We start from the raw sequence: 60,492 nt of genomic DNA on the forward strand, positions 1-60,492 counted from the left end.
CGACTAAACTACGGACCTTATAATATGGGGGATGGCGCCATACCATGCTATTTTCTAAAACGTGCTGTTCGAGAAAACAGAGGATAACTATCGCATTTCCATGTCAATCCTTCATTTTCTTCTCATGATTCAGGACGAATGCTTATGCTATCGAAAATTGGATACCTGCTGGTATGCATCAATATGAATCAAGCTCGTCACCTTTCGCGTAGCTCAATTTGCACTTTTTTACAATCCATGTGAACGCTTTAGGATCGTTTTCACAACTACTTGCTTACTTTTAAAATCAGTTAATTCTACTTCTAGTAGTTTTAGGTTGCTTATGGAAGAAGTACTTATACTCGTACTTGAGTAGATTTTTTCGTCGCTACTTCTACTTGAGTAGCTTTCTTGACTAGTTTGACCACCTCTGCTCTTCTCACACTCCCAAAATATGGTAACCCTATTTATTGGCCTTTATCACCACCCTTGGCCTCAAACTTACATCTTGCAACTTTCGGTCGATTGAGAACAAAAGCGTGACCCCCCGACTTCTGCAAACCCCTTACTACTGTAGTGAACTTTTCACGCTCATCGATTCGACCAGCCACTCTAAGTAGTTATGACATGTCTACCATCTCATATTTTACCACTGGTCAACATGCAAAGGCGTAAAAGCCAGGTGCTGCCCGTGTCAGTCTTCCATGACGGGAAACTATGATACGCTCTGTGAAACGTCAATTTCAAGACGAGATTTAATATAACAAACATTATCTCTTCTTCATTCAATATTTAAATACGGTAGGCAAATTATCACTCAAATTCAATCAGCCCTGTCCTGCAATGAGAGGCCGACATCGTCACAGTGGTATCAAAGTAGCTGATGTCCAGTTTTCAAATTTTGACGGAGCATTTTTAAAACTTGAAAAAAGTCGATTTTTCGTAATTTTCTGCATATTTTTCATATCTTGGCCATTGTTATGTCTGTATCAGTGTTTCGAAGTTAATCGGGGCCAATATATGGCTGAAAGAAGACTAAAACTTCCTGTAAAGTTAATTTTCTCAAAAATGTGTAAAATGGACTCAAGTTACTTTGATACCACAGCGACGACATTGGCGCGAGGATGCTAAGGTACAGGTTACCTACACAAAATCAAATTGAAAACATAGGATTTGGATTGTCTGATCAAAAGTGCATTCTACCATATTTGCGATTCCTTCAACAAAAACGGACATACAGTCACGACAGAAAATCTACTCTGTCTGCCTCTTGAGGCAGAAGCTTTCCCCAGGCCCCACTCCACAACTGTTCATGACTATCCAGCTTCTCCGCAGCATTGATAGGACTGAGACCGCAACGAGGCTGGCAAGGCCTTATCTGTAGTCCACAGTCATTTCTTGGCTTCTTGATAGATTCTGCGAATCCGTACTCCGGTTCTGCCTTGTACAAATCGTCGGGGTTGTAGAAATTCCAAATGTCCGGCTCCGAAAAAGATGATTCCTGCGGAAGCCGTCAGTGTATCATAGCTCCAAAATCGGTAGAAAAAATACCATCTATTCACCTTCGCTTTGTGCGGTTTATGGTTCAACCGTTTCCATTTGGCGGAGTTGGACAATAACTGTCCGTCGGGCACAGCAACGCTCACTAAATTTTGGTAGACAGTTTGTTCCGGATCAATGTTCGTGGCCTCTGCAGTCTTCTCCGCAACGTACATCTGAAACACATTTACGGAATGGTAGCAATTAGAACCCGATTGATATTGGATTCCAAGCCCTATACCTATAACATAGCCAGAACCTTCACCGATAACTAGGGCTGGGCACAATGATTCGAGTACTCGAATCTGAATCGAGTAACGATTTTACCGAGTCGAGTAGTAAAACACGATTTTTTTTTAGTACTGAAATGATACGCTCCTCGCAACTGAAATTTAATTTACTTATGAGAATTATAGTTTTGATACTATTTACCACTGAGGAAGGCTTGAAACCCTGATTGGTCGTGTTGCAGCATACGAAACATAGTGCAAAGCTACGACCGTTACTGGAAATAACGTTTCCGAAGTCATGATCATCCCACAACATTGTCAAGAAGTGCAATGAAATCGGTACGTCGGTAATATGTTCTGCGTGGTGGCATAAAAGGTACATATTTGAACTTTGACATGGTAGTCTGCTATGCCATCATAATGAGTGATACTCGAATACTCAACTGGAAATACATGATTCTGAATCGAATCACTCAGTTGCTCAATTTTGCCCATCCCTACCGATGACCCCGATATTCAAAATATACGGCTTCTAGCTCAAGGCATATTCTTCTGAATACTCAAGTAGTGTTTACCTACTTGCACTGAGTACTCAGGTGTTTTTGGCTTTAAAATACTTTTACTTGTGCTTAACAGTTTTCAATATTTATACAAAATTTTATACATACTTTTTACTTGCTTGGATATCGCTACTACCACTTGTACTTGTGTATAAATGTACGATACTACTTCCACTCAAGTAGCTACACACACTAATTACTCTAGTGGATGTGATTTTAGACTATAGTCCTACTAGAGTACCGTGGATGACTAGGTTGACCATTTCAGTCTGTAAACTGGTATATATGCCCAGTGTAATAGTCGCAGATTATAGTTCCCTCAATCCCCACTACCGTGTTGTGACGTCACGTAAATTGCCGATATCTATTTACCTCAAATGGCCGATACCGAATACCGATATTCCTCAACAAGTTTGATATCCACTCGACATGATCGGCGAACCGATAATTGGCCAAGCCCTTGTAACAATAGTTTGAGAAAATCTTGTAAGTAAGGTAGTATACGGTTCTATATTTGTGCGTTAACTATATTATAATGTGCTTCTGGAAAACATGAATACCCGAAATCTTTCGCTCTCTTCCATCTTCTTCCTGACAGCACCTTTCGCATCAAACTCATCCGTTCTAAGTTCCTGTTAAGAAAATGAAAGATATCACAGGCAACAATGAACGTTTCCGACACTAGAGTCTACAGAAGGGGCGTCACACTTAATTTGCGTCGCCGGCCGGATTCAGAACTTCACATCGTTCACAGAACGGACCAGTCGCATAATTCCAAAATGTTAGCTCAAAATCCACACCCGTGCTTTTTACCTGTCACATTATTATCAAGCCTATATACACAATAGTATATTACGGATCATAGCGGTTCTATTCTAGCAACACATTTATTCGCAAACCACGGAATTCGAAAAAGACGATGATTGACCGGTTGAATACAGTCAGGCGCGTAGACAGGGGGGGGGGGGCTTCGGGGGTCGAAATCACCTCCTTTTGAAACGCGAAACCCCGTCATTTGAAGTGACCATTCTTACGCCAATATTCAATGGCAATTCAGTATGTCGTATTATGTTGAGCACGGCCAATTAGCGAGATTCGTCTGTGCACTATGTAAAACGAGATGATCGCGAAATTAGGTCATTGATTGCCACGCGCTCGGCAATCGTCGCTGGCCTGATGTATCGTGTGTCCAACAAGCCTAGTTACGCTGGCGAGAAGAATTGCATCTGCTCTGCAATAGGCCCGGTTCGAACTACTATATCATAGCTGGCCTACACAATTGCATCTGCAATAGGCCTGGTTCGAAAAATACCATAGCTCGCCTAACTATCGTGTCTCGGGCCTAGCATGCTTTGGCGCCTGTCTCTCAAGTCTCGATGGCTTGGAGACAATGCCGTTAAGTGTATGCTCATTAGCGATTGTGATTAAAGAGTGACATCGCGAAACTGAAGGACATCGAATGTACGCAAACAGCACGTGCGTACCAGAGTTGAGCGGATTTTAAATTTCTATGTCCTAATCCAATCCATATCCGAAGCTTCAAATCCTAATCCCAATCCATAAGTTTTGTATCTTTAAATCCCATCCGATTCAAACTTGGAATTCCACTAAAAAATCTTATGCCTATTATTCTGTAAAAAGACGTAAAACGCTAAATGAGTGCCAAAGATACATGAAGTATCCGTGATAGGGCGTAGAATTTTGTCGCGGTTCGCCACAGGTCATCAATCTCCCCAAAAATCGGCAAATCCAATCCTAATCCATTGAAAAAAGAACTCAAATCCTAATCCAATCCTAATCCGTCAAAATTTCCCGAATCCGGTTTTCCCAAATCCTAATCATAATCCATTCTCATCTCCGGTGCGTACGCACATTACATGCATCGATGATTTTCGCCTAATACTTAAACATAACCATCAGAAGATGTGTGTCAAGGCTTGAGTTATAAAAGATAAGAAAGGTTTGAACAACCTGAAATCGGTGCCATAAGAGAACAGATTATACAACAACTCGGAGACTTTGACTTGCGCAAATCGTTTTCGAGGCTACACAGTACTGGGGTTACCATACGTCCTCTTAAGAGGATTTGTCCTCTTTTTTGACTTTTTTGAAAGTGTCCTCGGAGGACGCCCTTTTGTCCTCTTTTTTGAAAATTTAGGTCAGATTTAGAGCAACTTGCGAGTGATATCCCGTAAATTAGCACAGAAGTGACGCTCCGACGGGTATTTCGGAGTGAAAAACAGTTATTTTATGTGTGAGCGAAAAGTTGACCTTTTTTTTTAGTCAACCGATCACAAAGTGGGAAAAATTCACCGGTTTTTGAGAATTCTTCTCTGGTTTTGCAAGTCTCAAATTTCTGAAAAAGTGTCCTCTTTTTAGATTTCCAAAATATGGTAAGCCTACACAGTACGCGTTGATAAGCGGGCGCGTGTTTAATTGTTCAGGAGAGATCAGGGACTGGCTAATTGACAGTACTTCCGGTCTCGTTGGCAAGTTTATCATACGTGTAAGTTCGTCAACACGAGGTGATTGTATAATGGCTATTTAAGCATATACTTAACTCTAATGAAATGATGCTATATTAGTAAATTCGAAAAATATCGAACCGCCCCCTTATTTTTCGGCTGGCTACGTGCCTGAATACAGTTACAAACATCTGAAACAGTGGCTCGAACGCCGATCTGAAGTTGATATATTTCTATGATTCCAATTTTCAGTCGTAATCTGATCACAGACATTGGAATTAGTTTAATAATTATTAAATCGCGATCGGATTTAACTGGAGGCCGGGAACCTTTTTAGAGAGAAGTGATACAGCAGTGCGAAGTGCGGCCACATATATTTGAATTATATTTTTGTGTAACCATTATATTTTTCATGTAACCTGTATATAAGAGTTTTGCAATGGGAATAATTACTTTTTGGTCCATTTTTTTCAGAAAACTGAACTTAGTGTGAGCTTTTCTGCCTTCTCGGAATCGGGTGTCAATGCCACCGACTTCTTCCTATTGGTGATTAGAGCGAAAATACAACACCACTGTCGGATAGTAATCATGTTACCCATGAAAATACTCGACATTTGCTACATTGAGGGATTATTATTTAATGATTGAAGAGCTTCTTGGAGGTACAGAACTTCAATATACAATTAAACAGTATATTCATATTGAAATGAACCCGAATATTTTCGGCTGACACTCGTCAGGGGTAATCGTCAGCAACTAGTAGAGAATTGGAAAGAACATTGTATATCAACAATCGTATCACAAAATATGACGTCACCAGCATGAAAGAGAGAGCGTTCAATGTACTATTTTGAGGTGGTACACGAACTCCTTTTGTTGACAGAGTTTTGGTTGGTGTATTTTGATAAAATTCAACGAAGTAATGTAGTGTACGAATATAGGTGCCACTGTGATTGTGGCTACGTGGGAAGAACGTCAAGACGTCTGCAGGACCGCAGAAACCAACATGTCCCCAGATTTATCAGAACACGCTCAGTGAAAAGCTCACCCTTAACTCATCCACTTAAGATTGATGCTGATCGATCAAAGGCCATTAATTCTGCCATCGGCAAACATCTGTTGGATAATCCGATTTGTGCGAATAATTATCGAGACGACCGATTTCGAATCGTAGGGCGAGGTCGCTCACAATTCCATTTGTGTGCCTTGGAATCAACTTTTATCAAAATACACCAACCAAAACTCTGTCAACAAAAGGAGTTCGTGTACCACCTAAAAATAGTACATTGAACGCTCTCTCTTTCATGCTGGTGACGTCATATTTTGTAATACGATTGTTGATATACAATGTTCTTTCCAATTCTCTACTAGTTGCTGACGATTACCCCTGACGAGTGTCAGCCGAAAATATTCGGGTTCATTTCAATATGAATATACTGTTTAATTATTTAATGATTGCGTGCTAAAAATCTCAACATTAGTTAGAAATGTGCTGGTTAAAATACAAGCATTTTTCCATCTACTCGTAATTGCTTCGAGGGCCGGATGAAATTGTCTGGAAGGCTGTATGTTCGACACCGCTGAATCGCTGATGTACAGTGTAGTCCAGGTTTATCGTGACTCAAAGCTATGAGAGGTCGACTATTCCCACTCTATAGCACACATATGTGTCGTCCCATTCTGTCCCTACATCGGTAAACAATCAAGAAAACCAAAGTCCACTCATTACCCAGATGAAATTGGACTGGAATTTCTATATACCGGCAATGAAAATTTTCAGTATCGATCTATTTTACCCTTGGACACAACATAGAGTCTTAGTGACTCGCCTATCAAAGACATTATGACATCGGTAGTAGAGTCTTTCAACAAGCATTATATTTTACTCACAGAACATCAGGTTCCTGCACCATAAGGATTTCACTGTATTTTTACATGCAACAATCGAACAATAGCTACATTTGATTACTGATTTTCTGGCTGCTCTTACATAACCAAAGGACATAGTACAAGTACCTGTAGTTTCTGCCCCAACGATAGCGTGGAATTATATGTCGCTTCCGATAGTGAATTCTCAGCTACGCAGTCGACAGCATATCTCACAGTGTGTTCGTGTTTCTGAGCCGAAGAGTTCTTTTTTAAAAATGGTTGCTTGGATTTGTCACCCTTCTCGGAGGACACGGATTGCTTTGGGCGGGTAGCCTGGTCTATAACCTTTGACTGTTTTTCATCTGGTGTTATAATGACGATCCTATCATTCCCCCCTTTGGACTTTTTCGTGTATTTTGATGGTTTGACTTTTTGCTTTTGTATTGTCTTCAACTTCACATGAGGTAGTGGTGCTGGGTGTATGCTGTGCGAAGATTTTTCACTATTCTCAGCGTGACTCGACTTACACTGAAAGAAGGAGCTGTCTTGACTAGTTGACATGCTGCTTTCACCAGCAGTTGTAACTTGTTCTGATGACTCGAGAGATGACGAATCTGTTGTGATATCCGCTAGGGGGTTGCGCTTGGTGTACAAAGCAGCCCGTTTCACAAATGATTCACTCTCATGTTTACAGTGATCTTTGCTGTCAGCAATGTCTGCATGTCTTGCCTCCAAAGTTTCGGACTGATTTGCATCTTCATTTTCTGTCTCGTTCACAGGAACATTGAAGCGAACTCGAGATGTTTTAGCCTTGCTTTGATATTCACCAGTTGTTTTTGATACTTGGCTCTTCAGAACTGCTTTGAGCTTCTCAGGAGTGACATCTAATGTCGGATCAGTTGCTAATGCACTCAATTTGGTTGGGACAAGACCAGAACTAGCTGGTTTCAATCCACTATCGTGCGCAGTGCCATATTCAGGTTCCGCGGTCAATACACCACTAGGCAGCATGGGTGCCTTTTCATTTTGGAAGTCTTTCGTGGATTTCAATTTCTTCAAGTTTGATTTTTCAGGGGTTATTATTAACCTAGTATCTTCGCCAATGAGATGGGGACGATTGAAAGCCGCATTAGTGCCAAGCGGTTTAGGTAATACACGAGGCAATTCTTCTGTCATCTTACGAACACATTCACGCGCTCTTTATAAAACAAAGCTACTAGAGAATATCAGGAACTGTAAAATACCTAATGCAGGGTATTGATACAGAGTTAGACATGTAAAGAGTCGATTTCAGTTTGAAGATGTTAAACTAGAACACAAACAAAACTATTTGCGTAAGTTTGTTAGCCATGATTTTCTTTACGGTCGATATATATGTATACAATTGTATACATGTTGTAAATAGATTATTGATGATAATACTCCGACGTGTTAGAAGCACAATGAAAAAAAAACTACAGATTACCAACTGTCGGTTAGTAGTTCAAGTTTATTCATAAAATTTCATCATTTCAAAAATCACAAGATAGCGATGCAATAAAAGATAGGAAGGTGCCGAAACGACTTGGAGTAGTCTTCGAGATCAGACACCCACCAGGGCCTAGGCGATGTAAATAGTAGGCATGCACACTGAATGAAAGTAAAAGAAGATAATAAAAAATGATTAGCAACAAAATCAGGTGGCATGTGACGGGGAATCTACAACTAAGCTTGAGCTAAATGAATACGACGGTAATACGTCCTCAAGATAGCCGGACCACGTCCTGACCGATCTTGCCTTCCGTGACATGCCACCTCATTCTTTTGTCGCTTGCTTTTTATATATTGTCATCTTTTACTTTTCTTTCAGACTGAATGATTCGGTGTACATGCCTTTTCTTTACATCGCCTAGGCCAGGGTGGGTGCGTGATTTCAAAGACTACCGGTACTCCAAGTCGTTTCGAAACCTTCCTATATTTTCATTGTATCGCAACTTTGTATTGAACTGATAAAAATTGCTAACAAGCCGAGCGTGGCACGGTTAGTACTTAGTAGGCTAATCTTTAAGCAAAAAGCAATAAGCATCAAACTAACAACAAACCGAATAAACCGCCACCTCGCTTGATTGCTCAGCATAACTGTAGCGATACACAAAGCAACAATCGATGTTATCAGCTGTTTCGGGATTGTGCTTATCAGCAAAACGAGAGAGAGAGAGTTCTTTTATTCGTCAACCATGAAATAAGTAAAGGCAATGTCCACAAACATTCACGTCCAATAGTATACATTTTTCAAATTTTCCTAACTATAATTTACACGGTATTCGTTTGGTGATATACTTTGGGTTTTAGTATGTAAAACTACGTAATAACTGCGTAGTTTTTTTTTATAGTTTTATAACCCGACCGGTGTCCAAAAAGCTACAGTCTACACATGCACACGGCACAGAAAATTAGGCTTACATTTTTTTGTAAATCTAAAAAGAGGACACTCTTTCAGAAATTTGAGACTTGCAAAACCGGAGAAGAATTCTCAAAAATCGGTGAATTTTTCCGACTTTGTCATCGGTTGACTGAAAAAAAAAGTCAACTTTTCGCTCGGAGCGAAAATCTCCGTTTTTCACTCCGAAATGCTCGCCGGAGCGTCACTTCTGTGCTGATTTTAGGCATATCACTCGCATTTTGCTCTAAATGTGACCTAAATTTTCAAAAAAGAGGACAAAATCTCAAAAAAGAGGACAATAGGGCGTCCTCCGAGGACACTTTCAAAAAATAGGACAAATCCTCTTAAAAGAGGACGTATGGTAACCCTAAGTAAATGCTTTCTCAACGTGAGATATGTTGATCTTTCATGAGAGGATTGAGGGCCTTACCCGATTATCTTTTTATAAATAATCGTCGGATTATATATGCATTCAATCAAGACACACACAATGTAAATACAATGCGATGTAATGAATAGATATAGGATGCCGCAACGACCAGTTGCGGTCTCTTAATCTGACATCCACCATCTTGTTCTTTGGATTCCTCATTATTGAATTATAGATAACTAACCTACGTAGGTTAGTTATCTATAATTGAATGCCAGAAAGACTGAATTTTCCATAATTAATCCAAAACTTGCGTGTTGATGTTTTGCTCCATATATGTTACCTATGACGTCATATAAAATATCATATAGAAATTAGAATGAGGCTATATCTCTCTCTACAGTCTCTAATTCCACACACAGGGTGTTGGATTCCTTAATTTTCCTATACGCCGACTTGTTTGCCGCACTTTCTCGCGGTACCCATGAGCAGTCCCATCGGCACAGTATAGTGTGTCGCGGCAAGCCGGTTGAGATCCGCTGAGATAGTGGGAATGTTATCGCAGCTTCCATCCAACGTCAGGTATAATGCATAGAGGTGAGGCACGACCCGCCCGTGCCTCAAACGTCCTTTTCGCGCTCTATTTTTGAACAATAAATATAAAAGATTGGTGATGTTGGATGAGAATATGTTCAAATTTAGTTATTCGTGAACATCGACAGTAAATATCAATAATTGTTGAAGGTTTTCACAATTTTCCATTACTCATCCTGGCGACTGGTGAGGCGCGCTGGCTCACTTGCCTCCTTTGACCGCATGTCACTAAGATCGTTTTCAAATATGCAGTTCGCGAGGCCTTCCGTCGAAGCCAGTGATGTGGCCTACCTCTTTCGTGCAAATGCTTACATGAAGGATTCAAATTTCTTGTTGGCATAGCTGGGAAATCCGCAATCGTCGGCCATAGTTCAAGTTTCGGCATTATATCATTTGTCGAAGGTACGGGCTCGGATCTCGCCTACGCCGCTGTTAGTTACGTTATCTTCACAAAGTACAAGGTTCCCGATGAAGGTTGAGAAGACAGACGAAAAGTTCAAAATAGAACACTATTACATCGGGCGAGGCTGCAATATTAGATCGCTTTTTCATTCAGTGTGCTGCATCTTATTCACTTCGCCTAGGCTAAGGTGGGTGTCTGACCCTAAAGGCTACCCAAGTTATTACGACACCTTCTTATCTTTTCATGTATCGCTGTCTTGTGATGTTTTGAAACGATGAAAATGAATCTGATTGGTTGATGCGAGAGACATCCTTCTTTTGGCCCATTACATCGCAATATAAAGCATTGTATACGATTCTAAATTCGTATTTCTTCGCGGAGCGCATGTAATTTTCCAATATGCTGGTGACTCGGGGCTCATATTGTAAGGACAAGCAATTATTACTAAATAAATACAGTCCATCCTCAAGATTACCGGACCACGACTGACCTATCGATCTCGCTTCCCCTGACATGCCGCCCTATTTCTTGTCGCTTCCTTTTTCTATACTATCTTCTTTACTTTCATTCAGTATGCATTGTGGATGCCTCCTCTTTCCATCGCCTAGGCCAAGGTGGGTGTCCGATTCCATAGAAAACTCCTAGTCGCTTCGACATCTTCCTATCTTTTCATTGCATCGCATTTTTGTGGTGTATTGAACTGATAAAATTGCTAATGAACCAATGATGATGATGACGGGACTGTTCGACGCCTTGACACAGCAATATCGGAAGTTTTCGGCATATCTCGATCTTTCGGGGATCGCACTTCTCGGAGTGCGCCTTTCTACCCGAAAGACGTGAATGTCTTTGTAAAATTTCTTTCTTCGGTTTGTAGCACTAATATATTTATACGCAACTCTCCTTCATATTTTTAGTACGTTAATGCAGTATTCGATACAACTCCGCATTGCTCACTGTAATATTAAGGAGCCCGCTATGATATGGGGAGGGCGCCATATTATTTTCAGACAAGCTGCGCCGAGGTAACAAAAACTAAAGAGCCACTGCTCTATATCTCATGGGACGTACGTTTGAACCAGGACTCGGCCCTCCGTTTACGCCAGTCTCCAAGATTTCAGAGTCCACGGGAGGATATTTATGATCGTTTTTTTCCACTCATTTGTACGCACTACTTCTTAGATAGCTTTGTTTTCACAGTTCGTTGTATTAAGGAGGGGGGCAAAGTAGTCGAGAAAGCTACTAAAGTAGAAGTAGTGGTTATAAAAACAGCTCAAAATTGAATTTGCTCGCTTTTAAAACTGAAGTCCTCTGAACTGACACGCGGATGGGGCGTCGACACCTGTGTGAAAAGATATGGGTCAATGTTTTCCGCTACGAAATCCTGGCCTGTATGCAAAATTTGTCCGTTCACATATATAAAAATGAGCTGTCCGGGAGAATTGCAACAGATTTTGAACAAAACTTCCAATGATCTGCTGAACAACTGCAATCAGCACTGGCCTAGAGTGAACTACGATTAACATGTCATTCTTGACGCTTCAATCTCCATGAATATATCGTGTGCACTGTGCATCTTCGAAAATGAGAAGTTAGGTTAATTCTAGATCAGAACGCAAGGACGGTCACGTTCACGAACGAGACGACCACATCGAGCAGCCCCTGAATTTATTGGCAGAAAGTCTCTTATTGCAAAAAAACGTCTACTTGACAAACTGTACATAGTGAACAGGCGCAAAATATGGCGAAGTAGAACAAATTTAGATTTACTTGTCGAGGAGACTATTTGAGTACTTCGTTACTGACCACCTCTGTATTTCACATCGTACCGTTGACACAAATTGCAATTCACCGGAGTTTTTCAAGTTGACAAATTCAACGTCTCTACTATAGATTCACAAGTGGTAACCCCGTTCGACTTTTCAAAAACAGCACAGTTGTAAAGTGATTCCCACCACATCCCAAGTTCAGGAATATCTAGTTCTAGATATCTCAACAATTGAAGAATATTTGGCCTACACCTGAAACGATATCATTGTCCGCTATGCATTCACGTTGTCTCGGCCGGAGTAGCTTATACAACCTGATCTCAGTATTACCCTATTGTGAATTTTTTCTAAAGTACTTCATGCTGTTAAAGATTTTGTTTATTCAACTTGGATTTTCACATTGCCAACCTCTATGAACTGGTTTCAATGTTATAAACGGTAAGAAGGCAGTTGGATGTAATAAAACCTAATATTACCTTTAATGTGAGCGTTAGTAAAGAAGTGATCTTTGAGATGACAGCATCGGACCTCGGGAAATCTAATGACAAGCACAGGTCAAGTACCTGATACTAAATTCATATTTCTATATATGTATTTAATTTAAGACTGCAGAATATCGCCGGTAGTATCATTTGAAAAGTGGGCAGGGCATAGAGTCACGAGTGGGATGAACCCTCTTTCAATTCATTCCGAATGCTGATAATAATTGCAAGGCTCAGTCCATACAGATATGCCAACAACACATCAACTATGCCACTGTATACTTTCTATGTGGTCAAGCGACATTAGAATGATCTAATGCAAAATGCTCAACAATCCAACTATAAAACTTCACAACACATAATTCAAAAGACTTTCATACATAAGGTTCAAGACATAGCAGTTCTGTACTCGGTAAAGACAATGCTACAACTGGGCCAACATTCCTGCAAGTATCCCAAGGCCTCTATCGCATGCGCTTGAGCACAAAATTACATGAGAATGAGATATGAAGCTAAGTAAAATAGCAAACATAAATAAATCCCCAGTATATCTCAAGTTCGCCCAACTCTTTATTTTCAAACGCTTTCATATCCAACATTAATGGTAGTAGGGTGGCAGCAACATACGCCCTACACCCCCTACAGATTGATTTGGGATCAAAACTGTTTGAAATTCCCACCCTCGAGCCCGTAGTCATCATAGTTGTCAAATGCAAAGCCCCTGCGCCCAGCAGCCTGACCCATACCAAATCCACCCACACTAGATCCGTCTTCCCCATCGCAGCGTAGGAATAATTCAATGTAACGATGTTGCATCATCGCCTTGTCTTTAGCCATCGCTGCCTGCGCATCTTGATAAGATGCAAAATCGACATTTGCCTCCCCACTTAACCTTCCATCTTTTCCATACTCTAAATCGACACGAACGGGCACCACTGGGGAAAAAAAACTGCAGATATCTTCTGAAGTCGCTCGAAAAGGAAGCCCCCGCATGTGTATTGTATACCTGTCCCCGCCACCATTACCGTAATCATCCCCATACAAAGATCTATTGCCAAATTCCCGTTTTGATCCCCGACCCCATGGTCCGAAGCCACCGCTGCCACGACCGCCTCCCATTCCATATTGATAATCATCATATTCGTTGAAAGACTCCCCACCACCGCGATATGAATTAAATCCTCCCATGGACCTTCCTCCCATCGACCTCCCGCCCGGTCTTCCACCATTGAATCCACGACTACCTCTCATACCACGTCCCATGGGTCTATCATAAGGACCCCTACGTACATTACTTCGGCCCGTTTTAGGGAAACCCTCCAACCAATCCCTGAGCTCAGCCCGTGTTGTTTTAAATATTTCAATGTAGCGGTGACCGATTTTTTGTTTGTGTTGTTTTAGCGCTTGCTCTGCAACAGAGTGATTAGCAAATTGAACGAATGCTTCCCCACTGCAACGGCCATTGGTTACAGACATGTGTATACCATTGGGTCTAATTTCAAGCCCAGAGAAAAACTGAGCTAACTCTTCCTTTGTGCACTGGTAAGGCAAACCCCGACACTTTATCACTCCATCGCTATCATGCTCTACAGTTTCAGACCCATTCCTTCCCAGGACATATTCCATTTCTTTTGCGGTAGATTTAAAAACCTCTATATATCGGCGACCCATAGACTCGTGGTCCTTTGCAACGGCATTTTGAAGATCCAAGTCAGAATGAACCTCTATGTATGCCTCCCCACTAGGACGTCCTTCCCTTGTGAATGTTTTGTGAATACCTTCTTCCCCGTTGACAATATTTACATCATTAAAAAAATTCAAAACTTCCGCCTCACTTGCAGACCAAGGCAAGCCGCGGACACGAACCACAAATCTGTCATCGTTTTCATCTGACATGTTTAGGCGAAGTAACAATATCCGACTAGAAGCCCTTTAGAATTGAAACAAAATGAAAATGAGCCTAGCTAGCCATTTCGAAGGTCATAAGGATAACACATTCAATTTAAAGTTCTATATAGACTACACATACCTATGCAACCGAAGAGATATGGCATCGGGCCAATTCCGCCTAGCCGTATTCTCACACAACAATTTACTAGGCCACAAATTTTTTTGAGGTGTAGCCTAGTCATGTACTATACGAATGGTGATACGAGACAGGTTCAAATATTTGGCTATGTTGGCGGCCTGATTTGCCAAGACGCAACATCCATGTGTGGTCTCTAGCCCACAGGCACCTCCCTTGCTTATATGCAATCTTGCCTTAGCTCATATGAAGCCTATGACACCAACCCTATCGGGTGCGAGCAGCCATATTGCAACTCAACGATGGTATTCAAACTTTTTCTATGGTATTTACTATTTACAGGAACGGGTGGGAAAAAGGGGACATCTAATTTGTGCAAGTCTACTGTGTTGCAGCTATGTCAATTATGTGAGCTATATCTACTACGTACATAACTACGTACGATGAAACCGTTTTTGAAATAATATACCGTACTAATGCTGATACTATGCAGCAACATAAAAAAACCTCCCCTTGTATGGATCTTTAGATCATGTTTGATCGTGAATTTTTACTGGCAAATTTGATGAGGGTTTTGTAGTGCTTTTTATCGTGACTTTAGTCGTCTCGGTATTCAAATTATCATTTGCTGTGGGTGAGAGAAAATAACATTTTTTCAGAAATACTTTTTTAAGTTAGCACATGCAAGCCTATACGCAGCACAATCATGTGCCCTGGGCATAAAGATGGCATCCATTGGCACTTGTTTGACTAGTAGCCCAGAGTGGAATTGGTGGCAAACGTCACGCGCAACTTTCCATTCAATTCCTCAATTATTCTATGAAAGAAACCCTTCTGTGACGCGCAACTTATTGCCGAAAACAACCACTAATTCCAGTCTGGCTAGTAGCAAGGTCAATTTATAACATTAACAGGTTTGGATAACTTCTTACGACCCGTAATCAGGCTGTGCATTAGTTGACAAACTTATATTCACCAATCTGCTCAGTGCTCACCTCCTGTGCGATCAAGATCCTCAGCATTCACACATACAGCATACAGGCAACACTGCACATCTCACTGGTGCAGCAATGAGCCATCGATTTAGGGTAGGAGCCAGATTAGTGCTCAAGCCACTAATTCACTTCAATACGATATGGGCACAAGGGATGTCAAGCGAAAGCGGCTTGAATATAAAGGAATGTAAATTTATAGTTGCCATGGTTCATCTTGTATCATCCCACATTAACGCTACGAGGCAAAATTGATGAAGTGATACCGGTAGTAACTACAGACTTCTCACTAACCATCACAGACTACTAACAACTACCGTACGTTATTTCAATAATAATTTTCTTATCAATAACCAACCTAAAATTTTGAAAGAAAGTATCAGACACATGGGAGGGTGATGGTGAAGGTCTTCCTCCAGAACATGAACAGGGACGTTGTCACTAGCACGCCAAGAAGATTGCCAGCGCTCTGGGCCTAGTCTATGCTTTGAAAGAGGGCTGGGGCTATGGCTATAGATTACTAACCTAGGTTAGTAATCTATACTATGGCTTGCGCTATGAACATCCGGCTTTCCGGGCATGAATTGAAGTTGCATTATGGGAGATCTCGTTGCCAATAAACGGACACGGCATATCAGTTTTCCATGGTTTTCGGATTAGTCTGGGAGCCGACGGCCGAAGTGGGTGCTCATAGGACATGTAGTCTTAGAAGGATTGACGGTTAAAATTGAAAGTATGCATTCCATTCCACTGATTATAAATTTGAGCGTCAGCCGTTACTGCTTAAGGGGGTTTGGCTGTGAGCATGAGCATAGCCTTTGTAGGGAGCATCAAACATTTGGCATACAGACGTAATTTCAACTCATAGGTACAGCGTCAGTTCCGATATTTTTAGGAAACGCTCTCTTTTGCCTAACAGAATATATACGAACTGACGAAATATAATGGTGTTAACGCGAGATATTGGCATCAGAAGATCAACTTTTCTAAAAACTTTTTGCCATATTTTTCAATTCACGGCCAAGACGAGAGTAGCGTTGCAGCTAATAGCAGATTCTTTGACCAGATCGTATTTACTGATTAGCGAAAACAGATCACTTACCATGAACTGAACCCCTGAAGTTTCAGATTTTAAAATGTTAACGGGAGAGAAGGGGGTGTTAATTTTTGCCTGCACCACCCAGATGCTTTTGACGACGGAGATGCAATACGATCGTACCATAGCAATTTCCAACGTTGTAAATTGCTATGATCGTACGGTCATCTAGTCAGCACCTCCGTATTTTTTCTCCTCCTTGCTATCTGCGTATGCTGAGCGCCTAGCAGGATAGTTGCGGATACCAGTTTTCGGGTGTTTGGTATGACCCGACCGGGGATCGAACCCACGACTTACCGATTTGTTAGTGTCGATCAATGATATATATCATTGGTGTCGATGCAAGCTTTTTAGTACTTGACTAATAACTAGTATCGAAATTTCGGGCTACTGAAGCACCATACTACCGGGAAGGATACCCTATACCAATGTATATATATCATTGCCTATACCTAAGATATAGCACATTCCATCCAATTGCCGTTTACTTTAGAATTACAAAAATATCAAACTCGAACACAGCCGTGCTGGTTGACTACAATCAGAAAACAGATTAGGATAAGGAATAAATAAACACCATAAATAACATCAAGTCCTCAACACCAGTATCAGAGCCCACTGGATCTCCAAGCAGGTTAATATCGTCTTCAGAGTCAAAAACACTAAGCCCATTTACATGGCCGTTTGGGTCAGCTTCGAAGCTGACTCGTCAATCCGACTCTCTCGTTTTTGAAAAAGAGAAAAAGGCAGAGGGCTTCAATCCGTCTTGAGCTCAATCCGTTCCGCAGAGTCGCTTGGAGACGACTTGAACAGTACCGGTACTTGAAAACGAATCCAGACTACAGCAACATACCAACATTTCATGTTCATATTTCACGAAACCGGCACGTATTTCAAATGGGTGAATATGAAAGCTCTATCAGTTCATGATACTGCTTTTATAATTTGCACGTGGTCTTATTTGTTCAGCGTCACAACTTATGAAGCGAGTACAGCCAACAATATAACTTGCACAACTCACAATCAGAAAGAATATATACACGGCGTATTTGGTCATTCTAGAATTGTGTTGAAGGTATTTCTGGATATCTCAACTGCCGTAGCATATTCCCGAGCTGAATCCCACAGTGTTGTGTATCACTCGAGCTGCGATAAACATGACCATGTAAACTCGATCACTTTGGCAAGCCGTCTCATGACGTCGCTCCAAGACGACTTGGCTTCAAGACGACTTGACCATGTAAATGGGCTTAATGTTTCGAAACCAAAACAATGCTGTTGGTAGCCTACGACCAGAATGCAAATACAGAATTGAATTAATTTTTAAGTATAAAACATAAATAGCATTTAGTCCTCAACATCAGTAACAGTGTCCAATGAACCTCCAAGCAAATCAATATTGTCTTCATAACCAAAACATAACTATTTTCAATCAAAACGGACACAGTGGTGCTTGTAGCCTAGAATCAGAAAGCAAATATGGAATTGGATTAATTTTAATGTATAATATTAACAATAACATCATATTTAACATTCATGCAGTCATCAACGTCGGTATCAGTGTTCGATGAATTTTCAAGGAGATCAATATCCCATTCACAGTCAAAACGGAACTATTTTCAATCAAAACGAACACATAGCTGGTAGTAGCATAGAATCAGAAAGAAAACAATTAAGGAATTGGATTGATTTTAATTTATAACATCAACACTACAAGATTACGATATTATGATAAGAATAGGACGGTGCCGAAACGACTTGGAGTAGTAAGGTAGAGAATAGTAATCTAGTAGCTATGCATTAAATTGCTCTGCTAGAAGTGAAACATAATAGGAAGCGACGACAGTGAATGTGGCATGTGCTGGTCCGGTAGGCGAGGTCGATGTGTCATATTGTGGTTCTAATATAATATTCAATGATGAGATTTAGTCTAAAATCAATTCAAAATTTTTCTTTCTTGTTTTCCTTATGCTTATTCAATGATGAGCGTTGAAGCATGAAATCGACGCTACAACGAAGGCGATGTTGTCACCATGGTAACCATAGTCGCGTTTCTGATATCCTGGCTGCTGTAAACATGTAGATCGGTCCATCGTTCTTCAAGTTAACGCTACTGCAGTTTTTATGCGACCGTTGACAGTTTATCGTAAATATGACATCTGCTGCCAACGAAACGAAGGAAAGATACATTGCTTTGTGTCAGCAAAGGAATGTTCAACCACATGAATATATTTTAAAAGCTCTCAACAAATCTGCGAAAGACTTTTTGCTGTAATGAAATGTCATATTATTGACGTTCCGAAATTATATGTCATGGCTGTATAAATATTGTAGGAGCCAAACAGATGAGCTATGCGTTGATCTTGGGGGAAACAACAAGCTGATGACTCGACAAAGATTAGAGGACCAAGATATTGAAATACTTTGCAGTATCCTCAGCAAGAGTACGGTTTTGGCATCTTTAGATCTGCGATATAACAACTTCACAGACGTGGGAGCTGCTTCTATTGCGAAATTCATCGAGGTAGCAATATATAGTTTGTTTATATAGATACTTCAGTGTAAATAAACCGTGTTTCAAGTATTAAAACATGTGACAGATTGTGACCATGAACAGCCTGATATTTTATGATAAGTTAGGATATTTCATGTGAGTAATCGTCATAAATGTATGATACTGTACTGTTTTAAGCCCTAAATATTTTAACATCAGCTTACTGTAATGTTCAGAAGCCCTGGATTCCCGATGATGGTAATTTATTGACGTACGTTCATGTGTTGCTGTGGGCTAATGTCGGACTTGATCAAAGTCAATTGAAATTGCTAGATCATCTCAAGATAGAGTACCGTAATTCTGCATAAAAATATGCTATTGAACATGATATGATATAAAATTTTATCTTCAATGTCCTCCGCATGGATGTCTGCTGTAAAATTTATTTGGGTATTCTCTAATGTTTCACTAATAGAAACTACAGTATTAACTAATAATCACCATCAAATATGAACGACTTATGTTTTTTTCTCATCAGGAGAGTCCTTGCATCAAATCACTGAACTTGATGTGCAATGAGATCACAGCAGTAGGTGCCCAGAAAATTGCTACTGCTCTCCAAGATAATACTACCCTCAGGTGATGTTTTTGAGCGCATATTCATATCTGAAAAACTTTAATAAATGACAGGTAATTTAACCGTGATTTTCAAATTCATCCGTGCAGGTTTCAACAATATAGTATGTATGATCAGTTGATCACATTTGTGTAGTTTATATAGCATCATCCGGTCCAAGTAAGGGGCCAAGTGTTCCCTTCTTCTGTTGATCGCATTTGTTTGTATGACCTTCTTCCATGCAGATCATTAAAAATGAACGGAAATAAAATTGGAAACAAGGGTGGGATGTATTTCGCACAAGCTTTGCAGATAAATTCCAAGTTGCGTCAACTGGATCTTGGAGACACTGATTTGGTTAGTAAATTGTACGAGCTTGTACTAATTTTGAATCATTAAGTTCAGTAATTCAGCAGCAAAATGGTAGGTAATGGAAAACATTAAGATTAATATCGTAATTTTGGTGATCATTCCCATTTTATGACATTGTGTCATGTCCAACGAAATCAAAGGAGTGTTCTTTTGCAGATTTGTATATATTGTTTGACATATATTTACAACGATCATTTTATCTGCCATTCTCCATTTGTATTACCTAAACTCAAGCAACAGGCCTGCTTATATGTCTTAAATGTGTCCTCTCGGAGACTTGCTCTAGTTTTGATATAGTCAAACTATAAACTGTTTGAAAAGTTATTATATTTGCCAGGGAACAGAAAGCATCATAGCATTGTCAACAGTTCTTGGACAAAATAAACACTTACAGTCCATAAATATGAGCAGGCCAGTACTGTTTTCCGAGCAAGAAGAAACAACTGTTCATCTGTCTAAAATGCTCAAGGTAATGTCTACAATGATAGCTTTAATAGTTGCAGTTCACCACCATTTTATATCAGTGCATGCGATTTGAAACTAGTTTAACAGTGGTTGTATTATGACAGAAAATGTATTCATAATGTCAAATATGTTCCTTAACATCTTTTCGATTGGTTATGAAGTTATGAAATAGTTGCAAGTAATTCCACATCGCTAAAGATATATTCCCAGACACGTTATTCTCCGTAGTGAATGGAATCTCTTATTGAGGTTGTGTGATCGTTATTTGAGAACCTTAAAATATAAGTGTGACAATAACAATTCAGAATTGATTGTGGTCATATTTGGAAGGAAGGACGTAATTTATTTTTGTCCCTAATGTTTTTGCGGCATATTCACCGACTCATGACATACATACACACGATCTGTGCTTATGCATATCTTGAGTGTATGATGTGCATGTGCCGCTGAACAAAGAAGGTGCAGATATAGTCTTTTACGGCTTTCTAAGTCTTGCACCACCCCTCCGTGCTATCCCAGTATTGCATGTGCGCCAAGCAGGGAAGCCATGGATATCAGTGTTACTAATCAGGTCTTTGGTTTGACCCGGCCGTGTATCGAACCCAAGACCTACCGATCAAGAAACCGGACGCTTCACCACTACGCTATCTTGTCGGTCGGTCGGTTTTGGCCCATTCTGGTTACACCTGTCTAACGACGCTGTTATCTGGCCATATTCATGCAAGATATCTAGAGAGTAAAGATTGTGTTGGTTTGGCTGAAATAGCATCCGGAGGCTGTTCACAAATTTGCGTTAAGAAATCCTGACGAATTTTTGTTGCAAACGCTGTAATGTGCAATTTACTTGCTGCATGGCTATCGCAGTGACACCTCATATTGGTAAATTAGATTACTTTGATTTATCATAAGATGCCAGATTCTTTTGCGTTTAGGCAATAAAGAATTTATGGTAAGCATAAATCTAGGGTTCACTTGTGAAACACAATTGCCTCATGGATGATTTACTTTTCAAACTTTGACAACAGAAGGACGTAAATATAGGCATTATGCATACTGGGACTTGAGTGGCACAAATAGTTTTTGTTGTCGAAAGTTTAATGGTCAGTTCAATTGTGTGATCTGTAGAGTTATATCTAAAGCTAGAAAAATTGAGGAAATGGTATCCATTTCAGAATCCACTTAATTGTGTCTTGAAATCACGAGTCCTGCCCTGTGTGGTAGGGCTCTAATGATATAAAACATGATTTACTAGTCAATGGACAAAATGAATACAGTTGAATTAAAATGATTGGCCCCTAACTAGGGATTTTCAATCGTGAATCTGTTTACATGCGTGGTGGGCACTGGACAGTCGACATGGTGCCATTGAAGCTAAATTCAACATCACAAGCTGCCTTGTGTAATCATCTGATGAACATTAATCTTGAAAATTATGGATATCGAAAATCTCGGCCATTGATGGAGTTCTTTGCAACAACCCGGTAGCGCTCGCCTCTTCATTGTGTTTTACATTTTACAGATAAATCACAATTTGAGTGAGCTTCATCTTGGGAAATGCGGCATTGGAGATTTTGGTGTAGAACGACTTTGCGATGGTTTAACGGATAATTACAGTCTCGTATATTTGAATTTAAGTTGGTAAGATCATGATAATACTTTGTTTGAATTGGGCTCCCGTTTTCACGTAGAGCTGTAACAGTAGCGGTCTAAGATACTGTTAAGTATCGATTCTGTTGTTATTCTTTACAGTAACCTAGAGAGAGTGAGGGAGATCAGATTTATTTTCGCCTGCACTCTCAACATTAGTAGTCGGCATTGTCATTATGGTATAAATTTTTGACTTTCTTACTATAGAAGAAGAAGGTCTAAAAATTTCACCAGGAAGTAGTTTTTAAAATGCATAAATCGGTATCGCATACTTTTGGTGAAGGAGGTTTTTTCCGAAAATGCACAATGCAAACCTATGCGACAATTGCTTTCTGCAACTATTACTAAAAAATTCAAAATGTATAAAGTAACTAGCGGTGCTTCAAAAATTGTTAAGTAGAAGTGGAAGTAGAAAAATCGACTTGAGTGTTTCCTAAAAGTAGAAGTACTTCATTACTGGCTCTAGCTACCTCTGAAGTTGATTATAAGTTGAATATGATTATATATAGTAAGATTGGGGTCAAGAAAAGCATGTAATTAGAAATCGAAAAAATATTGATTTTATGCAGTGGGCTACTGAGATGAAGTAACTTCACGCCGAACAAATCTAAATAGCACTTATTTAATTTCGATATATTTCATTTCCAGCAACAAAATCACCAGGGACGGAGCTAAGACCCTTTCCGGTTTGCTTCGAAAAAATACACCACTAGAAATTTTAGATTTGGGCCACAACCGAATCGAAGACGACGGTGCTCAGCACATCAGCGAGGCTCTAGCGGTGTACAACAGCACACTGAAAGCGTGAGTAGCGTTGTCGCCAATGTATTCTCTCTCTATCACTCTTTTATTCGCCGCTGCAGGTTAGTTATCAGCTATAATTCTATCAACGGAAAAGGATTGGTGCTGATTGCACACGCCATGCTTTCGAATTCGTCACTTTCAAACATCTACATTTGGGGCAACAATTTGGAAAAACTGGCGTGCGATGTAAGCATGAATTAGTTGATAAAATACTGGAAGTCTCTGGATTCGTTCATTCTTACTTTCAATTTATTTTACTCGAATATATTTTTCACTCTTGCACCGATTCCTCTTAACACTAGAAATAAGGTTTGTTGCGGATTGAATTTACTACAGTAGGAACTAGAAATGTTTAATACCAATGAAGCAATTATATTTGAAGGTTATGTAGTACTGTTAGCGCGGCATCTACAAATCAATCTCAAGATAAATCTTTCAGCTCAAGAAATGCAATATTATAATCAAATTATCTGAAGATCATATATAGCTTTATGAACTTGCCGTGTTTGAACAACCAAGTACTTTTGGTTCCGGATGACATGAAGAAGAACAACCTTTGCGTAAACGCCTCGAAATCCCAATTGCTGACAGTAAATTCAAAAAATAACCTAACCGTTAATATCGCTGGTCAGCCCGTTTCCAACACAGATAATGCCAAATATCTCGGGGTTTTACTGGACTCGAACATGTCCTGGAAGAGTCATATTCAGTCCCTAGAAACTAAATTATCACTGAAGTCCGGCCTGTTCTATATCCTTAGGCGCTTCATGCCAGCATGGGTTCTTCTGATACTCTTTAAATCCTTAATCCAATCGAAGTTACATTATGGAATCCTCTGTTGGGGGGCTGCCAGTAAAACTGCAGTCAGGCCACTGCAAAAACTACAGCATAAAGTACTCCGAATCATAGCTAGGGCCCCAAAGGAGCCTGGCTGCCCATCCAACAAGTCGCTGCTGAAGAGATTCGGCGTCCTAAACATAGAAGATATGCGGAAACTAGAAATCGCCAAGTTTATGTATCAGTTCCACTGCGGTGGTTGCCCCGAATATTTCAATGACTTCTTTACCTCGGAATCAAAAGCGCACAAGTACAACACACGCGCGTCCACGTCGTCCAAATATCATATGATCGACTGAAAAGATCATCGCTCTATCAAATATGCCGGACCTGATGTGTGGAACAGTATCCCGCCGGCCACCCGACAGTCGACGAGCATGCCCACATTCAAGTCGAAATACAAGCAATTACTACTAAATAAATGCAGTCCATCCTCAAGATTACCGGACCACGACTGACCTATCGATCTCACTTCCCAAGACATGCTGCCCTATTTCTTGTCGCTTTCTTTTTCTATACTATCTTCTTTACTTTCATTCAGTGTGCATGCCTCCTCTTTACATCGCCTAGGCCAAGGTGGGTGTCTGATTCCATAGACTGCTCCTAGTCGCTTCGACATCTTCCTGTCTTTTCATTGTATCGCATCTTTGTGGTGTATTGAACTGATAAAATTGCTAATAAAGCAATGATGATGATGATGATGATGAAGATCCTCATGATCATAACATACAACATCGGTACCTATCAATGCCGATCAATCATTGCTTGTACCGCAAATTTGCTTGTTTTGTTTATTCAGTTGACTAAAAAAATCCCTCTCTCGCACTCGAGAACTGATAAATATACCTGCACCAATCTTGTTATGATGTCAAGGATTATTTTGTTTTCTGTTCATATCAGGCATTCAAGTCTCTGATAATTAGCAAGCGCTTACTTCAAAAGAACACTGACGTCAAGCCTTATGAAGTTGATGATACAAATTATCTTGCGGAGATGAGCCATGGTCTGCGTAGGTTCGTATTCAACGGTATATATATATTGTTTCATGGATTGATGTATTCTAAACGGCTTGCAGGTTTTATTATTGGACTCCGTGGTATGGACCCGACGTCCCTGACGAGAATGGTGATTCAGACATTTAGCTTATTTGTTTCGTCGCAATATTCTCAATTTACGCTGACCGAATTTATTTTTAGAAGAAATAAATTATGTACTTTTGCCATCCACAGTTTGTATCACACGCTCTCGTCGTGGTTTTGTGTGCTGGATAATTTTATATGTAGGCCAATAGACTTATCATCTATAGTCTGGTTGACGGTTGAAGTGAAGCAGTGATGTGCGGTGATGTTCAAGGTTGGTGAGACACTGACCCCATTAAAGTCAGATTTCCAAATATATGAACCCGAAATGTTAGCTGATTCAGTTGGCGACTTGTTTCTTATCCCATTATTACTCCAAACACGCAGGGTATAGCCTACGTACCAGCGAGCACGTGCGCAATTGAAAAGGTAGGTATTGGAAATACATAACTGCTACTACATCAGTAAAAGACACATGTCGGCCATCGCAACTACACGATTCACGGTTTGCAAAGTCGATAGCGCATTGTATCACTGCTCTGCGATTAAAGAATTGTTAGCCAAGAATTATTCTTGGCTCAGCACCTGGTTATTGTTTGTTTCTCTGCGTTGTCATTGTACGTAACAAAGTTTCATTTCACATTCGATGGCGATTTTGAGGGGGTCTGGCGCATTGATATTATTAATATTTAGATTTTCGGAACCAGTATGGCAATAGCATTCAACTAGTACCAGCTCTTATAAATCCTGAGTTGGTGATGATGAATTGCGCTTTGCCTCCATATCTCCTTTCGCGTTATATTTTTGAGCAGTGAATATGCAAATTCCGTGATTTTGGGTCTAAAAATGTTTATAATTGAGTCATTCATGAACACTGGTAGAAAATACCTATTATTGGCCAGTAAGGTGTCTGATTTCGAAGACTACTCCAAGTCGTTTCGACACCTTCCTATCTTTCATTGTATTGCAATCTTGTGGTGTGTTGAAATGATGAAATTTTGAGCAATAAATTGAATTGATGTTATTTTCGCCACCTATCATCCCCGTTGTACGTTTCACCCCCAACTTGTTATCTTCGCTCCCAACTTGTTATCTTCGCCCCCTGCTTCTCAAAAACGGTCATAGATGGCGATAGAGAGCAGCGTAACTACCACTGAGCTATATAACTACTCTACACCTATGCCCCGTCGGGAAGCGAGTGGCGCAGTTGGTTAGGCTTCCGGGGGCTCTGCCCCCTTTCGCGTCTATGATTATTATATATATTTCACCACGTCAGGGCTTGAGCCAGGTGCTGGTTTATGCCATCTCTATTATTGCATGGTTGCAAGGATAGACTACATAAAAAGTAAGTAGTTCTACCGCATGCAGAGACGTGATGATTATGGGAATATGAGACTTTTCTAACAAATGCAGAGATTTGATGATGATTGACACATCTGTTCGTAATCATCTTCTTGATTGATACACGGAAATCCTTGAAAAAAGAGGGAGGGCCTTCGACCAGGGGGGAGAACGCCCACCTCGCCCACCCCAGAAGCCACCACTGATCAGCTATCGAATGAGCTATTCTAGTTCTGGTTTGTTTTGTTATAATTTCAAAACATCACGAGATTAGGATATAACGAAAAGGTAGGAATGCCTCGAAATGACTTGGAGTAGTCTTTCAATCAGATACCTCTTATTCTAGCTAGGCCGAGGTGGGTGTGATAGAACATGCAAATGCAAATAAGATGCATGAACAATTGCACATGCACAATTAATCAAAAGTATAAAAGATAGCATAACAGGACAATCCGTTATGTTGTGGCTGGCATCACGTAGTCCAAGTAGACGTAGTCGTAGCCCAGTAACCCCGAGCGCTGACATTTAGCAGCTGAATCTGCTTATTTTTTGGTTTGAAGGTGGAAATGCATGAAAAGTGTCGGATTGTCGGCAAGATACTGTTCCACAGTAGTGATCCATTATACTTGATAGAGAGAAAGCACATATTTATGTTTGGTGCATGCATGCATGCCTCATTATGGGATCGGAGTGACTCCTCAAAAAGAAGATGGTTGATAATGACTCTTGGTGATTTACATCCGGTTTTGAGCAATGCACGCATATGGGGAACTAGTTCAGTTCAGTTCAGTACAGTCTATTAGCAATTTTTATCAGTTCAATAAACCACAAAAATTGCGATACAATGAAAAGATAGGAGGGTGTCGAAACGACTTGGAGTATACTCTTTGAGATCAGACACCCACCTTGGCTTAGACCAGTGGTTCCCAACGTGGGCGATATCGACCCCAGTGGACGATTTTGAGAAACAAGGGGGCAAAAATGTTAGGACGTCCACTTGATATATTCAATTAACATGGCCAAAGAATGGACGTGAAGGCGGCTTATTCTGATTATGATGCGAAAAGAAAGGTCAACTCGGCGGAAAGTAGACTAGGGTTGCCATACGTCCGGAATTTCCCGGACATGTCAGGAATTTCGCAGTTCAAACTGCGTCCGGGAGGAATTTCTAAAATAAGCCTAAATGTCCGGAATTTAGAAGGTTTGAAATAGGATCAAAATGTTTTCATAAATCAACAGAAACGATATTATTTTTGGGCAGATTTACGCCACTTAAAATTTTTTCTTCGCGCCTGGCGCAATTTAGTGTCACATTCGTTGTTCCATCACCCTCGCAAAACATGCAATCAAAAACTATTAAAAATATCCACCATTTACTGAAATAATTAAGTCCAATTGTAATCGCAATTATAGGATAACTGTATATTATTGGAGTCGGTTAAGGCCATGGAGATGCTTCAGTCAAAGATATTGGCGCTAAACCTGGGGTCGCTTGTCTATATTCTGGGTTTGCGAAGATGTTGAAAGTAATCAGCTTCCAAAATAGGCCTGGAGTAAGTCTGGGCGAAGGTGCTGATCGTTTTTCAGTAATCAGCTTATCAAATTCTGAACTGGCGGGCTACAAAACATTTTCAACTTAGAAATGGAGTCGCGACCATGAAAGGTTGAAAACCACCGGGTGTACAACCTGCTGGTGTGGATCTGCATTTAGGCTCATGAATAATCTTATCCGTGTGACATGAAATGACATGACTTTACGATGTATAATTCCGTTGCCTGTATTTTCGAAGTCATCATCCTCCACCAGCTCTACCGCTAACTATGATCGAGTAGGCGGAGAAAGGATCAAAATATTAAAAATATTTGCAAGAATTAAGATTATAGACCGATTTCATTCACAAAATTTAACTACCAGATACACATAGAAACCAGATGAATACAGTAAGGCCACAGAAGTTGCATCGATTACCCTATGGTGGGCTCAAGATCAGTGTTTGTTTGGACGGGTGGGGGCTGAAAATATGTTGTTTCGACCCTGGTTACAACGCACAACCACATAAATCCGCCGACCTAACATTTATGGCAGACCCAACATTTATAGCGGCTCTTGACCATTTATGGTCGATAGGCAAAGTTTTGCCAGTGTGGCGTCATATTGACAGGACAACGTGTCATACCTCATTTTAAAAACCGCTAGTGGGCGCTAAAGAATGTCCGGGATTTCTCCACAAAAATATGGTAACCCTAAAGTAGACGAGCACCAACCATCTCGGAAATACCCTATTGTAGTAAATTCACCAGCGATCAGCGAGTGAATAAATTTCCTGTTTATATGTCCTCTCTTTCGGATCCGTAAATAAATTATGATGGGCGAAAATTTGTTCCGAGATTGATAAGGGGGCGATGTGCCGAAAAAGGTTAGGAACCACTGGCCTAGGCGAAGAGGCATGCACGTCACATGTACATGCACACTGAATGAAAAGTAAAGCAGAGGATTAAAAGACAAGCGACATAATGCAGCTTTAGAAAACGTACTTCATCGATACGATCCTCCACTGAAGCGTTGCATACCCCATGCAACCATCAATTAAGATTCCCATGCTAAATGACGTCAGTTTCTGTTGAGAGTAATTCAAAAATATTTGAATTGGGCGAATAAAGACTCCATTAAGTCTAATTAGAATAAGTATAGCAATTTGAATTTTTATTATATACACAACTACATTTCAATGATAGGAAGCACTTACGATTTAAATGTACCCGGTGCCATGACAACGAACGCCAGATTGCGGGAACTAATTCGACGTACTTCGATGAAGCTGTATGAAAGTGTCAGATAGATTCTCATGTCTTAGGTGCTATTCGAATATATAATGGCGACTACAAAGATTTCCCAGTCCCTCCCTCCAAACATAGATCCAACAAACGCACCGCTGGCCTTCGGCACCAGAGCTCTACCCAAGCTAAACAGAGAGCTTCAGGATGATTCCCTGATTACTCGTCAAAGAGCATTGATGGCGTTGTGCGACCAGGTTCATAATCCTGAAAAAGTGCATGAATCGATAAATGTTGGTGAGTGAAGAAATAATATTTTCGTTAGGAAATTCCAAAATGCTACCGTACCAACTCCGAAACTCGATGAATATACGGCAGGGTACCATAAAATCAACTTGTCCGAGAGAGACAGAATAAGTTGATACATCTATATCTTCAAATACAATTTTGCAGCAATAAAAGTCGTCGAATCCCTTTGAAATTTGATAAATCAATGTGTATTAATATCGCAATAATTTAATTTGGTACCACTAATATTGTATCCCAACATAAGAGTAAGAAATGGCGCTGTGAATGCTATTGATCAAGCACCCACGCTGGCCTAAAAATAGTGATAAAGATAACATGTTGAAACAAGGCACACACGGTTGCAGTATCGAATGTAAACATGGTATGAGAAACGACCGAGTTTTTGACTTCGTTCCGCTTCGATGAGGCTGAATTCGGGATTGTCTTGTGGCAGTGAATGTAGAATTTATGGCAATCTAACAGGTGGCGTCAAGAGTCCAGAATTTGATCAAACTGGTTTTGATCGAAAGCGACTGTCGTGCCGATTTCGGAAATATAAATTAGAATATGATCAGGGCACTGGAACCGCCCCGAATTCACCCTCAAAGTCTGAAATACCGATATTGTCCGAACAACTGGAGCTTTGCAATAGGTCATTATGTTTCGTGACTGCAATTGATTTTGGCTGAGGTTCCAGTGCTCTAACCAGATTATAATATATTTTCCGGAGAAGATCCAGAATCCAGCGTCAGAGAGACAGAACGAAGGAATCACTCTTTGCTATTCCCAGTATACACTTGATAGTTGCAGACTAAATCAGAAATGATCACCTAAAATGGGTACCCGTAAACAGTTGAAAGCGAGAGTGAAGTTCTGGTATCGTCAAAATCACTGTCAAAAATATAGTCATTTCAGGCACACACACACACAGTCAGACATGTATTTTGCAATGTCATTGAAATTATCTCCCTATGCATATATTAAGGTTGCATGGAGTCTCTGAAATATCTTCTCAACGACCCGGATAATACAATTCGACAAAAAACAACCGAAGTTCTTTCAATCATGGTAACTCATAATGTCGGGCGTACTTCATTTTTGGAGAATGGTGTGATCAATGCGTTGTCCAAGGTGAGAAACACGGTACTGCTATCATTACTATTGATAAAATCATCATCTCTTTGTCTTAGTTATTTGACGATCAGATCGAAATTGTAAGGCGGAACTGTCATATTTGCATTGAAGTGTTATCAGAAATACCTTCAGGTATGTACCCATTTCAAAGCATTATAATCGTCTAAACTGGCAATTCATTCGTTGGCAAGGCCCTCACATACACAATTTGGTGTGGTTAAACATCTTTATCAGATCTTTCTTGAATAAACCAGGTGCATTGGGCATTGTTGATGCCAAATTGATCCCCAAATTAGTGGAGAAATTGAAAATTGAACTCGAAGAGATGAAGGAGCTGATACTCGATACTTTGCACTTTTGTATGCGTGTGGATGCCACTTCTGCGTTAAATGCTGGACTGATGCCAGTTCTCAAGGTATTGAAATTTCTATGTACGATTTTTAGATATCACGCTTAGCCATTCAGGGGTAGCTTTTATCTACTTGCTCCATTCACTCAGGCTTTAAGTTTAGGCCTCTTTCATAGGGTGTTGAGTTGAAATTGTGCCATTATCCGCTCCTCATTACCGTTATCGACCCGTTGCAAATCACCCTAGTGTGTTTCAAACTTACCATTTTAGCTCACAACACACATGCTTCTGAGTATAATTTCATTGCACTACCTTTGACCACATGTATAAATGTATAATACTGGAATAACATATATAAAACAACTGCAATAGGCAGGATATGATTTAAACTAACCTATAACCATAATGATATTGATTTACAGCAAAGTGTTTTTGGGGTAAAGTGGTGTCGTATCTCCAGATCACTTTAGTATGAGAAAATTGTCTAAGTACCCAACTACTTCACAACACCACATTGTAACTGTGGTATACATCTTCCATAGGATGTCCTTGTAGGCAGATTTTAAGTTCACAATGCTAGGCAGCGGAAGCATGGTTCGTCATCCGGCAATAACCGCATGCAAGGTCTTAATGGACGCCATTTTTCAACCTAGGATTTGCTCACACACACATCTTCAATTATTCGCGGGGCGGCAGCAAGAGACCTGATGGATGTAACAGTACCGCTTGCTGGGAAGAACGCAGCTTGTTCCGATCCCGATATAATTCCGTCATTGGTGAAGCTGCTAACAGATGCTAATACAGATGTTGCTGCAAGAGCGGCTGGCGCACTTATGACTATTACGATAACTACACAAGGTAAGTTTAGTCATCATGCCCACTTTATTATATTATGTACTTAGGCCTACTGAAAATATGCTCTAACAGTGATTCAAAATCTGATTTACTGTGAAAAATCCACAAGGTAAATACCCTTCAAATCTGTCTTTAATAACTCTGGACAGAGGGGAGATAATATTGTTATATTTGCTGTGATGCCAGAATATACCACCATTACTAGTTAATTTCAAGAGGGAAAATATCAGTGATGTGCCACTGGCAAATAAGCATAAGTGGCTGAAGTAGTCGGCCATAATGCCATAAATTCCTACTCAATTGCAAGTAGAAATCTCAAAGACGTGCTGAAACTACTTCAATGAGAAAATGTACTGAAAAGGACTCAAGTAGTTTTTAAAATCAGATTTGGTCGAAATGTTGCACACTTAGTAGATATAATATATAGCCTACTGTTACAATAATACCATAGCTTTTCCGCCCTGTTATGATTAATTTCACTCACAAGCGATGTAAACAGATCCAAATACTACTTTCTACTTTACCACCGAAGAGAGTGTAAAAGTAAGTATGTAATGAAATAATTACCAATGGTAATTTAAGTGGGACTAATCTGACTTAGTCACCACTTAAGTAGTGAAAGTAGACAAAACCTACTTGAGTACTCCTGAAAAGTGAAATACTGCGTTACTGACTGACCAGTGGTCAGTGACCACCTATGCAAGTAAGTAGACCAGACTCAACCTTTTCGCCAATCAGATCCATACACCAACCAAAGAAAATACTTAAAAGGTCCTTAGTGAAGTTAGCACTAGAAAGTGATGACAATGGAATGTATTGAGAACATGGTTAGAATCTGGGTACAGTTGCCATGCATCTTATATCTTGCGGTGTCTGTACAGCATTTGATTTCTCTCGTCTGCAGGAAAATATAAAGCATTAGAATCTGGAGCCATTCCTGCCTTGAAAGACCTTATCAACAGCGAGAAAAGTGAGGCACGTTTAAATGCAATCAAAGCGTTGACAACCCTCGCCGAAGCTCCACGAGGACGGGCCAAATTACTGGAAAACGTCAAGGACATTTCCGAGCACGAGTCGGACTCGAGTAAGGCAGTAGCAAGAGCCGCGGAGATTGCGAAAAAGGTCATTACTTGGAAGCCTTAGGAGATTCTTGTTTATATAGTACACTATTTTATATTTAAAAATATATTTTCATGTAAAAATATCTTCAACGATCAATTGTGAACATATTTCTAGAAACTAGGCAGATGATAGCAAATATATGACTTCGATAAGCTTTGCCACAAAAACGACAGTCTGATTCTGGTGTAGCATGTCACATCAACAAGGTAGGCTATATATTTAGCTAACAGCAAGTTTGCGATAGCTGTTAATAACGTTATCCACTTTGATGTAAGCATTCAAGAAATCTTCCTCTTCCAAACCATACTTTGTATACTGATGGAAATAAGCCTTGGAAGAAAACATATCCCAAGCTTTTCGAACAATCAGGTCCAGACCCTCTATTGAAGAGCTGTCGTTGCTCAGAAGAGATACCGATTTTTCATAACTTTTGAACGAGCGATTGACTGACCACAAACGACATCGATCAGTTTCTGGCAACCACGAAGTGTAAAGTCGCGAGTCGGAAATGTCTTGCAGTTGGTTCCATGATTGAGTGCGTGCTCCGTCCCCCCGCAAGACCACAATATTTGAAATGCTTTTGAACGGCACTCTGGAACCTGGCAAGCCTCCGTGCAGGCGGGTTTGCCAGTTCATACCTTCGTCGATGAAGAAGTTTGTAATGAGCATTTGCTTCATGTTTCTCAATAATCCAGACCAAGTGAAGGTACTGAACGGCACACTCTTCTTGGCCAGATGTGGCAGGCACCGTAGGTTAAGTAGTTTATATTGAGAATGACATGACGACGATTTGATAATGCTGAAAAGTATGTCTCTATTTCCGTAAGGCGAGGTAGTGCCGGTCTGATTTGAAATGTCAGCGGATGGTTGAAAAATAGACGCTAACTGATGTGATGCAACTTCGTTCAGATCTGAGAGCGAAATCTTGTCGATCAATAACGACTTGGAGCAAATATTCTGTAGGTGATCATTTTTCAGTAGAATTGACCCCGAGGCATCAGAAAAGGCTGACGAGAGTGAGAAAACGGCATTGTAGTTTTGAACTGCTACTTCTCCGGCTTTGAAAGGTACAACGGTAGGATTTAGTATCACGGAGTTTGGAAAGTTGTCCTTTAACAGCTGTATTACATATGACCCGAGGCCAGATCCTGTCCCTCCCGCCAGACTCATCAAAACGACAAAACCCGAAAGTCTGTCACATTTTTCGACTTCTTTGTGCAGTAAATCCAACATCGTGGTTTCACACCGTGGCCCGTGGACTTGAAATCCATAAGACCAGTTATTACCAGAACCTAGTTTTCGGCAGAGTTGTGAGCCTTTTGGGTATGACCAATTGCTATCCTTGGTAGCAGATTGTAATGCTTGATTTACGACCTTCTGCTCCATATCAATCATAACAGATTTCGCCTCTCTCTGCGCTTTGCTGGTTTCAGTGAAATATGTCTCCAATGATGTGGATTTGTAGTCTTCATTTTCGAAAGCTGGTAGTCCTGTGGGGCACAAACTAGCATCTTCGTAGATGGTTTCAAACAACTGATGTCCAAGCTGTGTGCCACATTGACCAAGTTGCACGACGATGCTCGATGCAGTCATTTATAAGTATTCTAATCACAGAAACCTTCTATATAACGAAAAATATCATGATAAAATTATATACATAAATGGTAGCAGCCCATAACAATGCAGCAAAACTATGTCAAAATACAAGCCATTGAATCACTTCTCATATAGCAGCAGCGAAAAATGAGCAACCAGTGAGTAGTCCTCACGACGATAGCTACATCCATTTTACTTCTTGATTGGCTGATTTCTTGAATGCAAGGTAGTCCATCATTTTAAAAAGAGATATCTCAGTTTCATTATCGACTCCACTTTCTTTCAAAGTTCGGCCATGAATAAATATGAGTTTGTCATCATCTTCAATCCCCATTGAAAGACAACCGGACTTGGTTCCATGGGCTTGGTGCGAAATTTTGAAAGTGTCATACTGGAAGTTTTTGAATGGAGGTGGCAATCCTGATTTGACTTTAACTTGATCCTTAACAAATTTCAAGAAGTCTTCGGTCTTCATTGATAAATCAACATCGTGGAAAACTATTGGCCGTACGTTATTAAATTCAAACGAACGTACAAGACGGACTGTCACAGTAACCATCACAGTTAGTTGGAATGGGTAGAGGTGTAAAAGACGCGACAGAACGATTGATTCACGTTATACTATATTAGCGTAATTTAAATCTGTACAAGAAGTGAGTAGACTTACATTAATTAAATGTAGTAGCATCAAGCTTACAGCTAGCTAGCAAGTCAAACTAATATCAAGCTTGTGGACGAAATGCCAACATCTTTTCCACCACCACCACCTCTTTTACCAATGCACCGACAACGGCGGCAGTATGTTTTGAAAACATATCATGACGTCATCATCATCATCATCATTGATCAAGATCTGACCTTACTGCAAAGCCACTCAACTATGACATTTTCGATAACTAACCTACTGGCAGATTAAAGAGAATGATATATATCGTATATCATTAATTATAGATAACTAACCTACCTACCTAGTTAACCTACAGTTTGGTTAGTTATCTGTAGATGTATTCGAAACACGTGACTGCACGGTTGCGCATTGCGCAATCGCATTTCCGACCAATTTCTGGTTGCGCTTCGCAAAGCAAAAGGTGATGCCATTGCTCGACCCTAGCGCGGAAGTTATTGAATCCGATCTTGAACGAAAGGTACTTTCGCACTGAAACTGAATTTAGTTTTCCATGGTCGCACTGATTTCGAATATATATATTTTATTACCTGATCAATGATCATAGGAAATCGCTCTCTTGTCATTCTGAAAAGGACACGTTAGTGTTGTTGACTTCCAATTCCAAGGCAAACCAGAGTTAGCAATACATTGACTATAGACTGTCTATAATTGCACGCTCATCGGTTTAGTGTTACCAGACATGTCACTCCTGGGTTTTACCACCCAGATCTGGGTTTTTCGAGCATCACCTGTGTTTCTGGGTTTTTATCCTTGGAATCTGTTTTTTTTTCAGCATCATGTTCGTTAGGTTAATTTTACGCTCGAAAATTAATTATTAGATTAGTAAGATCATCATGTCATACAATGCACGTACTTCAGTTCGCCATTGTTGGTGGATTTCGCTGTTTGCAATGACACAGTCTTAAAAGACTGTTTCACTACTAAAATGAGAGGCCTCGCGATGCAATGGAGCTTCATTATATACTGACTTTGACTGCCAGGTCGCACAAAGTTTGTTCATAGGGCAACTCATTGTAACTGTTGACATACAATTCAAAACGATTCAAAACTTTAATGCTTTGATCAGTTGGTTATCAGCACATTCGAATATATCCTAAAAGTCATGATTGACAGTTTATTTTTCGACTAAACATGCCTGTCACATTATCCCAGATAAAAGTGATTGTCTCGGGATTAATCAATCGAAAGGTAATATCAATTTGTTGAGGTCACTGAAAATACCCGACAATCACCTTCAGAGATGAGGAATGGCATTCTTTTGAGTCGGCCTATTGGCGCGCACCACAGCATATTTTTGTGTGGTTTGCAGTGTTACCAAGCAAAATTATTGTATGAAATATTGTAATTTCAATATCAAGGGCTAAAACTTACTTCCAAGACTGTATCACTGTAATTGATGACTGTCTGTTTCCACTTTCACAGCGATCGCATAGAAATTTTAGTGAAATATGGGAACTGGGTTTATTTAGCGGCCACATCTGGGTTTTTCCGAAATATCCCAGTGGCATTTCTGAGTGTTACGCGGAGCACTATTAATTGGTCATGGTGATAGGGAGCACTTCTCGATGTTGTTTGTCTGTGACCTTTGTGTGTATCGCTGACAGTATTGTGGGTGGAGAGAATTGGTGATAAGTGATGACAGTATAGTTTCTCATCTTTGCCGTATATGAGACTTCAATTTGATCAGGGGTCTCAAACTCAAATGTGCTTGTGGGCCAATTTGCTAGTTTTTGATGACGACACAGGCTGCATCATGATAGGGCTATTCAATGAATCTCTTTCCAATTGGCCTTATTTGACGGGATGAGATTTTCCGATTGAAAATGATTAGATTATATAGACTTAGATTTTTATTGCCAGCTTCACCTTGGTAGTATTTTGAATATTTTTTTACAAGAGATTATGCCTCCATGTCATATTTTTGTGTACGGTACTTATTAGTATGGAAATTATATTATCTTATTTCTACTGCATTTGACAAAACCCAGTGACAACATGTATTTTGACCAAACATATTTTAGATCAAGGCAAGAAACTAGGCATCTAAATCGGTCAGTGTTGGCAATTGGGGGGCGGACTCGACTTCAAAAAATGCTCTGTGCATATGATGTCCACATGATCAATCACGTTTAACTTAGGGTTGCCATACGTCCGGAATTTCCCGGACATGTCCGGAATTTCACTGTTAAAACTGCGTCCGGGAGGAATTTCTAAAATATGCCTAAATGTCCGGAATTTTGAAGGCTTGAGACGCAGGCTCATAATTTTCTCGTAAATCAACATAATAACATTATTGTTGAGAAGATTTATGCTACATGAAATTTTTTCTTCGCGCTGCGTGCAATTTACCATCACCTATATTGATTTTAATATGGGGGCTACCACCCTCGCAAAAACTGCAATATAAAATAAATAAAAATAACCTTCTTTTAGTGAAATAAGCCTAATTGTAATCGCAATTATAGGTGAACGGTATATTCCTGGAGACGGTCAGGGTCGTTCGAATGCTTTATTCAAAGATAGTGCGTGGTTCTAAACGTGGGGGGTCGTTTGCCTTTATTCTGGGTTTCGCGAAGATGTTGAACGTAATCAGCTAATAAAATGACCCGTGAGTAAGTCCAGGCAAAGGTGCTGACTTCTTTTAGTAATCAGCTCGTCAAATTTTGATCTGGGCCACGGAACATTTTCAAATTGGAGATGGAGTCGCGACTATAAAAGGTTGGAAACCACCAAACGTGGGGTGTTTATAAAGCTCCCTGGTGCACTCCGGTGTTAGGCTGATAAATAATCTTATCGATGTGACATGAACATGACTTAATGATGTACAATTGCACTGACTGTATTTTCGAAGTCATCATTCTCCACTAGCTCTACCGCTAACTCTGCTCATGTGGGCGGAGATCGGGTCAAACGATAAAGTAATATATGGAAGAAGCAATATTATTGACCGAATTCATTCAAAAAATTTAACGACCATATGCATATAGTAACCAGAGGCAAATAGCAAGCCGCCCAAGAAGTTGCATCGATTACCCTATGGTGGGCCCAAAATCATTATTTATTTGGGCGGGAGGTGGCTGAAAAAATATGGTTTCGGTCCTGGTTACACAACACACAGCCACATATTCCTGAACCGGATCGTGATTCGTGACCACATCTGGTCGATAAGCAAAGCTTTGCTAGTGTGACGTCATATTGACAGACAATGTGCTCATACCTCCTTTTGAAATCCACTAGTGGGCGCTAAAGAGTGTCCGGAGTCACAGAAATATGGCAACCCTAGTTTCACTACCCCTGCCAAGCACGACCGTGCCCGAACAATATGTAAATAGGTCGCTTTATTAATTCTGTCGTTAAATTTGAGATAGTTTCCCATTTCACTAACGCTCAGCCGAGATCACCGAAAATTATATTTTCACTTAAGTCACCTGTTTCAGGCTATTGATTCAGTTAAATTTGCAGAGACTGAGTTTTTCTGTAGTGCCTTGGGTCAAGTTTGCAGGCCTATGGGGTTTGGGGTATGTTATTTGACTTGTTTTAGGGGGAGGAGGTTATCGCGATGCTGTTTGGATTTTTGGGGTGAATTGTTCCCGCATTGCGTAATTTTTTTTTTCTTTGTGGCAGGAAAAAATGTAATTTTTCACGGTTTCGCCATACCGTCCGTTAAATGACAAAGTAACATATTTCACAGCTCTGCAGGAACTAGGTTATACTCTGATAATTCACAAAAATTTTAAATGCAATTTTTTAATGCAACTTTTGTTAAGATTAGGTGGAACTTTCTTGTAATTTTAGTGCAACAAAAACGTGCCGTAGTAATCTGTTAACCCAAATTTGGAGGTGGCCCATGAACTATTATTCAATCAGAAATATTAAATCGGACCATAAAAAGGATAGGAACCGCTGCATTACATGATATATTAAAATTCTGTGCAATGATCGAGTGTACAATTTGAAATTTAATACGCATTACTTTCACAGGCATTTTTATGTTGTGAAATTTTTACTCATCTTGTCTCTGCTCTAAGATTGCAATGGATATTGATGACAGTCTTTATAGTCGTCAGAGATACATGCTCGGTGACCATGCCATGAAAAAGATGATGTCATCGAAAGTACTTATAGTAGGCTGTGACTGCCTAGGAGTGGAGATTGCAAAAAATTTAGCTTTGACTGGCATTGGTTATTTGGAAGTTACCGACAGCCAGATTGTTGATATGGAAGACGTTGCAACAAACTTTTATGTTACCCAAAAAGACGCGGATGATCGGCTCACCAGAGCCGCTGCGTGTGTTCCTCGTATCCAAGAGTTGAATCAGTATGTTAATGTATTGGTATCATCTTTGGACAATACTATCAAGAGTGCTGTGGATGCCGATGCCGACGCGTTGGATGTGATAAGGGGATCCTTGACACAATTTCATTGCGTTATTTGCTCACAGTCAACTTGGGATCAACAACTTCTACTGAATAAGATCTGCAGAGAACTTGGTGATGTGAAATTTGTATGTGCAAATGTTTATGGGCTGTTTTCATCTATATTCTGCGATTTTGGAGAAAAATTTGAAGTGCACGACTCCACTGGTGAGCAATTAAAAGAAGGCTTCATTGGTAACATCACAAATTCAGTTGAAGGTCTTGTGACCTGCTTTGATAACACAAAACACGGACTCGAATCTGGCGACCTTGTTATGTTCAAAAAATTGAAGGGCATGTCTGATTTAAATAATCAGATTTACGAAATCAAAGTATCATCTCCCCATTCATTTACAATAGGCGACACCACAACATTACCCAGATATGAGAGAAGCGGTATGTACAAGCAAGTAAAGCATACATTTGTTATATCTCATGAGAGTTTAGAAAAGCAACTGTCCAACCCTAGCATTTTGCCATCAGATTTTGGAAAAATGGATAATCCGCTAATAACTCATGCGGCTTTCATTGCACTCGATAACTTCTTGAAAGAAAAGAGCAGATTGCCGAAATCATCGGAAAGAAATGATGCAGATTGTCTGTATCAGATGTTTTTAGCTGTGGTGAAAGAAAGGGAATTCATTGTGGCAGATGACAAGCTTGCCAGGGCCATTGTTGAAGCATTGTCTTCCTCCTGCCGCGGATTTTTATCCCCACTCTGTGCAGCTATTGGTGGGATAGTGTCGCAAGAAGCGTTAAAATCTCTTACAGGAAAATATTCACCTCTAAAACAATGGCTTTATATCGACGCGTTGGAGCTCTATGACGCTGAAATGAAGGACGAGGAATCTCATTCCAGTTATGGGAATGAAATTTGCCTTGGGACTGGTGTGTCCGATTACCTGTCTAATCTCAATGTATTTCTAGTCGGATGTGGGGCGATTGGATGTGAGATGTTGAAGAATTTAACTCTACTTGGCGTCTCGTCTGGAAATGCGGGAGGGACCATGACTGTGACGGACAATGACACGATTGAGAAATCGAACCTAAACAGGCAGTTTTTGTTTAGAAACAAACACGTGAGCATGTCGAAAAGTGAAGTAGGTGTCATTGTCGCAAAAGAGATGCGGCCTACTTTGAACGTGAAAGCTATGCAAAATGAAGTAGGCCCTGGCACGGAAGAGTCGATCTTTACGGATCTGTTTTTCAAGTCAAATGACATCGTCGTCAATGCTCTTGACAACGTGGCAGCAAGACGCTATGTCGATAGCAGATGTGTGAGCAATCAATTACCATTGATCGAGTCTGGCACCATGGGTCCCAAAGGACACGTTCAAGTGGTTGTTCCTTTCCTAACTGAATCATATTCAAACCAGTCAGACCCACCAGATGTCCAATATCCGTTCTGTACTTTGAAGTCGTTCCCTTCGCGGATAGAGCACACCATTCAATGGGCGAGAGACAAATTCGAATCGCTTTTCTCGCAAAAACCCATGCTGTACAACAAGTTCTGGGAGCATTGTTTTAATAATTGCGGAGAGAGCAGACCCTGCTTCGAGGGCTTTCTAAAGTATCTTAATGACGGAGGGAGCGCTAGTGACGCTAGGATTGTGATCAAGCTGTTGCAAAGCATGCCCGGCGATTGGTCGGGCTGTGTCGCCTTCGCGTTGCGCAAATTCAATGTTTTCTTTAACCACAAAGCGAGACACCTACTCGATGCCTTCCCGTTGGATACTAAACTAGAGAATGGTTCGTTATTTTGGTCTCTACCAAAACGTCCGCCTACGCCGATTTTGTTTGATGGCAAGAATCGTTTGCATATGCAGTTCATAATCAGCCTTGCGTCGCTGACAGCGTCTGTTTTCAACATTGCAACTCCCGTCGCGACTGACATTTTACAGACTGTTCATCACGCGCTTGAGAAATCAGATATTCCCCATTACGTACCCAGCCGGAAGGAAATAATTACCGATGACAGCGAAATGCCCGCGAGCAATCCTGATGACGACGACATAGACGCTCACATGCTTGCAGCCAAATTTAAAGATGTTTCATCGACCAATCCGCGTATTCCATCCTCCTTGAATCCCGAGCATTTTGAGAAGGACGATGATACTAACCACCATGTTGATTTTATATCGGCGACCGCCAATTTGCGTGCATCAATGTACGGTATCGACAACGTTGACAGACTGGAGGTCAAACGAATCGCAGGACGCATCATACCGGCCATTTGCACGACCACGTCGGCAGTGGCGGGTTTCGCCACGGTTCAGTTTCTGCAGCTCGCGGTGCAAATGATGCGAAATCAGGCTTCGCACGGTTGTAATTGGGTACAAGTCTCTGCGGAGGAAGGTGTGGATAAGTTGCCAGTGTTTCGAAATGCGTTTCTGAACTTGGCTCTGCCGCTAGTGATATTCAGCGAGCCTGCCTCTGCTCCGCGATTTCCTATCGGCTCCAATTATGCCTTCACGGAATGGGACCGCTGGGATTTGCAGGGTCGCGCTGATTTCAAACTGGAAGATTTCGTCGAGCATTTTCAGGACAAAGTAAAACTTCGGGTCTCTTCGGTGCTGCAAGGCGTGATGATGGTTTATATGTCATTCATGCCTGGTCATCGCAAGAGGCTTGGAAAACCAATCAAGTCCTTGCTGAAGACGAATTCCGCCGCAACGTATGTTGATTTAACGGTAACTTTCAGAAACGACGGCGAGGGTGACGATTTTTCCTGTCCGCGCGTTCGATATTATTTTTAAGCGACTTCGTTTTCTGTTTTATGCACGACCAACGCAAGTAAATCAATGGTATTTATGTGGTAGGTAATCGTCCGCGTTTTATATTATACTGATCCTATTTCGTATTCAATAAATCATCGCAAAATGCAAGTCCTAGTCGCGTTATTCCGAAGAAGGTATTTGATCTCACTAGCTTAGCAGATTTGGAGAACTGGCCAGGGGTGCCCCTAACACTTGCGCTTTAGAGAGCGGCGACATTTGAGCATGTTACTTCATTGACAAGCTCAAATACCCTGGTTAAATATTTCGTGCTTAGCCTCCGTCACGAAGTGGACCCGAACAGGAGTGCTCTACTCTTGGATGCCTATGAGTTGTCATTTCGACGTGATGGCAGATAGTAGACAAAGGGTGCTATTCCCGTCATTAAATTTTGCATGTTAGGATATCATTTCAATTATGAATGTTTGTGCTGCCCAAATTTTCAACCATAACAACTGAACGTCAGCGTTGCGCATCGAAGAACGTCCTATTTATATGCTTGCACGTCCCTACTTTTGAGCTTGCTACACAATGAAGAACGACAACTGAGCATTCGATAGTTATTAGTATCCAGTACGTGACTTTAAAATGCCAAAATTAACCCACATGCTCTAATGATGCGTGCTAGTGTGTCGCATGCCATTGCTCACATATCCATGGACTATTGAAATTGTATGTATTGAACTACAACCGGACAACTAGTAGGCTACGTGAGATCAGCTGACATTTTCAGAGGGAATATAGTTGTGGTCTATACTCGAATTATGTAAAATACTATCGACTCTAACTGCAACAAAACTATGTCAGACAATGAGCCTAACATATTCCAAATAGCGGTATTCAGCTTGTAATGGTTCGAATTTTTGCACTTCTGTATGCCGTTTGCGATTATCGAATGCTGGCAATACATTAACTGTTTTCCTCATCTGACTTATCACCCACCATTTGTTTATGTTGCATACTAGTTGGTGTGCATGCCACGTATAGCAAAGTAGGTATAGGCTATACTCGTGTACCTTGTTGAGCGTCGCCACAGGAACGTAGAATTAACAATGCCATCCACGCAGAATCACACCGTCATGTTTTGATGTGTGATTGAGGGTGCAGACAGTAGCGAAAAGAGTGAAGACACTATGCGATTAAATTGAGGTGAACTCAAATCACGTTGGATGGCATAGTTTCGGATTTGCATAATATTGATTCTCCTCACGTCACGATATGCATATATCATAATGATATGAGCGATTTTAGCATGTAGTATAAGCCTGTTAGAGCTGGGCAAAATCTAGTACCGGAGTGGTTCGATTATGAATCGAGTATTAGTCGTCGAGTCTCGTATTCGAGTATATCACTCATTACGACGACGTAACAGTATGAAAGATGTAGAAAGTTCAAATATGTACCTTTTATGTTACCATAAAGAATATACTGTCGGTTCCACATTTCACTAAAGATTACATTTAGTACTTCGGCCACATTTATTTCATTGGTCTTTGTGAAAATGTTCTGGCTACTTTCTTATAGTACAATGGTCGGGAACCTATGGCTCGCCAGCCATGGTAGAAGATATGGCTCTTTGACACTTTTTTAAAATATTTTACTTAATTTTATCAATATTGCAGCAACTTCTTAGTAGATTTTCTTAACGGCCAGAATAATTATTCTCGTGGGAGCATAAACATGTATTTGAGAGGTCGAGGCAGTGGCGTATCCAGGGTTAAGGGCTCGGACCCCTTCACAAAATCCTCAAGTTTAAGTTGCTGCAGGTGCAGCGCCAGCGACCGATATCCCTCGCGAATTCGATGTATCCGGCGTCGCGTGCTGCTGGATTGCACCATAGCCTACGTTAGTCGATCGAGAGAATAGCAGACATGGGGACGTCTAAATGACAATCTAGTTTTCTAATACACATTAAGCCCATTTACATGGTCAAGTCGTCTTGAAGCCAAGTCGTCTTGGAGCGACGTCATGAGACGGCTTGCCAAAGTGATCGAGTTTACATGGTCATGTTTATCGCAGCTCGAGTGATACACAACACTGTGGGATTCAGCTCGGGAATATGCTACGGCAGTTGAGATATCCAGAAATACCTTCAACACAATTCTAGAATGACCAAATACGCCGTGTATATATTCTTTCTGATTGTGAGTTGTGCAAGTTATATTGTTGGCTGTACTCGCTTCATAAGTTGTGACGCTGAACAAATAAGACCACGTGCAAATTATAAAAGCAGTATCATGAACTGATAGAGCTTTCATATTCACCCATTTGAAATACGTGCCGGTTTCGTGAAATATGAACATGAAATGTTGGTATGTTGCTGTAGTCTGGATTCGTTTTCAAGTACCGGTACTGTTCAAGTCGTCTCCAAGCGACTCTGCGGAACGGATTGAGCTCAAGACGGATTGAAGCCCTCTGCCTTTTTCTCTTTTTCAAAAACGAGAGAGTCGGATTGACGAGTCAGCTTCGAAGCTGACCCAAACGGCCATGTAAATGGGCTTATTGTCTTCATGATCTACGCCGAGAAATGAACTGTCTTCTTGGAAGTGGCATTCCAATTACAAATCCAAATTACACTGCGCTCTCAACGTCCAAATTGATAAGTATTGCTTTCTAGTACTGACCTTAAAAGGTAGGCGTGTAGTGTAACGTATGTTAACGCCGAGCTGAGAAGTCGATCAATATTTAGATTTTCGGAATCAGTGCAATAGTTATTTAGATTTATTTCATTTATTATAAATTCTCAGCTATTTACGATGAATTGCGCTATCACGGGATGAGTAGCTAGCCTGCGAGTTTTTACAGAGAAAATATGGCGCCCACCACGAATCCCATCATGTAGTGAGTTCAAATTAGTGGTACCATGACGTCATGAATTTTCAATTGTGATGTAACAACTGATTGACATGTATGGCTCTTTGAGAGTTAAAATGGAAAATATAGGGCTAACATGGCTCTTCAGACGAAAAAGGTTCCCGGCCACTCTTATACTAGAACCAATAAGGTTGCAGCCAAATATCCTGAATAGCCTACCTCGAAATTTGAGATGAAAAAATGTCACCACTTTTCGCCCTTTGCGGGAGTTATTCGATTCTGATCGAATCGTCAATTAGGCATCGAGTCGAGCATTTGAGTATTACTCATTATGGCGTCACATTATCAAATATGTACCTTTTATCGACCAAAAGGAATATAATGCCAGTAGTATATCACATTAGAGATTATTTGCTATTTTTCAACTATACCTATTTCATTGCACTGTATGTCACAACGTTGTGGTTTGATCACTACAACTATTCCACTTACGGGCATAGATTATACTAGGCCGACACCCGACATGTTTCGTATGCTACGATACGACTAATCGAGGCTTACAGCCTTCCACAGTGGATAATTGTATCAAACCTATGATTCTCGTCGTTAAACATTCTTAGTGGCAAGGACGAGCGTATTTTCAGTACTTGCAAAAATTATCTCTCACTACGATACTCGACTCGATTCGATTCAGATTCGAGTACAAGAATCATTGTATCCAGCCCCCGTAGCAACCACAGCCCTAATTCAGCGTTTCTCAATGTCGCATTGTCGATCTTGCGATATGTGGAGCGCTGTGTCAAGAACTTGGTTCTCTTCATTATATTACGTTAGTGGTTCTCAACCGGTGTGCCAATCGGACTGCTCAGGGTTGCCTCTTGAAAATGTTATAAATGAGGTCGACGAGAAACAAAATTAAGGAATTCAATTTATTGCTGTGGAATTGTTCGTGGTCCTATTATTTTACCCGCTCGGGACAATGCGATGCAATGAAAAGGTAGGCGAATTTCGAAACGACCCGGTACGGTATCTCAATTTGGTATCCTCTTAAACCTATGTCCGGTGTAACAGTGTTCAATCTGTATCTTTATTTATTAAGGCTCCCTCGCTCTTTTATTCTTTTCCTTGAATTCATTCTTGATTGGGTATTTTTTTTGTAACGACAGAGTGACATAAGGGAGGGGCAGCACCGTCAATGGCACTGGAGCGCCAACTCGCCCACGTATAATCGCATTTGAGAAGGTGATGATTAAGTAAAAGGGTAACACTCGGATAATTCGAGCGTGATATTGAGGTTTTGCCGAAGGTGATGACCTTTTTTATGGTCCAGCCATCAGAACCAAGGGCTGTACGTGCACGTGTACACTGTACAGTGTACACAGTGCAATAGTGCGTCGTGATCTCTTCCTTTTGAGAGGGTGCCGGGAGGTCGAAAAGGCTGAGAACCACTGCATTACGTAATCTGCACATCGAACGAGCATGCCGTCTGCCGGATACACGAATTTCGCTGTTTCATGGCCATATCATTCTACACAATAGGCCATCGATGAAAGCAATATCCGGCGTTTCATCATCGTAATTTTGCTAGCATAGACGAGTGAGTGTACTCAACCCCGACACAAGATTTCATATGTATTAGAAACTAAAACCCTTATAGCTCAATTTGGCAGCGTGGCATACATATGGTTGGTATATAGTGCAAGCAGCAGCATATAGGTTGACAACGGAAAGTAAAGCTTGCTAAACTTGTTCGATGCTGATATATATGGAAAACTAGTCAATTGAACTAATCGCATAACCTTTTGAAATTCAGTTCGATAAATCGAAACGTTGGGGAAATCAAGATCGGTTGAATAAGCGCCTCTATATGATCAACCGCCTAAATTGAGTCAGCAGCGGTGGTAGCCTATATAGTGATCACAGTGTCGCATCCGTCACGTAGAAGATTATTATTTTCGCGGCAATGTAAGTAGATAGCCCTTTCGTGAATTCTATAATAGCCAGGGTGCTTTGAGATTGGATTCTCCAGCCGCTGTAACTATGTATAGTTATTTGAGTGAAAGGGGACAGGCATGATACAGTTGCATTAGGTCTGGACGCGGAATACGCGGCGAAATTTAACAATAATGCAAGCAATCTAGCAATGCCATTACACGGCGCCTTGTTGGGGCATTTAAAACGTGGTTTGCGCATAGGTATTTCAATTTGTGATGTCTTTCTATTTGAATCTTCTTACACATTCACATACTCTGGCGGGTATACTAGGAGTAACGTCATACGGTTGTTTTCTACAGAATCCATACCAATAACCCTGAATCTATAAAACATATTGCTATTATCAATAATAACACTTCGCATCGCTATCTAAATTTGAAGGAAGGATATATTACGTGACGGTAGAGGTATAGAAAATTGGACAGGAAATAATTACTATACAATACACGCTATGTATCATTTTGTTTCATGCCAGTTCATACTTCATTAAGATGCTTCGAAAGCGCTGCAACAGTAGTGACGACGAAATTGAAGATGCCTTTTTACTGGGAGGTAAAAGATACCAGGTGCTACCGAAAAGATGGGGAGTGCTTTTGATAGTCAGCATGATATTATTACTGGACACCTTCAGCGCCTCGTTTTTCGGATTCATCAACGACATATCTTCGTTATATTTCAAGGTAGACCCATCCATCACGGACTTATTATCGACGGTCAATATGATAGCTCGCAGCGTTTTCGGCTTTGTCGTTGCTTTGGGAGCGAGGGCACTTGATTTCAGGACGCTGGCACTAGCAACATGCGGTACAATTGTAGTTGGCGATTTGCTGATAGCAGCCGGCGTGTCGTCAAGGAATAATTTTTCGATAGCGGTCATCGGACAGATTATGAACGGATTTGGTGCAACTATGGCTTTAACTGTATCACAAATGGCGCCAAGTAATTGGTTTCCAGAAAGGGAAAGAGGACGCGCGGTGTCAATACCGTGGATCTTGCGTCGTCTGTCTCCGGTGATTTCCAACTTGGTCGCGACTCAAACCGTCAGAGTTGCCAAGCATCCAATCGAGCTGCGTACGGGCCTGAACATCAGCGTCATCGGAGCCGGAGATGCAGAAAGCGAACTTATCGAAAGATTTCGTATTTCATTTCAATCTGCTTATTTCTCACTCGCCATTGTGGCAGCACTGTCCTTCGTATTTTCATACTATTATATCACCAATTATCCACCTTTGCTGCGAAGAGATATCGTACTAGTAGAACCAGAAAAACGCTTCAATCTATCCGAAGAATTACATGGGATCGTAAAATTATTCAAAAATGGGCAATATGACTTGCTTTTCGTGATGTATATTCTTATACTGTCGGTTAGACCTATGACGGAGTGGTTAATATCTTCTGTAGTCTTAGCAGGATTTCCTGAATTAACCGATTCAACTGTCGGGGTGATGTTTTGCGTTGGATATTCCATAGGATCTCTGGGTCCCCCAACGGGGGGATGGGTCCTCGATAAACTCAAAAAGCCTAAATTAACCTTCTTCGTCGGCGCTATGCTTGTGATGTTATCGTTAGGAACGTTTTCCTTTGCCATTTGCATTCGGAATTTACCGCTCTTATTTTTCAGTTATACTGGGATTACGTTTTTCCGTGATTTTTGTTTCGTGTGTATTTCACATTCCTTTGTGCAAACTCTATACTCAGAAGACAATGCCACTAAAGTTAGAGGGTTCAGTATAGCGGGCGCGGCGCCTTGGTTTAGTCTTGCCATCTATACGATCATTATCCGAAAAGTTCTGACAGTGTTCGGTCCAGTATTAGCCGTTTTGATTCCAATTCCTTTTCATGTTATGGCATGCATCTTATACGTGCTACTCTACTCTCCGGCGTAGCCACGCCTATTCGCAATTTTCACCAGAAAAATTTAGCATGGCAAGCGTTACCTTGACTGTGACATGGTCATTTCTTATCCGGTTCATTCATTTTCCTACATGGTGTTCGGAATTAATAGGATGAGAGGGAAAGAATCGAAGGAAGTTGTCTGATTGATCAAGAACGACCACGATCATCGTAACACCGATTATTCCATCATAATCATAATAATTTTATCAAAACTTTGAACACAAATCACAGCCATATTAGACACGAGCACTGCTGATGAGGGTAAATAGTAAAAACATATGGCCATGTGAAAATGTTGTTAACCTGTGATTTTGTCATGTTGTAGCTAATCTAGGACACGTTAGGAAATGCATGGCCTTGTCGATTGCGGCATTTCCATAGAGTAGCGCTGGGCAAAATCAGGTGATTCGAATCTGAATCCCGTAATAGTAGGGTTACCATACGTCCTCTTTTAGGAGGATATGTCCTCCTTTTTCGGGTTTTTGAAAATGTCCTCCGAGGACGCCTAAATGTCCTCATTTTGAAATTTTATCCTCATTTTTTTAGAATTTTGGTTTAACACAGGGCAAAATTCGACCGACATACCAGGCGGGGATTTCGGGAGCTGAACGAAAGTTGACCTTTTTTAAATTCAACCAACTACATAGACAACTCCTAGTCGCTTCGACATCTTCCTTTCTTTTCATTGTATCGCATTTTTTGTGGTGTATTGAACTGATAAAATTGCTAATAAACCAATGATGATGATGATGATACTACAAGGAGGAAAAATTTACCATTTTTTTCAGAATTTTCCACCGGTATTCTAAGTTTCAACATTTTAAAAAAGTGCCCTCCTTTCCCGATTCCAGAATATGGTAACCTTACGTAATAGTATCACTCATTATGACGACATAAAGGAATGTAATACGTCAAGGTTCAGATATGTACCGTTTATGCCGCCACAGCAGTGAATATGCCTGGTATCAATCTCATGAATAATACTTTGGTATTTTTCAACTATACCGATTTCATTCCACTTGGTGACCATATGTTATGGGATAATCATGACTTAGGAAATGTAATACGTCCAGTAACCTTTGTACTATATGTTTCCTATGCTACGATACCACCAGTCAAGGTTTCAACAGTGGAAATTAGTATCGAAACTATGATCCTCGTTGATAAATTAACTTTCAGTGGCGAGAAGCTCATAATTTCAGTATGCGATAAAATCGTCTTTTACTGCTCGACTCGAATTATTAAAATTAATACTCGATTCAGATTCGAGTACCCGAATCATTGTGCCCAGCCCTGCTATAGAGTACCTGATGTAGGTTTCAGTACATTCGTGTGACCGTGATTATGATTATCTGGATTTTCATTTTTAAATACATGCAGTCTCTGATGAACTCAAAAGTCAATGCATTTTACCAACTCCAAAATTTAGCAAGTGCTCAACTCCGTCGAATAAGAAGCGACGGTATTCCGACAGTAGATACCTGTCAACAATAACAACATAGGCCCTATAATCGTTAACCACAAATCAGACTTCAATCTATCATATTTAATCATATTATAACCAGGGTGCGCACTGCGCACAACGGCTACCCACTAACCTCGATTTGCTTTATTATGCATATACCATCGAGTTGATGCGGCACGAGGCTACGCATTGTTCATAGAATCGACCTCCGTTATGTAGCGACATGGTACCCAAGCGCTATGTAGTCACATCTACAGGGATATGTAGATATACATGCATAGTTGAGTTGACAACGATGTTAAATATGCAGATAAAGTACATTAATTAAAGTAAGTGTATAACTGGTATATAGTTATCCTTCTGATTGTGTGCAAGAAAATTTGAAATCTGAAGTTCATTATTACTGTGCGTGTGTATGATGTCATAATAAATGGTACTTGACTCGATCTCGAACTCTTATCTTAAAGGGGCACTGCGCTCAAAAAATGATGTGGTCTCAAATTGAAGGGCAAAACGAAAAAAAAATTTTGGCCGCAGCCGTTTTCTTCAAAACGCCACCGTAATGGAGCTGCAATTTATTGAAATTTCCAGAAACGCACCCGGCTGCAGCTGTCGCGGCTCCGGGTAATTTCTTAACCCGTTACATGGCACGATGACTTCATTGTCGCACTTGCCCGACGCGATTAGGCAGTCACGCAGAGGACGAACTTTAGATAGTTGTCAGTCGATGTTATGAAGGAATCATGTCTTGCACACCAAGGCGGCGCTCAACGTGCGGTGTTAAATCAGGAGGATTTGTGTCTGGAGCTTGTCATGACTTATAGTCCTGGATATAAACGGCAATTTCCTGCATTCTTCACCTTTTCTCGCATGCTTTTATATAAATGCCTACACTTTATAAATTGGGAGCATTATACTCTCCGTCATATATATGCTGCTATTCGTTTTCAGCATTTTTCTCATTGCTGCAATGTACTTTGATATTTTCCAATTGCAGGCAATATCGCTTGGTCTTATCGACACATAGGCTACTGGAATGGATTATTTGATGGCGACGTTTTGGGTAGCAAAAACAGAATGCCCTTGCCAGCCTGCATTGTGACTGCTATAAAGCAAAAGTACCCGTGTGATGATGGACTGTATGTCGGTTTCAAATGGCCGATAGAAAACGAACTGTGATTGATAACACTGCGGCTCTCAAGTCGAAATCTGTTCAGTTACTGTTACAGTGTTACTGTATTAGACAGTGATCTGGAGCTGTTTGCATTCTATATTCCACCAATGGCTGCTGTGCCTGATACATCACTACTTTACTTACTCGGTATTTCAGCACAATTTTTAATAAATAATAAAAGAAACATCTGAGGACTATATAGGCACTTAGGCAGGGTATTACAATGGGGCAGTCAGGCAGTGGAAGAATGAAATTGAGCTAGTAAGCTACGCAGCACTGCACATGCCATACAACTCGAAGATGTACGATAGAAATGTATTGTATCTCAGTCACGTTCTAGAACGACGTTTTGAAAGTAATTCCTCGCAAGGGGAGGCTGGTTCAATGCTGACTGGATGCACACTTCTTCTGGGGAAGTTGATGCCAGTGCGATTCTCAGCAGTTCGCCTCAAAAGCTCTCTTGCATAGTGGTTCGTCCTCTTTTCATACACGCTTTTCAAGATCCACTCTTTTGCTGACCGAGAGTAACTTTTTTTGTATCGTAGAACACCTGCTTAGAGTAAGTAACTAAGTACCTTGACTTGCAAACATTTCATCTGCACAGCAAACCTGCTTGTGTCACCGCCTGAAATCTACCAACATTCTCATTGTGGTCCAGGACATCCAGTTTGGTTCGTGCAAGTATCGTGTCACAAGTAAAATGAAGACCTTTAGGTGCAAATTTCAATATGACATTGTGATAAACTTCCAATGATCCTAAAAAAGGAAGGTGTGAAATTTAGTGATCTGACCATGCTCCGATAACTGGTGTGCAGATGTGATGAGTCATAAAAAACAAATTACCAGTATGTTTGAACAGAGTCATCTGCTCCAAATCCCGGATCAAACTTTTGTTTTCTATCAATCAAAGATTTCAATGCTTTGAAACTAGGAGATCCACATTGCAACCATCTAGTTCTTAGGCTCTTATCCCCAGTCAAAGTGCCATAGCTGCAGGAATATGTCTCCCCGTCAACTGTCCACTCATGTTCGCCGGTGATGTGATGCAGAAGAGATATCCATCTTCTTTTTAGCACCTGCAATTGCATATTGTTATATAAAAAGTTCCTAATATGTGATGTCAGACATAGTTGATATGTAGACTTACACTGCTGACAGCACCACCACAAGTGATTACTGATGCTTCTTGTCCATAGTAGCAAGTCTTCCATACCTTTCTTCTTACCCAGAGACACCAACTTTTTTTCAGTCCTGAGAAATGGTTAGTAAGGCAAAAAAAGATTCAAATAATAACATCCAAGGCACGCTCCATACCAACTTTTTCCATTGCAACACTGCTGGAGCACTCTGTTTTTTGGACCAATTGGACGTGGACAATCTTTTCAGTCTTCTCCATAAATGAATAAACCATATATTTTGCAGAAAACCAGATGAGTCCGATGAAACGGCACAACTTCTCGATGTCATTGCAGCTTGCAATAATGGCAATGTATATTCTATATACTACTACGAAGACTCTGGGTAGAGCAAGACAATAGCGTAGACTAGTGCTTTTCAACCTTTTTGAGCTCCATTTGCACTTTTTTTGAAAAACAATTTAATTCCTACCAGCCAGCTGGAATTTATTACACAGAAAGAAAACGAAAAGCTTATCACTTTTGTATTTGTAGAGCTTCCTGTAGTTACAGAGCATCATTATTTCACATTCAGCGTATCACATTGTTGATTAATCAAATACTAAAATCACTGCAGTAGAAAAATCACAGATATCGCACTTCTGCTGTTCTCAAGGTCTTCGTTGCTTTTTCTGGGGGTATCGTGCAGTGATTTCTTTCGAAGCTTAAAGGGCGAACCCATGAACAATATTCACTCGCAACAATATCACTTTTCCACTAAATCGATTTGTTATGTCAACGCTATATGAATGTGTGTGCCGAAATTCCAATACTTTGCATTCAAATCAACACTGGCATCGCCCACTATCACTTACAAGGTAGGGTTATCATATTTTTGATTCGGGAAAGGGGGACACTTATTCAAAGTTTTCAGAAATAGAATAGTGGATAAGTAGAATCCTGAAAAGCAGACTCCGTGGTCGGACGACTAAAAAAAGGCCTACTTTCCAGTTCAACTCCGGAAATACAGTTTTTTCTTTCACACTCAACATTGGTTGACTATTTGGTTGAAATTCTTTTCATTCGCACAAGTACGAACCATCATACAGGTTGAAAAGCACTTTATGCTGCAGTCGTTTTTCGGGATAACAGTAATTTCTTATCCACAACACGAATACCACCAGTCAGGGTTCCCCATGAACATGACAAAATTCATGACATTCAAAACTGGTGTAGGGTTCGGGTACTGTAGGAAAATTGATCATGCCTAACCGAAATCCAACGGTACGCAAACCTAACCTTAACCCACAATTCCGCGGCTGACCCTAAAAAACATGTATTCATTATATTGTAATCATACTAATCCCCAAGCCATAATTTTACGATACCCTCATCTTATGATTCTCCAACCTGAATGCGAAACCAATTATGACCGATCTGAATTTTGAAATGTTCAGAGGGCACACTGATTGGTGATGGTAATGTTTTATACATACGACAACATAAGAATAGGACATGATCTATTCCTGCTCTCAAGAAATAGAATACACTAGGCCCAATTAAGAGAAAAATCTCCTGACTGAACATCGTCAGTGGAACGCCGTATCTACACCATCTTGGCGTGTAAGACATATTTCCTTCATAACATCGGCTGACAGGTGACAACTATCTAAAATTCGTCCTCTGCGTGACTGCCTAGTGCCTAATCGCGTCGAGCAAGTGCGACGATGAAGTCATCGTGCCATGTAACGGGTTGAGAAATTACCCGGAGCCGCGACAGCTGCAGCCGGGTGCGTTTCTGGAAATTTCAATAAATTGCAGCTCCATTACGGTGGCGTTCTGAAGAAAACGGCTGCGGCCAAAATTTTTTTTTCGCTTTGCCCTTCAATTTGAGACCACATCATTTTTTGGGCGCAGTGCCCCTTTAACAATCGATTGGAATCGAAACTGTCAAATACTCGATTTTGTCCTACCCTGCGATTTTGCCTGTTATGGCTCAGCCAGTGTACACTGAACAGTGGATACATTTACAATTTTTGTGCTGATGCTTATGTTACAGTATATTTATGGGTGCATTGTCCATGTGTGTGAGTGTAGCTGTGTTTCCGAAACGCTTGTAATATACAAATGACTGCTGGCGTGTTTAATACAAATCGATGCAAAGAGGAGGCATAACCAAAATGCAATTTTGAAGCATGTGTGTATACATAGTTTGTATGTCACTGTGTATGCGATGACTTCAATGACTTTGAGAAGACAGGAATATCTAAAGGGTAGGACTATCTATTCACTATCTTATTGTATCGCAAAACTAAAGCAAAATACCTTGCCGCGTAATTCTCTTTTGGTATTAAGAAGCCTTGCTTGACAAAATCCGACAGCAATTTCTCTAGCAACTATAGCAACTCTAGTTCATTGTAAAATATTACGGCAAATAAGAAACCACCAAAAATGTAAAGCTTTTTTTTATTTGGAAATGATGGCGTTTAATCATGCAACACACTAACGAAAAGCCTCGAAATTAAGCAATGCTAATCTCTGGCTCTGTTCCAGCATAAAATACGTGGAAATTGTTCTATAGGCCACAGAATGTTCTATGTCGAGAGAGATCGATTGTCCTAGAACCGATGCATATTTCTTTCTATTGTGAAGTAACATGCACTTCACGTTTCGTGTTGAGCTGTTAGTAAGCAGTCTCCATTCATCTGGTTGTATATAATATAGACTATGCAAAAGAATCCCATTTAAATATCATGCCAATAAACCAAAAGAAAAACACATCAGAAACAGCTTCCCTCGATTTCGATAAAATGTGGCAATATATTGAAACTGGAGAAGAAGAATTAGCATGATAAGTAGGCTTACAGGTGGAAATTAATGATGATAAATTCTTACAAGTTATCATGATACGCACTTTTTTCTTTGGAAAAGCAGACATCCTGTTTTTTTCAATGTTTCAAAACAAGCTTAAAGGGCCACTTGTTCCGGTCATGTACCAGAGTGAGCAATTCTCTTCTACACAGTGGTGGCTTTTGGGGTGGGCGAGGTGGGCGGTCGCCCGGGGCCCCCTCCTGGTCGAAGGGCCCCCTCTTTGGTTTATGCGCTTTTTCCAGGATAATAGCGAATAAACATGGAAATCCGTGTACCAAGAAAGAATATGATTCCGTACAGATGTGTCAATCATCATCAAATCTCTGCGTTTGTTAGAAAAGTCCCGTATCCCGATAATCATCACGTCTCTGCGTGCGGTAGAATTACTTAGTTTTGGTGCAGTCTATACTTGCACACATGCAATAATAGATATGGCCCCATCTTGACGTGGTGAGAGATTCAAAAGGGGGTCTGGGGGACTCCGCCCCCCCCAGAAGTTACGGTTAGATACTTATAGGGCCCCCCGGTAAGTTTCGCCCGTCCCCCCCCCCCGTTCGTAGGGCCACCACTGCTTCTACATAATATACCAACAACACAATGTTTATTGTTTGCAAACTTTTACGTTTTGCGAAAGAGCAGAGTGCTGTCACAAAATGTATTGAGCGACTAAGTCTGCAGGACGGATGTACAAAGATACATTTTGACCAACATGTCCCATTTTCGCTGTAATAGCTAGATAGAAAATCGGATCAGTCGTACTATAATGTTAGGAAATTTAGTCTACTTGCTATTTTTACACACAGAAGACTCTTTTAAATCAAAATACAGCAACAGCACGATATTTAGAGGTATTAGATTTATCACAGTTATCAGTGGCGGCTCGTGACAATATCGGGCGGTGGGGCAAGGGCTGCGAGCGACTTTTATCAACATGACGTCACAATGGCGTTTTCCAACGTTAAAAAGTAACTTTAATATGATGGTCACATGAATTTCCCGACAACAGTGATTTTAACGTAGGGGCCGCGAGAGGTTTGCCGGTGAGCCGTGACTTGAAGTGTGGTAACAAATGTTTTATTCATTTTTTTTTAATCAAAGGATTATTTTACATAATGTACGTGAACTAAGAATCGTCCCTATGCCACGAATCAATTATCAGGTCATTCTTAGTAGCATGCGTTATGATTTCATGGTAGAGTTAGAGATTACGCAAATCGATAGGCCGTCCGAAAGTGTTTCGTACACGATCCTGGTGTGTTACGACCACTGAGCTGGTGGTTACGAGTTACGAACAGGTGATAGGCAACCAAAGCGGAGGTACCCGGCGTACGATTGGATCAATGGACTGGACAATTTCTAGACCTTTAATTTTCGCTCTAAAGGCAACTGCGTAAACTAGCCTACGTACGGAGCAAAGATTCAATACGATTCATGTTCGCACTTGACTTGACCAGACTAATTCCAATGACTAGAACTCGAGAGATTGCGTAAGCCTAACTGCAAACGTCAACGACTTCGGACACATACGCAATTGTTATCTCATAGATTGGGCCTGTCATATTGAATCCAGAACATCAATTTGAATGGTCTTTGAAGAACTAAGGACAGCAGCCTCGGAACTTCGGTCTCGGAACAACATAGTACATTTTGGCCTTGAAACTGGAGATTGTGACGCAGCACATACGGCTTACTGCTGCGAAATAGCCGTTGGAAAATATATTAATCAATAAATACATGAATGAAAGCCGTAAACTTAGCATACTGTTACATGAAATCATCGAGAAGTAGCATTCGCAATCTCATAACCCATTCCGGCATGGTACACTGTCAAAATCAATACAAACAGACGAACACCGAACTTTGAGTAAAATAGATCGAGGAATAGGCTGATCGAATGATCAGCTGTTAGCCGACATCGAAAATGAAATAGCTATCGCATTTGACAGAAGATTGTAAGCAAATGGTTTGAAGGCCACAATTTCACAGTGAAATGCACATTGGCGAACATAAAATTATGTGAATATTTGAATGCAAACCGAGAAACTTAGTTAGCTGTTTCATGCGATCATCGAGATATACCATTGGAAATATCATCACCGATCTCGTTATGGAACGCAGACTAGATTAGCACAGACAGACACCGGCTTTTGCGTGAGATCCGCAATGATGTGGGTAGGCTAAGTATCAGATCAGCGCGCATCTCTACCATACTCGACCTCGAAAACGAAATAACTGCCTCAATCATTGAGCGTCAACTTTAAGACTTGGCACCGCGTTCGATACTAAAATCAAGACATACCGTGCAAAAGCTCATGACAGATCTAGGTATGGAACATCGTTAAAATCAATAGAGACCAATAACGGCTTTTGCGTAAATCTGTTAGCGATAAATGAAGAGTCAGCCCTCACTCGACTTTGGAAACGAAATTACCACCCACATAGTTCAGTGACAAACTTAAAACTTGTTACAGCGGTCGATACTAACATTAAGACTTACTGTGCCAAATGTCATGACCGATCTCGGTATGGAACGTCAAAATCAATGGAGACCAATGCCGGCTTTTGAGTAAAATCTGTTTGCTGTACAATGTACATGATAGATCAGCACACACTGAACTTCGGAAACGAAATTACTACCCTTATCTTTAAGTAGCAAGCCTGAAACTTGGAGCAGTGCTAAATACTACCTTCACGACATATCATACCAAGTTTCAAGAATTATCATGGTGCGAAACACCGTCAAAATCGACATATACCAGCAAAGGTCGACTCAACGCATATCATGGTAACCGAGTTCAGATATAGATACGATTGTTACATCACACCTTAAGGGCGACAGGCATAGTTGCCCCACTTGCTCGGCCATTTTACGAATAAGAGAGAGTAAATCACCGTTTCTTTATTGTGCGCGGCTTTGAGAGAATAGATAGTGAAAGCTTGTTATGAGCGCTACCGGGGCAAGCCCCGGCTAGGCATTCACAAAGCGAAAACACAGAAGAGAATTCGATTTTCGCAGAGACTTCGCTATGTATGGGCATTTGTTAGCGAAAGCACAAGAATAATGCGGGTTTCGCTGTGATCTCGGTATATACTGATTGCTGTGCGTCTATAAATGGTTAAATTGTTATTGAACAGAATTTTAGGTGGGGCAATGCCCCAGTTGCCCTATAGGACGAGCCGCCACTGACAGTTATAGACTTTCACGGATATCATGTACATAAATAAACTCCAGTCATGTATATAAGTATTTACCGAGATACTCAAGTAACGTGGCATTAATTCAATCAGTTTTACTTCAATCACCTATTGTAAATTTGAAATAATCAGTTGGAATATAATATTATTCATTTATTTTGAAGGGCAATTGATTTTTGTACGATTTTCGCCTGTAAGCAATTTAGTGCAGTTTCTCGAAAGGCTACTTACGATCTGCCATAATATAGTCATCTCATCTTCCCTGATATCATTCTTTTGTTGTTTGATGTCCTGGTGGAACCTCTCCTCTTGCTAATTATCAAGATGAGCAGGAAAGATATCAAGATGACTGAACAGGAAGTAAATGTTTATGCTCATATTTGTTCCAAGTTTTATATATGCTAGGCGCCGAGTTACTAGGTGGCGGGGTGGCGCAGCCACCTCATGACACATTCATGGGGTGGCGGCCACCCCATACGATAAGATTAAACGCCCGCCGTATACGATTTTGGTTGCCGGAGAACCCGGCCCTTGGAGAACCCGGCCCTCGGTGAATTCCTCGGGAAATTTTGAAATTAAGTGTATTCACAAGTATTAATATGAATTAATAAAGTAATAATGTTATTATCAACTGATTTGTCGGTCTTGTAAGGAGGTCAGGGCATGCGTAGGTCACGCAGTCACGGCGTGATCAGATCACGTGATCACGGATTGCGCAAGCGCCAAGCGCGGGAAAGAACGCGACTTTCACATATCGACCACGCGTGATTTTGTCGTTTTTATTTATATTAGATGTGATTTTGTCGTTTTTATTCCATTATATTAGATGTGACATTTACCTGATTCAATTGATTGTGTGAAGTTGGTCAGAGCAGGCTGTTAAGGGCAATGCAACTGTAGGGTTAGGTGGGGTAGGGAGACATTAGGGTTCGGGGAGTGGAATATTGGGTTCAGGTAGGATACTAGGGTTGGGGGAGGGGGGATATTAGGGTTAGGGTTAGGATATTAGGGTTGCCGGGGGTGGGATATTAGGGTTAGAGTTAGGATATTAGGGTTGCCGGGGGTGGGATATTAGGGGTAGGGTGAGGGTTGCCGGAGGTGGGATATTAGGGTTGCCGGAGGTGGGATATTAGGATTGCCGGTGAATACAAAATTTCCCGAGGGCCGGGTACACATTTAATGCATTTTTAATTCAAAATTGTTCGAGGGCCGCATTCACCGAGGTCCAGAGTAGTCGAAAAACACCGTGAATACCACAACAAGTAGACCACGCGTGCTTGATATGCAAAATTTCCCGAGGGCCGGGTACTCCAAGGGCCGGGTTCTCCGAGGGCCGAGTTGGTAGGGACGGGTTCTCCAAGTGCCGGGTTCTCTGGTAATCACGATTTTAAATTAATAGCGCTGTCAATTAGCGAGTCCATGATAGCGCGTAAATGCCAATGATTCACCATTAACCGATACGCGCGCGAATAATCGATTACGCATCTTCGTCGGCGACGACGAGCTAGTTCTTAAAACG

At 40.7% G+C, this 60,492-nt stretch overlaps 7 protein-coding genes and 1 long non-coding RNA gene across 8 annotated transcripts; 4 read left to right on the forward strand and 4 right to left on the reverse strand.

Moving 5' to 3' along the window:
- Window positions 1–936: 936 nt before the first annotated feature.
- Window positions 937–7,909, reverse strand: LOC145455722 (uncharacterized). Its single transcript, XM_080333697.1, has 4 exons — window positions 6,790–7,909; window positions 2,869–2,940; window positions 1,542–1,694; window positions 937–1,480 (listed from the first exon to the last, which is right to left on the reverse strand). The coding sequence occupies exons 1-4, from the start codon at window positions 7,816–7,818 to the stop codon at window positions 1,220–1,222; spliced, it is 1,515 nt and encodes a 504-aa protein (XP_080189823.1). The 5' UTR covers window positions 7,819–7,909; the 3' UTR covers window positions 937–1,219.
- A 4,651-nt stretch (window positions 7,910–12,560) lies between these two features.
- On the reverse strand, window positions 12,561–16,206 carry LOC145455632 (heterogeneous nuclear ribonucleoprotein H2-like). Its single transcript, XM_080333612.1, has one exon. The coding sequence runs from the start codon at window positions 14,576–14,578 to the stop codon at window positions 13,340–13,342; it is 1,239 nt and encodes a 412-aa protein (XP_080189738.1). The 5' UTR covers window positions 14,579–16,206; the 3' UTR covers window positions 12,561–13,339.
- A 2,641-nt stretch (window positions 16,207–18,847) lies between these two features.
- LOC145455730 (leucine-rich repeat-containing protein 34-like) lies at window positions 18,848–25,259 on the forward strand. The gene is made up of 10 exons (XM_080333710.1): window positions 18,848–19,067; window positions 19,131–19,320; window positions 19,829–19,929; window positions 20,152–20,263; window positions 20,616–20,747; window positions 22,263–22,381; window positions 23,039–23,194; window positions 23,254–23,380; window positions 24,932–25,044; window positions 25,107–25,259. The coding sequence occupies exons 1-10, from the start codon at window positions 18,949–18,951 to the stop codon at window positions 25,171–25,173; spliced, it is 1,236 nt and encodes a 411-aa protein (XP_080189836.1). The 5' UTR covers window positions 18,848–18,948; the 3' UTR covers window positions 25,174–25,259.
- A 3,965-nt stretch (window positions 25,260–29,224) lies between these two features.
- Window positions 29,225–33,056, forward strand: LOC145455574 (radial spoke head 14 homolog). The gene is made up of 6 exons (XM_080333559.1): window positions 29,225–29,523; window positions 30,500–30,645; window positions 30,705–30,780; window positions 30,903–31,063; window positions 31,651–31,855; window positions 32,757–33,056. Exons 1-6 carry the CDS (start codon window positions 29,325–29,327, stop codon window positions 32,993–32,995), a joined length of 1,026 nt encoding a protein of 341 aa, XP_080189685.1. The 5' UTR covers window positions 29,225–29,324; the 3' UTR covers window positions 32,996–33,056.
- LOC145455571 (tubulin delta chain-like) lies at window positions 33,022–34,756 on the reverse strand. The gene has a single exon (XM_080333557.1). The coding sequence runs from the start codon at window positions 34,565–34,567 to the stop codon at window positions 33,194–33,196; it is 1,374 nt and encodes a 457-aa protein (XP_080189683.1). The 5' UTR covers window positions 34,568–34,756; the 3' UTR covers window positions 33,022–33,193.
- A 4,089-nt stretch (window positions 34,757–38,845) lies between these two features.
- Window positions 38,846–42,559, forward strand: LOC145455565 (ubiquitin-like modifier-activating enzyme 6). The gene has a single exon (XM_080333551.1). The coding sequence runs from the start codon at window positions 39,293–39,295 to the stop codon at window positions 42,428–42,430; it is 3,138 nt and encodes a 1,045-aa protein (XP_080189677.1). The 5' UTR covers window positions 38,846–39,292; the 3' UTR covers window positions 42,431–42,559.
- A 2,400-nt stretch (window positions 42,560–44,959) lies between these two features.
- On the forward strand, window positions 44,960–51,064 carry LOC145455570 (choline/ethanolamine transporter FLVCR2-like). The gene is made up of 2 exons (XM_080333556.1): window positions 44,960–46,859; window positions 47,749–51,064. The coding sequence occupies exon 2, from the start codon at window positions 47,749–47,751 to the stop codon at window positions 49,141–49,143; it is 1,395 nt and encodes a 464-aa protein (XP_080189682.1). The 5' UTR covers window positions 44,960–46,859; the 3' UTR covers window positions 49,144–51,064.
- A 1,027-nt stretch (window positions 51,065–52,091) lies between these two features.
- On the reverse strand, window positions 52,092–53,297 carry LOC145455577 (uncharacterized). The gene is made up of 3 exons (XR_013920368.1): window positions 52,940–53,297; window positions 52,402–52,868; window positions 52,092–52,342 (listed from the first exon to the last, which is right to left on the reverse strand). It is a non-coding gene; the product is annotated as an uncharacterized LOC145455577 (long non-coding RNA).
- Window positions 53,298–60,492: the final 7,195 nt, after the last annotated feature.

This window comes from Botryllus schlosseri, chromosome 14, assembly GCF_051294905.1.
Source record: "Botryllus schlosseri isolate E-star chromosome 14, Bs_hap1, whole genome shotgun sequence".
NCBI lineage: Eukaryota > Metazoa > Chordata > Ascidiacea > Stolidobranchia > Styelidae > Botryllus > Botryllus schlosseri.

Excerpts from the sequence above, each read along its gene's own strand:
- LOC145455722 (XM_080333697.1), bottom strand. The coding sequence starts at position 7,818 with ATGACAGAAGAATTGCCTCGTGTATTACCTAAACCGCTTGGCACTAAT. Across the intron at positions 2,941-6,789 it reads CGTTGGGGCAGAAACTACAG|GAACTTAGAACGGATGAGTT; the intron begins GTACTTGTACTA and ends TTTTCTTAACAG. Across the intron at positions 1,481-1,541 it reads ATAAACCGCACAAAGCGAAG|GAATCATCTTTTTCGGAGCC; the intron begins GTGAATAGATGG and ends CGGCTTCCGCAG.
- LOC145455632 (XM_080333612.1), bottom strand. The coding sequence starts at position 14,578 with ATGTCAGATGAAAACGATGACAGATTTGTGGTTCGTGTCCGCGGCTTG.
- LOC145455730 (XM_080333710.1), top strand. The coding sequence starts at position 18,949 with ATGACATCTGCTGCCAACGAAACGAAGGAAAGATACATTGCTTTGTGT. Across the intron at positions 19,068-19,130 it reads TCTGCGAAAGACTTTTTGCT|GAGCCAAACAGATGAGCTAT; the intron begins GTAATGAAATGT and ends TAAATATTGTAG. Across the intron at positions 23,195-23,253 it reads TACAACAGCACACTGAAAGC|GTTAGTTATCAGCTATAATT; the intron begins GTGAGTAGCGTT and ends TCGCCGCTGCAG.
- LOC145455574 (XM_080333559.1), top strand. The coding sequence starts at position 29,325 with ATGGCGACTACAAAGATTTCCCAGTCCCTCCCTCCAAACATAGATCCA. Across the intron at positions 30,646-30,704 it reads TGATCAATGCGTTGTCCAAG|TTATTTGACGATCAGATCGA; the intron begins GTGAGAAACACG and ends TCTTTGTCTTAG. Across the intron at positions 31,064-31,650 it reads GACTGATGCCAGTTCTCAAG|GATTTGCTCACACACACATC; the intron begins GTATTGAAATTT and ends TTTTCAACCTAG.
- LOC145455571 (XM_080333557.1), bottom strand. The coding sequence starts at position 34,567 with ATGACTGCATCGAGCATCGTCGTGCAACTTGGTCAATGTGGCACACAG.
- LOC145455565 (XM_080333551.1), top strand. The coding sequence starts at position 39,293 with ATGGATATTGATGACAGTCTTTATAGTCGTCAGAGATACATGCTCGGT.
- LOC145455570 (XM_080333556.1), top strand. The coding sequence starts at position 47,749 with ATGCTTCGAAAGCGCTGCAACAGTAGTGACGACGAAATTGAAGATGCC.